Source organism: Pinus tabuliformis, chromosome 7 (assembly GCF_031772625.1).
Source record: "Pinus tabuliformis cultivar Carrire ecotype Pingquan chromosome 7, CPIR1, whole genome shotgun sequence".
Classification (NCBI taxonomy): domain Eukaryota; kingdom Viridiplantae; phylum Streptophyta; class Pinopsida; order Pinales; family Pinaceae; genus Pinus; species Pinus tabuliformis.
Window position 1 is genome coordinate 930,054,946 of NC_142293.1, and position 72,089 is coordinate 930,127,034.

General features: G+C 38.6%; 1 pseudogene; it reads right to left on the reverse strand.

The window, feature by feature from the left end:
- Nucleotides 1-19,075: 19,075 nt before the first annotated feature.
- LOC149250696 (uncharacterized) lies at nt 19,076-41,773 on the reverse strand (annotated as a pseudogene).
- Nucleotides 41,774-72,089: the final 30,316 nt, after the last annotated feature.

Here is a 72,089-nt window from a genome sequence, read left to right on the forward strand (position 1 = left end):
GATTGGAGAATGCATTGCACTCATGCAAATCTTCCTTTATGGATTTTGTGATGACAGGTACTGGGACATGCACATTTCCACAAAGGTATATACTAAGGAACCGCATTCCTCCTCCTATCTTTTGTTCATTTTTCTGTTCTACAATAAGTACTTTTTCAAGTTTTCATACAGAATTGAGAATCAAGATTTACTGGATTTTTGATATATTTTATGTTATATCTCAGCTTATAGTTTTGTAGCATTCTGATTTTTCCAAATTACTTGCAGCAGTAGCAGTTCATCACTTCTTAATACAAGCATACCTGCATCTGGTGGCTTGGGTGGTACTAGTATTCCACCAACATCGAGCAATAATGGTGATGCAACATCCATATTCTTTTGTGTTCCTGTTTTCTTTGCTTTGTTTTCTTTGATTGTATCTATGATGGTCGGAAAACAACTTTAGAGGATATCAATCTCTATTGGGTGAATCGAGGAGAAACATCAAGATGTTTTAGTTGGAATAGCTAGTGTAGACAAAGAGCTAGAGGATGTACAGGAAAAACTCTCCAGAGTTCAATCCCATTTGTCCCAACATTTTTTTTGATGTAATGGGGGGAACGCTAGGAGAGACTTTGAAAATGGGTACACCAGTGCAGTTCAGGTAATTCTTTCACTTTGTAGGAAAGAGAGGTTAAATATAGTTGGTATGCAGGTTTCACTGGGACAAATTGGTTCCACATTTTTTAGTTCACTATCAAGTAAAAGCTTTACAAGAGCAAACAATTGTCCATTTTCAGCAGCGTCCTTATTTCATGCTATACTCCTTAGTTTTCGGAATTAAGAATTTAATTAACAAACTTTGGCAGCAGAATAGCTCTGCAGTTGTCCTACCTCAGGAGTGTCCGAGGTGTGAGCACTATGTGGCAACAACTACTTATTTCAGTTGCATCTTCCCGTGCGTTGGAACATTGTTGGTAGAAGCAAAAATGCTAGCAGCGGCCAGTTCTGAAGACCTAAATGCCTGTATCAATTAAAATCCAATAAATGATATAGTGTAGCAGATTTCTTCTAGGAGCTTCTTGGTATTCAAGCAAAAAGAGTATATCATTATCACTGTTATTAAAATCCATCTTGTATTCAAAGCCATGCTCATCTTCTTGGGTCTGGATGTTGTTGTTTGGATGGATCAATCATCAAACAGTGTAATTGACAACTACTATGGAGATGTGGGCCTTGATAATGAAACTGTTTTAAAAGAATGGTATCTCATTCTCATCTTCTTGCTAACCTTCATTCAAATATTTATTTTAGCTGTCTTTTGCATTTTCCTGTGTGTTAGGAATAACTCCTCCTCCAACAACAATCACACCAACAACCGCTACTACCCCAATCACAACCCCTACCACCCCAACAGTTACCCCTTACACCCCTCCCTCAACACCTACCACAACAACACCGACAACCAACTCAAGCCAAAGTTGGTGTGTAGCAAAGCCTGGTACCCCTGATTCAATCTTGCAGGTTGCTCTGGACTATGCTTGCGGGCTTGGAGGTGCAGATTGTACAGCAATTCAACAAAGTGGCATGTGCTATAACCCATATACTATTTTTTTACATGCTTGCTATGCTTTTGACAGCTACTACAAGAAGAATGGCATGGCCCCTGGTACTTGTGACTTTGCTGGCAATGCAATTGTGACTACTCAAGATCCAAGTAAGCTATATGCCCTTATGCGAAGTTTGTTTTTTGCCCCCTGTTTTTCATTGAATTTCTCAGTTTATATGGATTCCTATGGTCCTGTGGTGACGATAAACGTTTTATCCACTTTTACATAGTTTGTTGTCTGCTTGTTTTGTTTCACTGCGTCAACTTCTTGGATACCTTCCGCTGAGTCTCAATACCTCTTGCAGAAGCTACAGTTTATGTGCATTTTGTATGATTCTTCCTCACGATCACGCTCTTCAAATATGATCTAATAGCTTTTTAACAGAGAATGGGAGATTAATGGTGCCTCAATACCAATTGGTGTTGTTCAAAACAAATTGTTATATACTATTGTTAAATTGGGTCTATATTTATTTCAGAATTAATGAAGTTTGTTCTTGAAGATGTTTAGATGTTTGTTCTTGGTGGTTTATGTACATTGCAAACACAGCCGGTATTTAGCCATCTCCATTCCCTCTTAGGGGTTTATTGCACATCTCACGCTCTGTATCTCTGTGTTTTCTCGAATAGATGAATATATAATAAAGAAATAAGAGAATCACAAGTCTGATTGTTGACATTTTTTATTATTACCAAATCTTACATTAGTATTTTGCGTTAAACATAGATGTTTGTGTGAGGTCCTGGGCCTCAAATATACTTGACGAAGATGACACAGGCTGGGTTTTTAACTTTTGTTTCCTCTACAGTGCAAGATATTCAAGAGGGCAGTCTTTAATCAAATGGCTTGTCATTTGTTACAATTGCAAACACAGTTGGTATTTAGCCATAGGAATTCTCACTGAGGGTGTTGTTGCACATGTCATGTGCTGTACATCTTTGTGTTTTGAACTTGTTATCAGCCATTAATAGTTATATTCACAAATTGATGAATGTAAAGAAATACAAGAAACACGACTCTGGTTGTTGACTTTTCTTTCTTTATACACCAAGCCATAGATTTGTATTGAATATAAATGTCTGTCTAAATGGATGCGCTCATGGGTTGCATATAGGTACAAGATGGCAGAGGATTGCGCAGATGATGACGATGATAAATCATCAATCAGTGAGCTACGTAAAGCGACTGAGGAGGAGCTCAATCTGCACAATTCCTTGGCTGAGGTACAATTACATACTATGTTTTGCTGAGTTGTGCTTTTCTCTAAGATCAAATCATTATGTGTAGTTTCTGTTACATAAGCTTCCATATATCTAGTGCGATGCCTTGTATATGAATTTAAATGTGACTTTATGATTTAATTGGTATTTGGATTCTGTGCTAGCTCAATTTGGTTTCCAGCAGGCAAAACGTTTTTAAACTAATTCCCCTCTCTTTAGGGTCGGTAGTCAGCCAGAAAAAATAATCTGAATTGTATTCCATGCTTAAGACTACTTTAAGAACAGAGATTTGTGTTTTATTTTCGTGTCAACCCTTTCTTTAATATATATCTATATGTGCCCTCTTCCAGGAAGCAATGTTTTAACTTTTGCCCAATTATTAGTAATGAAATTAGTTTTGTGAGTTAAAAAAAAATTATGTTCTGGACTTGCATGTTTTGTAATGTTATGTTGTTTAATTTGAAAGATGGAATTTTCTCTGAAGCTTAGAGTCTTCATGCTTTGGCTTCATAAACGTGACAAAAATTGTTCGCAAAATCTTTTTAGATTATTGTCTGAAACTTACACTCTTCATGTTTTGGCACGATGAAAGTGACAACAAGTTTTTCTAGATTGCAGCATGCAAAAGCACATCTGAATGAAAGGGTTCTGCTAGAAGGAAAAAACAAAATTTCATTGAGAGTTTAAGAAAAACTTGATTCCCTTGAGTGTAGTTGGCAACCTTTATTGGATGTTGAGAGTTTTCCCACAGAAACTGGGATAACAGGGAAATTGGGAATCTGACCACAGCTTCTTCAGCAATCTCCCATCCACCAACCCTCTGATAAATCCAGTGCTCTCATATATATGTGTGTGTGTTTTGTGCCATACATGAACTCTTAAGAAATTTCAAAAGCCTTCACCTAATGCAATCCTCCAGGTTTTTCAAGACACCAAAGAAAACTACTTACGATCAGTTTCTTAAACATGGAAATTTTACAACACACTGCTTCCAAAACAACCATCCAAAAGGTCATTACTATATAATAGCTTGATTAGAAATAGATTGAATGAGAAGGTCCAGATGGGGTATTCAATCATCTCCATCCATCTGTTCTGCATCCTCAGTGCTTACTTGGACAATATATTAGCCTTCATATTTATCCCTTGCAGACATGCTGAAAAGATAATGACATGGAATTTTTCCTTGCTTCTCTGATTCCGTCCAATGATGGGCCAGCTGCAAATTTTCCTGATTGAAATTTCCATTTGACCTCTCTGCAATGTGTTTGGAATCTCTTATCACCTGTAGACAATTTAAACCTTTCTCTATTGCTATTTTCAGAATCTACCAAAAAGCATAAAGTTCTGCTATGTTATTTGATCCATCTCCTACAGCTTTGCTTTGAAACTGATCTCGTAATTGTCTCTTAAAGTAATGCCTCATGATCCACAATAGCTGGGATTACCTTGACAAGCCTCGTTGAAATAACTCCACAGTATTGTTATATATATATCTGGGGATCTTAGTATTATTTGTTTCTTTTCCTTTAAAGGTGGCTGTGTCCCTTAATATGCATATCTATTCTTGTGTCAAACTTGATTAGTAATAACATCTTTGTTTTGAATTCTTTTCATTTCTTGCTAGCCAAATAGCTCAAGTCACTGTACAAGGACAGTCTGATGCCCACATGCAGTTAATACAGAATGTATTTTGAAAACGAGGATTTAGTTTTGTAGTGCTTGAATCATCATTTCATATTGGTTTTCATTTGTTAGTAGCCAGATCATTTCTCTTACAATATGATTGTAATATCTTTTGTTTCTCTTACAATATGATTGTAATATCTTTTGTTTCTCTTCTGTGGGAAATTTTGTACAGGAGTTCAAACAATGTATATAAATAGAAAGATGCAGAAAATGACAGTCAAATTTTGTACTCAGAATTATGACAAGAAATCCCTTGCTAGGTTTGTGAGGAAAGAGAGCTTCAACACCAGTTCTGTCTCCAACCGCCAAGATGATCAGTACGCTACTAACATGTTTAGTGAATAATTTCTGCTATTCTCTTGTAATCTATAGGCCCCCAAAGCTCCTCATAGGTGAGAATATTTGCAGGATGTTAATATTGTTGTAAGTTTGTAGTAGTTGTGGAATGACTTACTTTTGTGCTGCTTCTCATCTTCAACAACAAGAGTTTCTGTGGTGAATAAGCAGAATCCATGTCCTGCCTTGTGAAGCAGCTCTCCACTGTGATAGCATTCTTTGTAATGTCTCTGATAAATCCTTTAGACTTCTATTTCATTCTGTAATATGATGGGATTCACTCTACAAGATTAGGGGATTCACTCTACAGAGTCCATGTCATACCTTCTGAATCAGCTCTCCACTTATCCTAATTTTCTCTGTAATGACCCTAATAAATCCTATATAATGAGATTTCATTTTGTAATATGATGGGATATGAAATTTCTCAGTTTTACTTGTAATAGGATGGGATTTCATTCTGTAATATCATAGGATTTCCCTCTGCAATATTTGCTACTAAATTTTACAATTCCAAATTAATAATCCTATCGGCCTCTCTTTGTACCTTTTGGGACAATTACTAGTAAATTATTCTCTATATGAACACATTTATGGATGTGAACATATTTTCATTCACGGGCGAGTAAAATAACATCCGAAATGTTTAAAGATCGATATTATTTTTTATTTTTTTTGTATGAGGTTTTTATTTTAAAAATTAAAAGAAAAATCAATAATTGTTGTTATAGCTAGCTCTTTTTAAGGGTCGAATGATTCTTATCAAGTTTACTTTAGAGGGTCTATCTGTGTATTGGTTTACTCTTATGAAGATAGCAAAATCCATTGTTAATCACATTTGATGATGCCTAACTAACTTTCTATAGAACGACAGGAATAAAAGTCCTTTAAAGCATTTGATCAAATGGGACACTCTGGCTCAGCCAAAGCATTGTGGTGGATGAGGTTTCAAAACCCTTCAATGGTTTGCCTTAGCACTGGCCATGAAAAGTTCATGGAGGGAATTTACATGTGACAACATCTAGAGCATAATCATTATGGACAAATATTTGCATAACCAGTCGGTTATGGATTGATTATGGTCTTAACCAATCGAGCTTTCAAATGTGATGTTGCATTAGGCTTATCAATGGGGGTCAATTTGTTAGGCATGTCTTATACATATATTTCAAAGTTATGATCCCATATAATTGGTTGGCCTTCATTTTAATTTCATCTGTCATATTCTCTCATACGATTGGCCCATTTATGCTAGCAACCATGCATAATACACACATACACTAGCATACTTTCAAAAACTACAAAGACGTGTTTTACATCACTATACTTTGCTTAATTTTTGCAATCATTTTTCTGCATTTCTTAACTTCACTTTTCAAAAAAACTAATGAAACATTTCAACAATACCATGTGTCCTAGGGTTGCACATATATATAAGAATTGCAATGTTTCTCACTTTATTTAGATGATCAATGATAGACAAGTCACACTGCCTTGGGGAGATATTAACATTACATTGTAATTCAATCAAAGTTTCCAATTTTTATTCTGCATTATAATAGATAGACTATATTTTATATGAACTTTTCAAAATAATTCATGAAGCACTCCAACAATAACCCTTTGTACAATGATTGCACACACTCTGGGAAAAGACTTAAACTACATCCCTTTTTTCTTGTAATATTTTGATTGAGGTCTATGTAAACCTCGAGTTACAAGAGTGGCTATTAACTTCAAGGGATTTGACTAGATTTGACCTTGTGACTATGATAATGAAATTTTTAAAAGCAGTAAGGTAGTGAGTATAAATTCATTGTGCAAAAGAAAATCAAGAGAGCGAACAAAAATTTGAGTAATTTAATGAATAGTGAGATGCTAAGAAAATATTGAATAAGCTTAAGAGGTTAAAGGGAAATAATAATAAAAGATGACGATATTGAGTAGTGAAGAAAGAAATTAAAGGTAAAAACACTTTTGAATTTTTTTCAACTTTTATGAAATTTGTCTTTTTTTAATATGAATCAAACTTGGTATCATCAATTTTATTTTTTATTTTTTATTGTGCATTTGGTAGACATAGAGTATTTTTTTCTATTAGAGAAAACTAACATGATAATTTGAAATGTCACAACGAATGTTTAACTGATGTATCTTGTTTGATGTCAAATCCTTTAAAGGCAATTTCATAAGTGAAGGTTCATTTGTTAGGTATGTTTTTTGAGTAATGGGTGTTCATGCCATTTTTTGAAACAAGGGTTACGAGATGAGGAGAGATTCGGGGTATTATGTCTCAAGTGAAATCATTTCAAGGAAAATTCATAAGCTAAGGTTCATTTGTTAGGCATCTTTTGTGAGTTATGGGTGTTCATGCCATTTGTTGAAACAAGGGGGAAGAGTTGAGGAGAGAGTCAAGGTATTCTATATTATTCTCCAATTTGTTTTTTTTGGTGTTGTTGCAACTTGCAACTCTAAATGTGCATTAATGGAAATTATTTTAGTCATATATATTAACTAAAAACACACCAAGGGCTTGATTGGTTGCTTAAGTGGGGATGGTGATATCCTCCCAACCAGAGTTCAATTCCTGATAAGTGTGTGTTTTATCCCATCAAACAATGTGGTTGTTGTGGCCATTTTTTCTATATGGGTGTGAATTTTCTCTAAATTCTAATACAATATCCCATATCTTTACGTGTGCTTAGTGTTAAGCTCTTAAATTATTATAAAAGCATTTTCTTCTTCTACTTCACCTTTCTATGTTCCTAGTGATTGAAAGAGATATGGATTTGACATGGTGCAATTCTTCATATGAAGAATAATATGAATGTTGATGTTTCCATGACCTATTTTTTCTATTAATTTATAAGTTCTCTTATGTTGTTTATTTTCAATGTCCTAAGAAAATGGTCTCAGGTTATCACTAATGACTTGGTGTATAGACAATCTTTGTACTTCATATTTTGTTTGTCTTAAATGACTTTGGAAGTGAAGGGTTCTCTATGTGCTTTTTCCATTAGTAAAATGGTTCCTTTGATTGACAACACTATGATCTTCTAATCAAGTCATATGTGGGGCAAGCACTATGATCTTCCTATCATGTGTCTAGTCAATTTAACGTCTTAAATTTCTCTACATAAATTATCAATCTGGGTATCGTAAACTGATGAAGTGTGGTGCACCATATGTGCTTAGTTAACCATTTTTCTTACTTCGTTGTTTTATAGTTTATGTTGTTTTGGAGTTTTGTTTTTGTTGGTCTCCTAAAGTATTCTAATGCAATGAAATCCTAGTTTAAAGTTTTAAGAATGCTTTTAAAGATCAAGTGTGGATGTATAATTGAAGACAAGGCTTATGATTCTTATGATAATTTCCAAACTAGCACTTCAAAGATCTCAAAACATGCTATCTATAAAATCAGAATTTGAACAAAAGTGTAAACATGCAGCTATATAAATCAAGCTAAATATGAAGTAATGAAAATGAGGTTACTGTCTCCGCTGTCCATCTAATTAGAGAAATAAAATCTAAACTACTGCATTCAAAACCAAAAATAAAGAAGCTGGAAAGTAGTCACTGATTTCATCCATAATTCCAATATTTCGTCAATTAACTTCTAAAACGGGGTTAAGCTAAAGACACCGGAAATAACGTCATATGGCATGAAAGAATGACATTTAAAATATTTTACTGGCAATCTAATGAAAGAAAAATCAAATTACTTCACCTACAATCTGATAGCTCACCAATTAACTTCTAAAACGGGGTTAAGCTAAAGGCACCAGAGATAACATCATGTAGCATAAAGCACTAATATCTAAACTGTCTACTTGCAAACTAATGAAAGTAAAATCAAATTACTTCACCTACAATCCGATAGCTCACCAATTAACTTCTAAAACGAGGTTAAGCTAAAGGCACCAGAGATAACGTCATGTAGCATAAAGAACTGATATCTAAATTGTCTACTTGCAAACTAATGAAAGCAAAATCAAATTACTTCACCTACAATTTGATAGCTCGCCAATTAACTTTTAAAACGGGGTTAAGCTAAAGGCACCGGAGATAACGTCATATAGTATGAAGAAATTGATATCTAAACTATCTAAAAGCAGTAAACAAATTTCACTAAAATAAAAGCATAACAACTAGAATTAAAAACTAAAGTTCAACAGAGGAAGCAAGTCTAAGATCACCACTTGATGTGAAAACTACATTAAAAAGCTCGAGCAAAAACTAATAATAAATACAAGAACATGTAAAGGAAAACTAATCTATAGTCAACCGGTTGAACACACTTGCATGAATGGAAAATCTAAACTATCAAACTTGAAAGCAATAAAATGACATACTTGAATGAAATCAAAGCAAAAATACAAAGCGAAATCTACTCTACCTTACATTCTAATGTGCTACGTGAAATCTACTTCACATCTCCTTCCATGTTGAGAACATCAAAGCTTTATTCAAATTCTTCAAAATTACAAAGTACAACAAAGCTCTCTAAAGCTTTCCAAAGCCATCAAGGAAGAATTACAAGCTCCAAGCTACCAATTCTAAACTCTAAGCTAAAGAACTAAAAGGCCAAGCTAAGCTAACAAATGAAGGAGAGAGATCTCTTATTTATACAAAAAGATGAGAAGCCATCTCATTAATGAGAGTCCATGAATCTCTCCCTCTACCTTAAGAGTCCTAATCAAAATAGGAACTGATAAGACACATATATTCTTAGAGTTTCAATACAATTAGGAGATGTGACACATATCCTCATCATCTCATGATTATCTCCACTCAAATTCGAATTTGGCCTTAGGGTGCCACATAAAGGTCTTCTATAAGCCTCCTTTTAACCTACACATGTCAACAATCTCAACCCACTTGTTAGGTATAAACATATGCACATTATTTTCTAACTTTTAACCACAAATTCACTTAAAAAGGCTTAGAATTAATAAAGTTTGGAAAAACATAAATGTGGCCCAATGATAATGAAAGTGGAATGAATGTGGTGACATAGTAGTGTAATGGAAATGAATGACATTTTCAAGACCCAACATACCCCCCAACTGAAGCTATTGCATGTTCTCATGCAATATATATTACATTAATTCTTTTTATCCTTGAGCTTTGGCCTAATTTTGCATAATATCATTTGATAACTTCATATTTAAGCAAAGTGTCTTACTTGAATTGCAACATGGTTGGTTTTTGTGCTACAACCATTTTTTTTGTTGTTGCATTCCATTTTGATCTTTGAACTTTGCATAATGATATTTTGATTATTGTTGCAAAGTATATCTTTATTGGATTGCATGATGGTTGGTTCTTGTGTGACAACCATGATTTTTTTTGTATCCAATTTATCCTTAAAGCACTTTTTGAAAAGCCATTGTATGCTCATAATAACAATGTAATAATTAATATATGTTGGAAGTATGTGGGTTCCTGAATATGATATGGACATGGAAAGATATGAATATGAATGTATTCCCCCCCCTAATTGATGCTATTGGCAATTTTATGAAATGAGGAAGAGAAATGTGTTTCTAACAATTATCATTCTAGTTTTTTATGGAATTCTAAGGTCAAAAGTTAGAAAATGACGTACCTTAACTTACCCTTTGGAATGGTTGAGTTGTATGTGTGGTGGCTACAAAATTCTGATCATATTCTTCTTCAAGTGGCTGAACAAGAGGAGTCATGGATAAAGAGTTAAGATGACTTTTTATTGCTTGTTGAATCTACTCTAAAATGTTGAAAATAACAATCTTCATGTCTTCAAAACTCATTGGCACAATTCCTACTATGTGAAAATATGTTCTGATGTCGAACATAGCAGGAAATTGTTGACTTAGTGGCCATTGATGGATGCCACTAGTCAACACGAGAACTCTCACCTTTGATGACAATGAGAGTCAAGATGCCCAAACACATCTTGCTAGGTACGAATAGTTTCGCTGATGTCGAGTCACCTAGAAGATCTGATGAACAAGGGACATTAATGTATTCCCATTGTTTGTCAGCATGAAAACTTGCCATTAAGGCATGCAAGATCAAGGTGTCTTTCCAAGGAACTTAGACTCAAAGGACTATGGACTCAATAATTTGAATTGAAGCAGGGCTTATTTGCGGAATGAAAATGACAGGAAAGGAAAGATGAAAATGGAAGATGGCAATGGAGAACAGAAATGGCAATGGGTAATAAGCGTGTGAATGAGCCTCTTGCTCTTATTTGTGGGTTATGAATGGACAAAAAGAGATGGAAGTGTATGTGAATGTAAATGGAAAATATGGAGGAAAATGAAATGAATGGTTTATTATGAGGTATGAATGTGATGGAGACAATAGTATCTGAAAGTTTTTCAAATGTTTGGATCTGATTTTGCATCAACATATTTCCTCTTTGTTGCTGATCATTCTCTTATGAAACAAATTGGTCTCTTAGAGAGACACCATTCTCTTGTAATCATTCGTCCTTCCTCTTGGAACCTACAAAAAAAACTAATACTTCTTCTGCAATAGAATGTAAGATTATGAAAGGAGAGAGGTGATCAATCTCTATAGTTATGATATTTACACACAAAACTAAGAATTTGTATTAATGAAACAAGTTCTTAAAGGAAAAATCAAAAGAATTTATACCTGCTTTGGAATTAGTGCCTCAAGTTGAATGTTGCTTATTTTCAGAAATTTATTTCATTATTTACCATTTCAAACTCTAATGATGGATTTTTCATTGTGTAGATCTTGTTGAGATCTTTCCAATGATACTTGAATCATAAAAATCTGATTTCGTATGAGAAAATTACGCTGATTTGAACAATGAGGTTTTTCAGCCGTGGAATTGGAGAACAACTGCGGAATGACTTTAGCTACAGAACGCGCACAATTTCTGTAGCTAAAAATCTTGAATAAAAATTTAGCCATTCATCTTTCATCATCAGTGCAAAATTAATCAATACCTTCAGAAAAGTGAATAAATAACTTATTCATTTCATTGATTCAAAATTATTATTTTTTTTTTTTTTGACATGCGGTGACTTAGTGATAACACACACCTTGAATTCCCTTTGATCGGGGTCTTTTTCATCGACTTGGATCAAATGAATAGGACACCATCCATGTACTGACATTTTCCCAGCTACCCATGTGGTTCGTTTCATCTCTTGACACCTGTAACCTACATAATTATGAAAATGGTTGCGGAATTGCCGGTTAGCTGCGGAATAGAGCTGCATTTCGCAGCTAAAAGACAACCAACCATCAGTTTTGAATTTTATTTATTTATTTATTTATTTTTGTTTGTACAGAGGATTATTCTGCAGACCAACTACTACAACACTCGAACTTGTTTTGGATTTGACAATTCTCAAGAAACCATTTTCCAAAATTTCATAGTTGCTGAATGAGATAGCCATGGTCTTCTACATTTCCTTTAATAGAATTTAGCTGTTTTTAGTTCAGGTATGCATATACTGAGCCATAGCTCATGTTTAAGACAACTCGGACCAAACAATAGTTCTAAGGTTTCTCAGAGCATATCATCTTATCCGTATCTGGATACTTACAACTTCTTATTGTAGTGAAAAGGACAAGGCCATGTTTCTCACAGAGGTGAAACAAGCAGCTTCAGCAATCACAAGCTCTCCAAATGAAGGCCGTAAATTTGGATCATTCTGTTAGCATTCAGAAATAATCTTTGCGGCATATTGATCAATTTACTGTGCAAATAATTTATTCCTTAAGCCACATCAAGAGCCATAACCGAAAAATACAGAGATAGAGTTGCAAAAGATTCAATCAAATAGACCACGACACCTTGGCATAACGATGTACGAGTTAAAAACAGAAGGTGTGAGGCATGGCGGGAGATGTGGTGGAGAGTTTCAGTGAGGAAAAGCCACACTTATCAGTTCATTAATAATCTATGAATTTAATTGTCTAAGAGTCCTTCCTTCCGAATCTGAAACACTCACATCATTTAAGTATCCGTTCAAACAGTGTCGTATTCAACCATCTTGCTGTTAAACGGGAAGTGGCAGAGCAGGTGTTAATGAGTTACAGATAGGTGGTAAGAGGCGGGAGATGTATAATCAACAAACTGTTAATTATCAGCACGCCATTGATTTCAAATCGGAAGAAACCGAATTAAATCAACTGCTAGTTAATTAATTCAAATTCTGTTTTTTCCTCTCGCGGCCTGTAAAAATGGGCTCCAAAGAATCGAGGATATCTCCCAAACCGCTTCAAATTGCTTAAAATGATTTTTGGGTTATCTAATTGACCCTATTTCCGAAAAACCCATGTTTTATTTTTCCCAAATTTGTCTCTGTTTGGCCATATCGTGCAATTGAAGTTTGACATTTTTTTTTTGCGTTTTTGTGGATTAACGTTTTTACTGTTCTACACTTTTATGAATTGTTGCATTCGTCTTTTTGGTTTTATTTTCAATTTTCAGCACAGAGAAAGCAAATGAACAGTGATCTAAACCTCAGATCTCAAAGTTTTATTTTATCCTAGCAACATACTAAAGAAATCGTACTTCAAAACACATATGTTTGGGTTTGCCATGTGCAACGTTGCTTGCCTCGTGACAGAAAATGAAAATGAATCTTATGGTGTGGACATCACTGAACTATGCAAGGAGGGACGATTGGACCAAGTTTTGGATGGATTCCCATAAACTAGCAATTTCCTGTCTCTTGCAGTTCTGCATCGATGCAAGAAAATTTGCAGAGGGTAGACAGATTCATACCCATATGATTAATAAAGGATCCATCCTCGACATTTTTATACAGAATCACTTATTTTTTAATGAGTGTTGAAGATTTTCACTAGTATTGGCATGTTGCTGTTGATTACAAGAGTCAGACAAACAACTAAAGGAGGTTATTGCAGTTTTTTTTTTTTTTAAATGTTTTTACAAGTTCGTTTTAAGGCCAAAGCTTGAACAGGAATGCAGATTTCTTATTAAGGCCACAGTGGAAACTAGGATTGAATATAGCCATTGATTGTTTCTTTTCTTTTCTTTCTTTCTTTCTTTTTTTTTTTTTTTTTTGAAATTGTGAAATTTTATAAGAATGATTTAATGATTTTCAATTTCAAGCAGTAAAGACTTCAAGTAAAATATACTAAAAGCAGGACTTTGACTGAAGTCTTAAGCTGATTTTTTTATCAATCTGGGTTGGGTGCGTAGGATAGGATCCATGTTAGGATGATTTCAGAGATGTCCATGTGGTCGGTTTCTTCATTGGATGCATGTAACATTCTAAACCTTGGAATTAGCTGCGGAATCAGGCTCCATTCCGTAGCTAAGTTGCAAAATCTTATTAAAATAGGACACAGTGTTTTGAGGGTCACTACAAACCATAACCAGTCAATCTTGGACCACTGAACCTATCAAAGCAGTTGGATTTCATTTTTTTTTAATTTTTTTTAATTTATTTATTATTGTTTTTTTATATTGAATCAATTGAAATAATGAAGTTTATTTTCTCCCCTTTTTTTTCTACATAAAAATCATTTTTCTGATCCTCCAGATCACACAAAGTGCAGGAGGAGAGCATACTCAAGAGATTATTAATGTTTTTAGATGTAAGAAATAAGGTCTCCTAATTACATTTCCTCGACATCGGTGCCAAAATGTCTAGTCAATTTAACGTCTTAAATTGCTTTACATAAATTATCAATCTGGATATCGTAAACTAATGAAGTGTGGTGCACCATATGTGCTTAGTTAACCCTTTTTATTAATTCGTTGTTTTATAGTTTATGTTGCTTTGGGGTTTTGTTTTTGTTGGTCTCCTAAAGTATTCTAGTGTAATGGAAATCCTAGTTTAAAGTTTTAAGAATGTTTTTAAAGATCAAGTGTGGATGTATAGTTGAAGACAAGGTTTATGCTTCTTATGATAATTTCCAAACTTAGCACTTCAAAGATCTCAAAAAATGTTATCTATAAAATCAGAATTTGAACAAAAGTGTAAACATGCACCTACATAAATCAAGCTAAAGATGAAGTACTGAAAATGAGATTACTGTCTCTGCTGTTGATCTAATTACAGAAATAAAATCTAAACTATTGCACTCAAAACCAAAAATAAAGAAGCTGGAAACTAGTCACCAATTTCATCCATAATTCCAATATTTCGTTAATTAACTTCTAAAACGGGGTTAAGCTAAAGACATCGGAAATAACATCATATGGCATGAAAGGATGAAATTTAAACTATTCTACTTGCAATCTAATGAAAGAAAAATCAAATTAATTCACCTACAATCCGATAGCTCGCCAATTAACTTCTAAAACGGGGTTAAACTAAAGGCACCTGAGAGAACGTCATGTAGCATAAAGAACTGATATCTAAACTGTCTACTTGCAAACTAATGAAAGAAAAATCAAATTACTTCACCTACAATCCGATAGCTCGCCAATTAACTTCTAAAACGGGGTTAAGCTAAAGGCACCGGAGATAACGTCATGTAGCATAAAGAACTGATATCTAAACTATCTACTTGCAAATTAATGAAAGCAAAATCAAATTACTTCACCTACAATCTGATAGCTTGCCAATTAACTTCTAAAACGGGGTTAAGCTAAAGGCACCAGAGATAACGTCATGTAGCATGAAGAAATTGATATCTAAACTATCTAAAAGCAGTAAACAAATTTCACTAAAATAAAAGCATAACAACTGGAATTAAAAACTAAAGTTCAGCAGAGGAAGCAAGTCTTAGATCACCACTTGATACAAAAACTACATTAAAAAGCTTGAGCAAAAACTAATAATAAAATACAAGAACATGTAAAGAAAAACTAATCTACAATCAACCAGTTGAACACACTTGCATGAATTAAAATTGCATGAATGGAAAATCTAAACTATCAAACTTGAAAGCAATAAAATGACATGCTTGAATGAAATCAAAGCAAAACTACAAAGCAAAATATACTCTACCTTACATTCTAATGTGCTCCATGACATCTACTTCACTTCTTCTTCCATGTTGAGAACAACAAAGCTTTATTCAAATTCTTCAAAATTACAAAGTACAACAAAGCTCTCTAAAGCTTTCCAAAGCCATCAAATAAGAACTACAAGCTTCAAGCTACCAATTCTAAACTCTAACCTAAAGAACTAAAAAGCCAAGCTAAGCTAACAAATGAAGGAGAGAGATCTCCTATTTATACAAAAAGATGAGAAGCCATATCATTAATGAGAGTCCATGAATCTCTCCCTCTACCTTTAGAGTCCTAATCAAAATAGGAACTGATAAAACACATGTCTTCTCAGCGTTTCAATATAATTAAGAGATGTGACACATATCCTCATGATCTCATGATTATCTCCATTCAAATTCTAATTTGGCCATAGGGTGCCACATAAAGGTCCTCTACAAGCCTCCTTTTAACCTACACATGTCAACAATCTCAACCCACTTGTTAGGTATAAGAATATGCACATTATTTTCTAATTTTTAACCCCAAATTCACTTAAAAAGGCTTAGAATTAATAAAGTTTGGAAAAACATAAATGTGGCCCAATGATAATGAAAGTGGGATGAATGTGGTGACATAGTAGTGAAATGGAGGTGAAATTGAGGTGATATAATGGACATAATAGTGAAAGTGTAATGGAAATGAATGACATTTTCAAGACCCAACATCATGTAATATGTGGGAAAGCACTTTCTCTCCTATTGATTTCTCCTATGATATGTTGAATCCTATGTCCATGAAGTAGCACTAAGATTATTCATCTCCAGTGTCAAATTCTCTTCATCATGTGTATTAAGTTGATGTAGTGATCAACAATAGAGTTCTTGGGCCAGAAGTTGGCTTGTCTTCAGGCCCTTTTCCCTTCATCTTTTACCTCTTTACCAAGTTTCCTTCCTATCATTCCTTCCATTAGTTTCACAAACACCAAGTTGATCATTATTGTTATGTAGTTCCCTAGGTTCTTCTTCTCCCTTCCTTTGAATATTGATATAATAAGACTTGTTGTCCAGTATGCTAGAACTTGAAAGGCCTTCCCACATCATTTCATTGAGTATTTTTGATAAGCGCGGTTGATATATTCTTGCCCCAATTTGAGGTATTCTACTTGGAGGCATTTGATATCCTTTGCTTTCCCTGTAACTACCCTTTTTATACCTTCTTCTAGTTCCTCTCTTGTCAAACATTCCCTTGTGGATGTACCGAAACTACAGAGGATCCAAATATATTTATGAATCTTCAATTAGAATTCTCTTTCATGATAATGGGATCATCCTATTCCATTCCATTATGTTGTTAAATAGTTTGTGGGCTCTTATTTCATCCATATGCACATTTTAAAGCTTACCCCCATGACAAAGAAATTAAAGTATATGATCTTAATAAAAATATATGATTTTGAACCAAATTGTTAAATGTTATGGACTACTTCTATCTACACTTGTTCCCAATCACCACATTCCCCATACCTTGCTCAATTTGCACATAGAAATGTCTATTCAATAATTTCTCATAATTCCACTGTTAAGTTAAGTTGAAGTTCTCTACAGGGGATGTTTGGTCTCTACAAGGCTCTTAACATAGAGCACAAAAGTTATATACATAATCTATGCACATAACATAAAAGGAAAGATTGCCACTAAATAATGATTCACACTAATGGTTTAGATACCTATATGATGGTTGATTCTAATAGAGTTGTACTTATCCAAATGATAAAATTTATAAAGAATACTTTCCTAGTTGCACATTGCCCGAACCACCACTTCGAAATAGCTTTGTGTGATGATTCTTTTGTGCAACAATCAATGTGATTTTAGGCTTATAACCGACCTCTATGTGATTGCATGACTGATAGATCAAATAACCATCTATAATTTATAGTTTAAACTAAGGAATGTTAAAACAAATAAATAACCATACGAGACATTTGTGACTTCCCATTACAAATTGAATGGACTTGGATAAAAATTTAACATAAGCTTTTATATAGCTTGCAATTCAACATTCAATGACTCCATCTTTGTAACAGTGACCACTCATCTTATAAAATAGATTAGTGATAGCTCTTTTCTTAGTACTAGATAGATTAAAATTTGATATTTATCTTAAAAGTAGTTATACTCCTTTTACCTTTTTAATTAAATTGATTAATAAAAAAATGTTATATGAACAAGTGTCATATGAAATGAGTTATGGTTTTTTGGACATGTGTTATTGATAAGTCATGGTACTGGAACAAAACATATTTACTAGTCAAGAATCACCATGATAAAGTAGGGTTGAATTTTGATGATTAAGTTGTTACATATTTTATGGTTTTTAAAATATATGTATGTTTAAATATAAATTAAATTTTATTATAATTATTAATAATAAAAATAGTTTAAATTAAAGTCATAATTTAATTGTTTTTTTTATGATGTTAAAATTTTTGTAGTGTTTGATATATTATAAATCCAATATCATATTACAAATTAATATCTATCCATTGTTATGAATTATTTAATTTATATAAATACAATGGTATAACTTTTACATATTAATAACAATAACAATTAAATTTATATATTAATAACAATTGAGTTGTAAAACACTTCTATAGTTATGTTAAAAGCCACCACTATCTTTCTAGACCCAAGCTCGTTTACACTATAGTTATACTCTCTTTTCAAAATAATATATATTTATTTTATTCTTTGTGGAGGCATGTATCAATCCCTTTATAATTTTTTTAATGAGAAAACAAAGTTCTATCCAAGGACACTCACGAAGGAAAAAGTCATTTGAATGGTGTATGCACGTATCAATTTGAAATAGGGTTGGCCCTATTTATATAACCTTTCACAATATTTTATCAATCATAAAACCACAAATTATGGTTATTTCAGCTTCCTCGGTTAGAAGGATCATGCCATTAAAAACAATGCTCATTGTAATTTAGAACCATTATATTGGGCGAACAATGACTCATCTATCATATAAAATCAATATTTCAAATATAATCTGCCACAACTTAATAGACTCAGGTTCCAAACAATAGGAATTGAATCTTCCTTAAAGTTGCAAAGTTGTGAGCAGTGGACCTAAATGGAATTATAATTTTCCAGTCATTGAGAATTTCATATTTACACTTGCAGCTAAAATACCAAAACATTAATTCCAGACATATGTGATATTCAAGCAAATCCAATAAAATCGGGCCTATAACTTCTTAAGCCAACCAAATTATAAAGGTGGTGTCTCACTTAAATAACGCTCCTTGACCTGGGACAAAGAATGTCATAATGGTTGGGGCAATAAAGTAAAACTACATAGAGCTCAATTGTTTCTGATCTCAATTCTTTTAAAAGGCAGTTGGAAGGTATGGAATCATGATGATTGACATTCATCATACCAACATTACATGAACTTCGATGAAGGTACACAACTCGAATTGGCACCCTAATACATCTGATAATCAATAATATGGACATGATCACTCTCTTCTCCCATCAGTTCCACAAATGTTTTGCAAAACCACAGGCAGGAAGACAAAATAAGAAAACCAATTGATAACTAGAAGCATTGTAGAAATTGAGATTCATTGTGCAAACTCATTGAATCTTCCTTATCATCTTGGTCCACTGTCCCATTGCTTAAACCGATTATGAAAAGTCAAAAAACCCTGTCCTCTTCACCTGATGTCACAAATCTGAAAAAAATCACAACTATACAACATAGGAAGAAATCAACCATTGCAAAGATGAATCAATTAACTTATTAAATGTATAACATAAATGATTAAAATTTGGTTTTATCATAATTGGAAACTAATGGATCTTGGCTCCTCTCGATGAGTGTAACAATATTGCACAATGGAAAAGAAATCATCTTGTTTGTAACAACTAAGAAAACTAATGAATGAAATGTGAACTCATTGTCATTAATTGACTTGAGAGGTAGAAAAATAGTCACACCCTTGCATTAATGCACACATATGACAAAATTGTAGTTGTGCTCGACTACAAACAACCTCCTTCTATAGGCCGAAGGCAACATCCAACCTAGAATATCGATTGTAACCATAAAATATTTCCAATCTCAATAAAACCAACATATCATGAAATAAAATGACAAATATTAATCTAAGAAATCCCTTCACAGTAATTTTTTGTCAAACAGAAATAAAATGTTACCTTATATGTGAATCCCTACCTGGAATCACGCTCTTGAGTAGATCAATAAATATCTTAGTGGTATTTAAAAACAAGAACAAAATTAGAAACTTGACAAAATATTTCAATATAATAATCCTACAATATTTCAAATACACAAATTTCACAGAATGACTCCAAACACTGAAAAAATCTGAGAAAAATGTTGACTATAAGTAACATGTTGACTAAATATTAAGTAGTAATCTTTTAAGCAAACTAATAACATGAATTGATAGCAAAGAATATGTTGGTTAAATACTAAGTATTATCTTATGGATTATGAGTAAATTAATAACATATATTGAAAATAAAAACACCAACACCCCCAACCATAGACCAAACCATTCACTTAACAAAAATGGAGAAAGAAAGATATATTGAACATGCATCACTGAAATGCAAAACAAAACTAACATTTGAAATAGATTAATCCAAATGCATATTAAAGATACATTAATGAAATGCAAAAAAAACTAACATTTAAAGTAGATTAATCCAATTTTGAACCATTTAGACTTACAAGCGATTAAATCTCTTGTTCTAGTCAAAGTATATTGTATCACTGAACTCCCACTTCAACGCATGGAATATTTTGTATCCATCATTAAATATATCTTAGTATGATGTCATGACCAATATTATTTCCCTTGAAATATTAGTGAGGGTTTGCAGAAACAAGAAGTAGGTAGGAAGCAAAGAAAATATCTTATTTAAATTGAGTAGCATTTTATATAAGGTGGGTGCTTTATTGAAAGTCTCTTTTAAAAAAAAAGGAACATGATAGGTATGATATGTAAAGCAAAACAAATTGCAATGATTATACTAGTTAATGGAGCAACGTATTGCCATTGGAGCGACGTTGACATTATGGTTTGGAGCAGCGTTGAGCAGCGTTAACATAATGGTGGGAGCAACGTTGATATAATGATTTGGAGCAGTAGCCTTGATGGCGTGGACATTAATATAATTTGGAGCAACAACATTAATAATAATACATTTGGAATAGTAGCATTAATATAATACATTTGGAGCAACAACATTAATAATAATACATTTGGAATAGTAGCATTAATATAATACATTTGGAGCAACAACCTTGATGGCGTGGACAATAATAGAATTCAGAGCAGCAACATTAATATAATACATTTGGAGCATAAACATTAATAATATAATTTGGTGTAGCTACATTAATATAATACATTTGGAGCAGTGGCATTAATAATAATACATTTGGAGCGTTGACATTTAAATTAACGTATTAGGCCAACATTTGGATCACTATTAATGTTGTGCAACTGTTAATATATCATGCCAATTCTTTAATACATCATGCCAAGTATTAATATATCATGCCAAGCGTTAATATAATGCTAATGCCAATTAATAGCTTTAATAATAATACATTTGGAGCGTTGACATTTGAATTCACTTGTTAGGCCAACATTTCGATCAGTATTAATGTTGTGCAAGTGTTAATATATCACGTCAAGCGTTAATATAATGCTAATGACAATTCAATGGTTTAATATTTGTTGCCTATGCGTTCATTATATTTCAGTGTTCTTATATTTTAAGATTCTTCATTACAAAGTTCACTGTTTATTAATGGTCAGCATAGATGGAGAGCGTTAATAAAATACATTGGGCAGTGTTGAGATTCTGGAGAGCGTTGAGATTATAATAGATTGACAACATTGAGAATGTTAATTAATTAATTAATTATTTTCTTTCAAAGCAATATATTTATTCATGATTTATATTTACATCATCTTTATCTCAGAATATTCCGAATAACAATAGTATTGCTATCAGTTCATGTAGCATGTTTTTTTATTGAAAAAAAAGGATCTTAGTAACCAGCCTCGTAATCATATACTGGTCTAATATTAAAGTGTATCATAGGTAGTACCATAGTGATATTTAGCAAAAATGTGCTTCTATAATAGCTATAAATAGTTCTTTGTAGTTCCAAAAACTATGACCCAAAAGGGAATTAGTAGATTGGATCTGCGTGATGTCACAAAAAAAGAGTTTTCAGGTTAGAGGTCATCCTAGAATTGGCATAATCCCAGCCTCGAGCCAAGTCTCACCCATTTTGATCTCCAGATGAAGACCACTCAACTCGTTTCTGATGCCTTGTTTGGAGAGTCGATCCGATTCCATGTTGAAATCTCTGTTAATGTGTTGTATGGAGGAGTGTAGAAGAGGGCTCCAGGGCATCTTGATCCGATTTAACCAGCCTTGTATGGAGGATTTCTAGATTGTAGCCTTGTTGCCAACATAATCGATAATGACCTTTGAGTTGCCATAGATGTGAATGGATTGAATATCCAGGAAATGTATAAACCACAAAAGTCCCCGTAATGCCATAGCTTCAACTTTTGTATTGGTTCCTTTACCCGCCCCCCAGTGTACATAATATGTCAGCTCTGGTTCAATGTGGAGTGTGAAACCATACCCACATATGTTGTTTTGTGATGCACCATCGAAGGGTAATTGACGTCAGGGCCAATATTTTTTTTTGCGGGCTTTTTTGTGATAACCTCTTGTATTACATCAGATATCTTGTTTTTAATTCTTTCCAGCACTTGGTCTCCCTGTTCTCTGTGGTTGTTGAAGATGATATTATTCCTCCATTTCAAGATTTCCCAAATGAAGATAGGAGGAATTAAGTGTCATGTATCGTGTTGGTTACTCAACCATTCCATCCAGTTCGCAATGTACATGAACTGTGGGATATTTAAACCATATGTAGCATCCAGATTTTTCCAGAATATAGAAACTTCAGGGAATTTAATGAACAGATGTCCATTATCCTCTTCTGCCTTCTTGCAAAGAACGCAATACCCAGGTCCCATCTAGTTTCTTTTCTGCAGATTTTCCCAGGTCAGATTTTTGTTCCTCCAGACCAGCCAGAGAAAAATGGTATTTTTTGTGGGAATGTGGGAGTTCCAAAATTTTGAAAACCAACCAACCTCTGGTTGATTGTCATTCAGACAACAAATTCTATGATATGTATCTACCACCATGGTGTTGTCTGCCTTCATCTTACCCCGCCATGCAATCATGTCACATTTTGTGTCCCTGTAGATACCAGTGTGCTGCAATTGTGTGCATATTTTATCCCACTCCATAGCGTTTTGTCCACTTAGTCTCAGCTCCGCTGAACGTTTCCATATAGGGCAACTGTTTTGCCAAGTCACAATGACTTGTTGCCAAAAGAATATGCCCTGGTCATTTAGTCCCTGAATGAGAGAAACCAAGATAGTGTCTATGTCCTCCAGTCCCTAGACACTGTCGCGACCAATTGCAATGTGGTGTCCCGTGCCCAATCTCCATGTGAGCAATGTAAGGAATAAATGGCTAATCTTAACAAAATTGCACTAGACTGCAGAGCCAGTTTTGTGTCCAATACATCCCCTGCACATCCATACTTTAAAATCAATCCCTTTCAGATATTTGTGTTTTATAATTTGACTCCATGTGCCTACACCAAAGATCCCGTGCCATATAGATTTGAGAAGAAGGGCTTGCCCAAATCTCTTCAAATGTAAGATGCCCTATCCACCTAGTCACTTCAGCAAAGTGATATGATCCAATTTTGAAAGATGGTATTTGTGCTGCTTCATACCAGACAAGATGAAATGTGCTGTGATCCCATTTAATTTCTTGATGATGGAAGTCGGTAGTTGAAATAGGTGTGCCCAGTACACACTCATTTGCGTTATCACAGCTTGAGTAAGAGTGAAATGCCCTCCCATAGAGAGACATCTATACTCCCAGCCCCATATTTTCCGATAGAATTGGTCAACTAGCCATTTCTAGTCTAAATTTCTGTAATTACAAGGCTTTAAATGGAAACCAAGGTATTTTAAACCAGCAAACATAAGCTCTCATGCAATACCAAATAAGTTAGCGATATAATCAGTAGTCTCTGTATCACCTTGTTCATGTACAATAGCCGATTTACTTTGGTTCATAATTAATCCAGTAGCATTTCCAAATTTAATGAAAATGTGAAAAAGGTGTAGCCAAGCAAACTTGTTGAGGATCCCCATGATGAGCACATCATCCACAAAGAAGTTGTGAGAAATATGAATATTTCTCCTGATGTTGAGAGTTAGAAAATGTCCTTCAGCTACAACATTTGTAATGTGAAGACTCAGACCATCTAAAGCCAAGATAAATAGGAGTGGTGATAGAGAACAACCCTATCAGAGACCCCTCCTAGCCTTAAAATATGTCGTCGGGTATCCATTTATGATCACCGCGAATTGTACATTTGATACGCAAGCCATGATCCACTCGGCAGCCGAGGGCTGAATACCGACCTTGTGGAGGACCAGTCTTAGATACCCCCAATCCAGACAATCAAATGCTTTTTTAAGGTCCACCTTCATAATCGTAACACCTAATGTTTTTGAATGGATAGAATGTAGGAATTCCTTTGCTATTGAAACTATGTCATGTATCTGACGATTTTTTAGAAAGCCAAACTGCTATTGGGAGATGAAGGATGAGAGGATGGGTCTCAGATAGTTTGCAATAGTCTTTGGGATGATTTTATAGACAAGATTACAGAGGGAAATGGGGCGTAAGTCAGAGAAGGAACGAGTAATAGGTTTTTTCGGGATTAGAGAAATATAGGTGGAGTTTAGAAGGGGGTGAACAAATCCCATTTCCTGGGATTCCTCTACTAAATTAACCAAATCAACCTCAAAAAGATCAAAAAAGTGAGTGAATGACTCAATGGTCCAATCGTTAGGGCCAGGGCTTTTGTCCCCATGGAAAGAATGCAGTGCCTCATGAATCTTCGTTGCAATGACCGGCTTGTAAAGGGCAAGATTCACATCATCATCAAACATATTGGGGTAGTGTTTTATTCCCCATAGTTGATCCTCCGGGAAGTCTATAGTTCTTTGGTCGTATGCATGTTGGAATAAAGTAGAGGTGGCCCGATTGATATCCTGTTGTGTTTGGCATTTGTTCCCTTCAGAGTCATAAATCTCCCATACAGAACTAGTATGTCACCGGAAATTTGGATATCTATGGAAGAACTTAGTGTTCCGGTCACCATCCCTGAGCCAGATAGCTCTACTTTTTAGTTTCCATGTTGTCTCCTTAATGAGTAGCAGAGCCATTATTCTTTTTTCTAATGCTTGAATGCGGCATCGAATGTCAATCGGGAGTGTGTGACTAGATATGAGTGAACCAATCTCTAGTAGTTCCTTTTTTATAGTTGTAAGTTCTCTGTTCAGAAACCACTTCTTTTTGATCTCCCATTGCTTGGTCTCCTACGTAAGAATCCCCAATTTGTCAATAAAGGATGGCATATGGGTGATATCGATTTTCCTCTCTGCTCCAAATTTCTTTGACAAGATCTGAATAAGTGGGATTTTCCAACCAAATCCAGTTGAACTTGAAGGGAAAACCGCCACGAAAATCATCCCGATGCCAGTGGAGAGTGATGGGGCAGTGATCTAATATATGCACACTGATAATTTCAGAAGAGACCATCCCGAGTCTCTCGATGATCTAATCATGTAGGAGGAAGCGAACGAGTCTCTTTGCAATATAACTTACACCCGACCGACCATTGTCCCAAGTAGGCATGTTGGTGGAGGGGTAGATATCTACTAAGTTATGGTCCATAATAATAGATTTTATTTTATCTTCCATGGCGTCAATTCTACTAGTGCGACCCCAGCTCTCGTGCACGTCAACAACACAGCTTAGATCACCTACCAAAACAAGGGAAGTTAGGTCGAGTATCTCCCACTCAAACATCCATTGAAAAATAGCTCTTGATAATGGTATGGGGCGTAAAAAATTAGTATATGAATGCGATCCAAGAGGCCACAGATGTGTCTAGCAAGTAGTATCCCAACAAAACAGGAAAAATCCCGAACCCTAACCCATCTTGGGTCCCAAATAGCAATCAGACCACCCGAGAGACCATTTGCATCAGAGGTAGCCATGTACCAGTCTGGTAGAATTCTCCGAAAATAACCAATCACCTGAGGAGCATGATGCATGGTTTCTTGTAGTAGAATAATGTAGGGATGATTAGATGTAAAGAGATCCTTCAGGGCCAGAAATTTAGGGGCGGCCCCAAGTCCCCTCAAATTTAAAGAAATAATAAAAGTCATGTTTGTCCTTGAGCGGGCTTCTGTGCTCCAAGGGCCTGAGTAGGGATATAGTCAACAATGGGGACGTCAATGAGGGCATTTGATTCCACAGGATAGAAAGATGGTCGGAAACAAGGACATCCATGGAAGTGTCTGCTGTCCCGTGGTTTTTTTTCCAGACAGTGATGTTACCAGTGGATGTAGGGATAATGTGAGGGGATGGAGGACCCGATGGTTTGTGGATGGTGAGTGACCAGAGGTCCAGGGTTTTCTTCTGGAGAAGGAAGTCAAGGTCACTGTCCACAGAGTTTGTGGGGGAATCTATCGGTGAATGTGGTGATACGGGAGTCGGTTTAGGAGGAGGGTCAGATGTAGGGGAGGGTGGTATGATACGAGTTGGGGACTTTTCCTAGACGTAACATATATGGGTGGCAGAAAGAGGTTCACAGTGCGACGGATGAGGCGGAGTGTTAGGTGGCAGTGTTATGAAGTTATGTGATGTGGGTGCAAGCCCTAGTAATGTGGCATCCAAGGGAGGGGGATCAGAACCTTTGGAGAGTGAGGTGGAAGGAACGTGAATAGGAGCATATTGTAATGGAATATCAACAGAGTGATGGGGATATTTTCCAAGTGGAGAGAGTGGAGGAGTACCTGTATACAGTGGAGAGACAGTGTTGCGCGTTGGTGTCTCAGTGCCCCCATATGACGAGCCATCCGCAAATATATCTTTTGTCTGTTTCCATATACCATTCTGAGGGTTTCGAGTTGCCATAGGTTTGGGCCCCCAACGTCGAGGACAATGGGCCAGAAGGTGTCTAGTGTGGTGGCAATTCAGCCACCAGAAGGGGACTCCCCAATAGTCCAGTCTCTGGATTAGTTTAGTGTCGCTCCAACTGAGAGCAATATGGTCAGAAAATCCTCCACTGTAATTTTTTTCTATGAGGATTCATGCCACCCTTTTTTCAGGTGCCCTAAGGCATCGGGGATCCACATATACAAAATTCCCAATTGCATCTCCAATATCAGTGAATACCCGCTTCGACCAGAATTCAATGGGGAGACCAGGTAGTTTTACCCAGATAAGATTATTTTGTGGGGTGTCTTTAGCAGGTTAACACTGATATACCAGGAGTATAGAGCGAGAAAACTGCGCCCCCTTACCCAGGGAATTGATTTAATATTTTCGAGGTCTTCTTGACAGAGGAAATGGAAGTTGTACCAATCGTTGAGCAGGCGAACCACCGTTGGCATGTAATCAAGCAGTATGTGCCATTTTGAATGTAACCAGGCGCGCATGTCTGAATCCTCCATATCGGCAAAGTGCCACTTCCCAACCAGAGCATGCTTCTAAAGGCTAATTACACGGTCTGATAGCACATCGTGCCCAAAAGCCAAATTGGGTGCAGGATCAGTAATTTTAATTGTGTGGGTAGGGTGATGAGCACGACATCCATGAACCAAGTGTGAGCTCCCATGCAACGACGATGGCACATATGAGCCATCTGGCAGTATGTGCGATGGATATGGTTGGAACCCTTTGTCCAAGGGAGTGGTCCCCCACCCAAATGATTGTTTAGCCTCCATTGTGGCACAGATGAGCGCATCATGCATTGAGGTGTCCAAAGCCAGGTATTCCATCACCCCGAATAGTACATGGACGGTGCAATATACAACCGGGAGAGAGTAGGTGGAGATGATAATGAGAGGTCAGGTGTTAGGTGTAGGGTAAATGTGCCATTGTCAGAGAATGTCTAGGGATCCCCACAGTCAGATATTCACATCAAGAAGCATCATAAAAGGTATTAGTAAAGGGAGGGGTCAAATTTGGACGCAATCGAAATTTAAGTCCAAATGAGGTAAGTACCTAGATACAGGAGAAGAATAAATATAGAAATAGGGAATGACGGTAATAGAGGATCTTAGTCAGGGTACGAGGATAACATCTATCAGATGAAGAATGTGGGAAAGTTTCTCGAGACGTGTTGATGCAGAGAGGCCAGTACGTCGCCAGCTAATTTTGAAATCAAGCCAGATTTAGGGGCAATAGGTTGCCGGAAAAATATTCAGGTTCAAGCCGAGACAGAGACGAATGAGGAGGCTAGATATGGAAAACAAATATTAAATAGGACTGTGGGCAATCTATTCCATCACAACAACAAACACAACAACACCCAGGGCACGTCCACCAGTTATTGCAAAAATGAAATCCAAATGAGTTGCATGGTCGGGATACAGTGAAGGAATTTATCCAGCGGTGACAGAGGGTGTTATAGCTGGTAATATGGAGGCAGTCAATCCCCCATAAGGGATTGTGGGCAGTATAGGTGGAAAAGGTCACTCCAGAGGGGCATGTGGATGCCTGGGGGGAGACAGGAAGTGTAGGCAAATAATACAATTGAGAAGGTAAGTGGAAATACAGAGTAGAATAATAATGTGAAGAATCTCAGAATGTACAATAGAGAAAAGTGAGAAAAATATTGAACATCATCAGAAGAGAATGATAACTGAGTAATAGTGTGACTAGATAACCGAGCACCAAAATAACAAGAACATTCGATAACCAACCCATCTCTTTCAACACCGAGTAACACACCCAGTTGTGCTCTATGACTGAAAATGATATTGCTCCAAACCTCTCCTAGGGAATGGTTGAAGGAGATGAGAAACCTTGGTTCTTTGTGAAGCTTCTACTCCATTACGAATTCCTTAAACTTGGACCAAGCTTACCTATTGGTATCTCCTAGTTTATCTAGGCTAAGAGTGAGTTACCTAGTTGCCAGAAAACCAGGATCAACAATGGTTACTTTCATAGAAGTAGTTCAAAAGAATAGGAAACATGTAGCGCATTCTTTGTGCCTTGAATGATACGTGAATACATGAGATAGTTTGTCGAACCTGAATTTTGAGAGATTGCATGCCATTGTCTTGTGTGAGAAACCATGAATTGAATAAAGGTAAAGTTTAAATTTTCCAGCGTCAACTGATTTTGGAACAACGTTAACATTGACATCCAAGTAGTGCATTGGATATAGTTTGCGGGTAGAGTGTTAATACATTGTTTGCAACATAGTTATCTAATTCGAATTGGATATGGAAATAATTTGTCCATGTAAAATTAAATACTGAAATTTTTTCTAGAGTATATATATTAAAATGATTAGCATATTATTTATTTTTATTTTTCTAAATTTAAAAAAATTGGATTGAATAATGATTATATTCAAAATTTCAAAGAAAATTTATTGAATCTTTCTCTTATAAGGATATTGTTGTTTATTTTTCTTTTATAAGGATCCAAAAATCATGAAGGACAAAATGCATCAAATTTATTAGAATTTCAAAGTGGGAAAATATGTAAGCAAAACCTAATAACGTAAATAAAAAAATGTCAAATCTGAAGTTCAATGAAAAGAATGAGAGATGGGCAGGGTTGAAGTGACCACTAAATTTATGTCTTAATCACAATTCCTATTGAATCCAAATTTATTTAACAATAAGTGTGTGCAGATTATCCTTTGTGTGGACCAGAAAAAGAACCCCCTCTAATTTAATTCCACATCACTGATCCTCTGTTTTACGGTCAACCTAACAACTATAATAATTGCTATCATTCATTTTTTTTTAGAAAAATGAAAATATGGGTTTTAAATTTGTTATCTTTTTAAAATATAAAGTTTATCCTTCCCTACAATATTTTAATAAAAAACTTGTAATTTTTAATAAGAATGTTACCATCATTTGATTGCAAAATTTTAATATAGAATTTCTATAATCTTTTTAATATAGAAACTACTGCTTTTCATTTTTATTTTTAAATAAAAAACTTTCCATTATTTAATTGCAATTTTTAATATAAAATTTCAATAAAAATTTTATACTACTGTTTTTATTTCTTTTACCATCACTATTTTTCATTTTTTTAACCATAAAAATGACCTAAAATATGTTATTGAACCCCAAGCATCAATGGTTGTTTACCCTACTCCCTATACCACATTCACTTGAACGAATCACTTTTATCGCTTTTAGGGTATAACTATTTACCCTCATCTTATCACCTTCCCTAGTCTCTTCAGGATCTCGATCTCGTGCTAGAAACTAACACATTGTTTTTCATTTTTTCTTAATATAAAATTTATCGCCGATCAAACAAATATGTATTGTATCAAGTCAAATGTAATTTTCCACGAATTGAATCGTACTTGTGAATTTTTGAATTTTGTAATTGCGAATTTTTGAATTTTCTGGCTCAATAGAACCAAACTTGGTAACTATGGTTTGTGTTTATATGGAGAGCCCATCATTTACATGGAGAGAAACATTAATACTTTTTGAAGCAACCTTTCTATGATAATTTCCAAGATTATTATGGAATGTATTTACATGATGAAGTGTGTTACATTATCCATTATTCTAGAGAGCGTTGATGATCCGGATCTTGGGAGGAGGCCCCCAAGATCTAAAAGATTGAAATGGATCTTGGGGTAGAGAGACCCCCAAGATCTGAAAACTTGAAATGCCAGAAGAAAAAGAGGAGAATGCCCAAAAAGCAACACCACAAAGAAACTTTTTATTAAAACCGACTGATCTGGATTTAAACAGGAACGCCACAAAATACCGAGATAACCATATACAAAAAGATGCAACAGAAATAATGCTTCATTTCATTAATGGAAAATACTGAAATATGCTTACAACCAGAAATGGAAATAAACCAGCTAGGGCGATGGTAGCTTATCTCTAAGAAGATATGTGTGGCTACATGCCTCTGAACTGTAAAGGCTACATTGTGGCGGACAATTTGTCCTTTTACAAAATGTGACTTGTTACTTATAGTATTTTTCCATTACAATACCACGGGTCAATTCCATGGGTGAATGAATACCATGGGTGGATTTTACAATACCACGGGCGGATGCCATTTACAATACCATGGGTGAATGAATACCATGGGTGGATTTTACAATACCACGGGCGGATGCCATTTACAATACCATGGGTCAATGAATAATATGGGTGGATGAGTACCATGGGTTGATGCCATTTTCCATTCGGATCAGTTGATACTAAAAGATACAGAGTAGACACATCTACAACTATGAAATATTAGAGAGAACACACAACGACAAATGCTAACAAAAACTAACCAATTTACATGAAACAATAAATGACAAAGCAACAAAACTGATTGTGTAAGACTACATCAAACTAGGAAACTACTACTACAAGAGAATGAAGCTACAAATGCGTATAACTTCGAATGTGTCATCTCTACTATGCCTCATCTACATTTATACAGAAAATAAGTCGATTAATTGTCTCTTTAGGTTGGAAGGGCCATGGTGGTGATGTCTCTTTGAAGCTCAATAGGTATTGTGATGGTGCCTCTTCGAATATGAGCAGGTCATGACGGTGAGGCGGTGCAGGAAGTGAATACGGTGAGGTGGTGGTGGTTCGTTGGTGAATTGACATGAATAATTGTTTTCAACACTCCCCATTAATTACGACTGACAGCTTAACCATGACTCAACATAACTTAGAGATGTCTGCTAGTCTAAGTCTTAGCTAGGGCTATGATGACTCAAAACTTTGACCTCAACTCTGGTGATAAATTTCTTTTTCCTTTTCTTCCAAATGTTGTATCCTCTGGACTGTTTCGTCTTTGCCTTTTTAGTGTAAGTTTCAAATTTTAGTTTCTTTATTTGATGTTGTAGCTCTTTCATCGTGATATCTTTGTTTAACATAAAAACATAGAAAATCATTCTAGGGTGTCCATGGACGTCCTTTACCTCTTCAAAAATTTGTTCGTATGTGGACTACTGCCACATGTCATCTTTTATAGTTTGTTCTTCATTATCAGTATGTTGCAACATAAGCCCATAATAAAATTTCGTCTCTTCAAGACTCCAATACATGAAAATTTCATCGACATTTTCATTTCAACATTTTCCATGTTGTCTTCAACATTCATTGCTTCAACTTGTATGCAAACATCATCAACACATTGTGTTTCAATCCATGCTTCAACGAACTTTAATTCTTATTCAAATTTTGTTGTTTCATCTCGGTTGCTTCTAACATCTTCACACACAAAATCAATGTTAAGTTTATATGAAAAAACATCTTCATAACCATATTGGTTTTGTTCATTCTACTTTGGAATGAGAGCTTTCTTCTCTTCTTCCTTCTTTGATTCCGTCGATACCTCATAATATTGATTCTCCACCTCTGCTTCTGCAAACAGGGTTTCTTGCACCTGGTTTCGAGACACAATTGGGTTTCTCTCACCAAATAACAACATATCAATAAGATGTTTCTATTGCATCATATGCAACCACTCATCACTAGTAAATTGTTCTTCATCAAAGCTAACATCAACAATTTCAATTGGTAGATCCACTGAATCAATTGCTTCTCCATTGGTAGCATTATCTACACGAAAATAAGCTTGTGTTGATAACACACCATCAACATTGTGATCAACTTTCAAGTGAGATTCAACAAAATCTTCATCTCTTTGTAGATCTGCTGCTACAGATGCATCTTCAATTTCATCTTCAAGCACTACTAAAGTATGTTGTATAACACTACTATCTTTGACTTGATTACTCCCCTTTGCACCAAGAGTCCTTTCAAGGATATCTCAAGGCTCCTTTGTTGTCTTTGCATCTACAATGATAAGAAGAATGCTATCATCTATGCATTCCTTTATGAATTTTAATGCCAAAGCATTCTACTGGCTACTTGGGGCCTGACCCAAGTTCAGAAGTGAGTTTAGCCAAGCAAATTCCGGTACTATCGGCCCTTTCAACAACATTCCACGGTGCGCAAACTGAGGTCTCACCTGAGGTAGTATGGGAGGGTGCTGGAGCCAGGTTTCTACACCCTAGGGATGTCTTGATGAAGTCTGGGAAGTTCGTGAACTGATCTTGCATGCTTGCGCTGCTCCGCGCAGCCATCTGTCCTTTGAGACTTGTGCAACTACTTCTGCGTAGATCTGTAAGGGGCGCAAAGGGGTGCTGTCCAGATCCTTTATCCTTACTATGCTTTTATTATAGATCTTGACTTAAATATGTGGGCCTAATATTCTTATTAATCATTCAACATTTATAACCACTGTGCGTAATCACAAACAGTAAAGAAATTCATAAATATCATAGAAGCAATAAACACATAGTATTCGAGAATCAACTTATCTTTTATTAATCCTCTGCTCAAATACAATCCCAACTCTACCTTACGCACTCAGATGCAGGGGTCTGCGCACACAACTGCGGACTATACCAGGCCTCTACGCACTCAGCTACAGAGCCTCTTACTACTGCTACGACCTGTTATGCTCCTATACCAATAGGTGTCATATTTCATGATTGACTTGATGAGCTACGTAATATGTTCATACCTTTCCTTGTTGCAAAGGTTTTCCATATTGTTAAAAAGTCAATTTTTTTTTTTTTTAAATGTAAAGAGGGTATACCCTAAAAGAAAAATCAAAGGGTGAAAAGAAATAAAATGGTCAAAAAAGTGAAGGAAAATGAACCCCACCAAAAGAAAGACCAAGGAAAGTGTGCAAGTCTAAATGCCACTACTTTTACTCGTATGCAATAATCAAATTGTGTGCAACTTGTAACTTATGCCACAATTGGTGAACAGTCAAATAGTTTAAACTTGGCTAGTTCATATTTTCAATTTTATGTTTTAGAGGTAGAGAATAAAATTTGACCAAACTGTTTAATTTTGGTAGATAAGTAGATAGGTAGAGTGAATAAAAGGAGCTCAACAGTTTAATATAAGCCCTTGGATGTAATAAGGCTAGACTTATATAGATTTCTACATGTAAAAGAAAAAGTGTGATAAGGGTTTGCCAGTCCAAGTGCACTCTAATAAAGAAGAAAAAATGTCAGGGTAAAGTAGGTAGGCTAGGTAGATGGTGTTGCAGAATTATTTGTGATGTATAATGTCTCTAAATGTGCTAATTTTCACTTTTATCACAAGTATAAGGCAGACATTTCACTTGATGTAGTTCAAGCAAAATAAGGTCAAATAATTAACTCCCCTTCACATTTTTCCCTAAATATTTCACTAATTCCCCCTAAAGTATTAAGGCCTTTGAAAATTAAAGGGGTTCAGAGAATTTCTCTGACTTCTGGAGGGACCAGACCCTCGGCCCAATAATCTAAAAGCCTAAAGTACTTAAAAACCATCATTCATTCATTCTCATAAGTCTTTTCCTAAGTAAAATCCCATTTTACTTAGGAAAATTACACAATATTACATAAATCCACTTTTCACTTTAGCCTAAGTTGAATATACTCTCTAATGTTTTACTTAGCGCTTATTCTCATTTTATGTCATATTAACTTTTAACACATATTATATAACTCCCGAATAAAGTTCCACCCTTTCTCGTATTATTTAATTATATATTAAATCCCCAAATTATTATATACCTTGCCCCAGTTAATTATAACCATAAACACAGTTAAAAAGGGATTAATAGATTAATCCGAGATTCATTAATAACCTAATCTCCCCACTCCGCAAAAAGGGATTAATTAACCCTCCTGGTTAATTAAGAACCTCCCTGCCATTCATAATCAGTGGGATTGCTATCCCTCGGCCGAAAACTACCTGCCTCCAAAAGTGTTGCGATCACATACCGCTTACTGCCCTCCATAAACGACAGAACGTCATTTCCCTGCGTATGTCACCCGCCCAATAATCCAAAAAACCCTTGCCAACCTAGATTTTGTGAATAAAACCAATGAAATGTCATTTTCAATGTTTTATTCGGCAAACTATGTTCCCATGCAAAGCGACGTCCCAGTCAATTGCTGAAGCTTTTCAACTGCCACCTGGTGAGAAAATTTGCAGCGACGCCGTCAAGAACCTGTTATCCATCCTGCCATTGCATTGTTCACTTACCCAATATAGGTATTTACCCATTTCCACCGAAACCCTGCAAGTTTTGGTTTTGTACTGAATATTCCACAGAAAATACCAATTTCACTATACATTCAGTCTTTGTTTCACTATATAGGTTCCCAAACCTGCTGTTTTCACTATTTTCACAGAAACCCAAATTCCATTCTCGAATCCAAAAGAACCATAGATGGAAACTCCTATAGCTCTAAATATTGTACCCATGAACGCTCCTCACAAAGATTTAGATTATTTGCCTCTGGCCGATAAAGATTTTCAGATAAAAGACTTATCCGGTAATGAAAACCACCTTAAGATATTTTGCCAAGCCAGAGACAGCTATCTTAATGGCTCTGACATCTTAGTATTGTGGGAATCCAACCTTCCCAAGTACTTCCTCCCTTCAGTCCATGTGTTCCTAGATATAATTTATCACTGATGTGCTAATTATGACCCTAACCAAAGAGCAGTCATGTCCCCAAGTCAAACAATCCTTTTTCCCATAACTGCTCAGTCCATCAATGAAATGCTGCAATTCCACTCCAGTCATGCTCTCACTCCCCTTTCTATGGGATACTTACTTGAAAGAGCTCCCCAATTGTCTCAATCAGAACTGACTCGCATCTGTCAGATGTTCATGGACCCTAAACATCAGCCTAAAGGCCCACCTCCTTATTTGCAGGTTTTCTTTACAGATACAGGAAAAATTATTGTTGATATGATAGCCTCAATCATGGGATTCAACTCCGGAGAGTATGTTGATGAGATAACCTTAGTATTATTGTCAATTTTTACTCCTGGACAACCCCCTGCTGTTAAATATGATTATGCCTCTTATATTGCCAACAAAATTCATGACCAATTCCTAAGACTGGACAATGAAGGAGTCTTCAAATACACTACTTTCATCTATCATCTTCTGTTGTATTATCAGTCAGACAACTTCCCTTTCCCTGTCAAGAAACTTGACACTAGAGGCAATCCAAGGTCTGTCATCTTTTGGAGTCCCATTTTCCATAATTCCATTGAGACCCCTTACACCTACAATGAGTTCATTGACCTATTTGTCCATCCAGAAACCACTTTATTGACAAGAGTTTCCCCTCCTAGGATAAATGGTGATATGAAGAAAATCCTCCAGCTCTCCAAGCAGTACAGGATAGGTGACTGGTACCTATATAAGAATCACACACAAATAAGTATTTATGGGTGTGAACTTTGCCCTTTTAAGCTACCAAAGTATGTTCCAATGAGACTCTTTGCATTGGAATATTTCAGGCAAATGATAAATGCAGACCTAGTCCATTTTTTTAATGCTAAGAAGAAAGCTCAGCTTAGAATCAAGAACTAGCTAGGCCCTTTTTTCTGCAACACTAGGGAAGCATGGAAAGAAGCATAAATTTTTTTAGAAGAGCATCTTAAGTTACAAAAGAGTTTTGGGTGGAAATCATATGATCCTAACAACTTTATATGTGATAGAATAATGAAGAACAGGTTGTCCCCATATATTCACCATAGAATTCTAGAAATTGAAAAATATGCAAATATGGATGAATGGAGGGAAGGTACCCTAGTAGAGCATGATAGTGAACAGGTCAATTTTGAGAAAGTTATGAGAGATCTTGAGAAAACACTTGACTTGGATTCTTTTGGGCAGGTACCATTTAAGTTATCTCAAAGGTCAGGAGTTGGTGCCTCCAGTGTTGGAACCTCTCAGCAACCTTCACAGGAAACAAATATACCAGCTACAGGGTCATCCAAGGGAAAGGAATTAGAGATCAGCTTTTAACACACTGAATAGCCTACAATATCCAAACAGCCTGAAACTTCCAGAGAATAGGCTTAAATACAGACTCCTCCCACTCAGACCAATATGGGAGAGCCTCCAGTTCTACAAACTCCTCTAAATGAGGAAAGAAACAAAAAGAGAGATAGGGAAAAAACTACCCCTGCCAGTGAACCATCAGGATAGAATGGAACAAAGAGACAAATATTAAATCCCCTTTCAGAGGAGGAATTTGCAAAAGAAAATATAGATAGCCAGAGGGAAGAAGGAGTGGAAAGCCAACAAACTCTCCCAGCAGAAGGAACATCCACTAGCTCTCAGAGGCAGGAGCTAGAAAGACAGAAAAGTGTAGAGATATCTTCTTTCAAGCAACCAGGGACTAATGCCTCAGATATCAAGAAAAAAATCACGGAAATAAAAGCCAGGAATGATCCATTTAGGCTACAGGTTTATAACCAATATTTGAAGATGGCTCCTACAAATCAACAGAGATTGATGTCAGCCTATGAAATCAAAGAAGGAAAAATGATAATGAGCTATTTCAAGCCCAAGGTGCAACAACCTATATCAGCAGCAAATTATCTTAGAACAAATTTTGAAGTCATCAAAAAGGATATTCATCCTTTGGATTAAAATGAGTTGCATAAGAAAACAGGAGAAATGATTTACTCAACCTTGAATGGCAAGGCAATGATGGCCCACAGGTTACAAAATTCTTTGGACAAAACTACTGCTCAACTACACTTGGAAAAGGCCTCCTCTCAGGCCAAAGATAATAGAATAAAAACCTTAGAAGAAATAATTATTGGATTGGGCCATGATCCAAAAGATGAAAAGGCTACAAAAGCCTTGATCAAAAAGAAAGATGAAGATATTGCCGCCCTAACGAAGCAACTAAAACTACCACCTTCAGGGCATCCATAGACTGATGAAGTTATAAAGCAAAAATTTGAAGAAGAGCTGATGGATTTACTCTTAAAGCTCAAAGAACGATTGAATGATACTGAACAAGCACTTGAAAAGGCATTGAAGGACAAGCATGGAGAGTCGAACTCCCAGCCTCCCAATGTAATACCAGTAGTATAAAAAACAGTCCCATCAACTCTTGGAGCAACATTGGCACCAAGTATTCCACCAGTCACAGTAGAGGTAGTTACAGGTACAACAACAACAGTAACAACAGGAGTAGCACAGGGCAGTACTGCTAATTTGAGCACAGAAGAGCTAATAAAATCAATGGAGGACCTGAGACTACAAGTTTTAGAACTAAATAAGGTAAAGGAGAAATATGCCAAAATGAAACAAAACTATGATCTCTCAAAGATAAATGTTGCAGAAAAGACAAGAGAGATTAAAATGTTAGAAAACAAAGTAAAATCATTGGAGAAATATCTTACATTTGACAAGCCTCTAACATAGATCAAGAGAATTTTTTGGGCCAACATCACTCAATCCATAAATGATGTTTGGCCATCTATCCAAGTGATTTTTGAGCAGATTGATCTTGTGAAGGCAGCCCAAGAAGAAGTCCAAAGGACAAGAGCAAAATTAGGAAAAATGCATGAGTAAGCCAACAGGCTCATACATTTTTTGAATACTAGAGATAAAGAACAATTGGAAGAGTTAGGCATTAATGACAGTGTTATCACTTAGGTTGTTCCCTTTGACTCCCAAGGGAATACAGCCGAGTTAACTACTAACCAATCTTTCAACTACAGGTCCTAGCCTACATGCAACCAGAGAGGGCTCTCTCTTTATGATTTAACTTTGTTTTGGTGTAATTTTAGGCTAGTTATAATGTGCAGGATTTTGTTTTGAGTTTGGATGGATGATGGTTTCAAATAGATCTGATATGCAGCTCTCAGAATAGCTTAAACTATTGAGAAATGGAGTCAATGACTGTGTACTACTGAAAGTGCTTGTTGGGAAAGAGGTAGTACTACAGAGCCAGATAGGTATCCATGAAACAAATATTCAAATTTAGGAATAGATGGCATGGAATCAGGGAATGAAAGGCAGTCAAGGATCTTTCACTATGCTGATAGAGGGAAAGGTGAGAATATTATCTAGGAACAGTTAAGAATTCCTAAACAACATTCATAATGAAAGAATCAGTGAAAATATGAGCAATGAAGAATTCATATTCATGACCAAATCTGCAGAAACATAATTAGAAACAGAGATTGAGCAAAGGGTGTATTTAAACAAGTCCTGAGGTATTCTTTTTCTCTGTCGCTGAGATCATGAATCATACATGTGAATTTAGCAAACATAGGAAAGACAAAACATGGTTTAGAAAAACTTATTGTTTCATTAAACAACACAGGAATCCTGTAGCAGAACGCAGCTCATCACATTCACATCCAGACAGTGCAGAAATCATAAACTCCATCAGCTCTTTGTATTAGAAAATCTGTAAGTTACAGCGCAGCTCTTAGAGTGAAAATCATCAACCAACCCCAAATACGTTCTATGGGGAGGTATATATACAAAAATATGATACAAAATATCTAGATGATGAGTCTTCATGTAATAAATTACATCACCAACTCTTCCAAGGAAGTAAATGAAGAATTAAATATTGTAGTTAATATTGGCTTGCTAGCTGTCTATTATGTCAGAGAATTTTTGACTTTCTGGGCTGAATGAGTCGGCTGCCTGCCGCGCATTTATTCTGCGTGTGCTTTTCTAGTGCTGTTATGCTGCCTGTTGTTGTCTTGGTCTTCATGGTCTTCATCTTTGGTGCTGGGCTACTTTACTTTTGATGAGCTGTAATTGACATTCCAATTCTGCTTTATGTTGCTTTGCTGGACCGTGCCATCTGTATATGCTGAACTGTAGTTTACAAAAAAGAATTAATACCCAAAATCACCTGAGCAACGTCTCCAACATTCCTCTCCACCAATCTTCTATAGGTATCTGATGTCTTTGTATCTTTATCAGTGTTTCATCAGCTTCTATGTATCTGTAAAAGTTTGGCTGTTCTTCAAAGAGATGATTTATCTCATGTGCAATATAGAATATATTTTCTAATTTATCAAAGACAACTTGTCCAGTTGGAGGCCCTGTATCTTCTGAAGTGCTTGAGGAAGTTGTGATTTGGTTGGCAGCAAAATTGTTCACTCCGTTGGCATAATGCTCATGCGTCAGCAGTTTTCCAGCACTGATTACTAGGCTAGGTAGCCCTCTACTCTGTAATTCTGCGATATTTATTCTGAAGTCATTCACCTCTGCTTGCATATCTTGGCATTTTCTCTCCAATGTCTACACAAAATTCCTAAGGGTTAGCACCCTTTTTATTAGCAAAATAGTTTCAGTCCTATTCCTAATTCCCAATTTGGCCAACTGCCCTTTGGTGTGAGTATTCAAAAATTGGATCATTCTGTTAGCTTGCTCGGGCATATTTCCTAGAGATGTTCTAGCCTTTTGGTTTTCAAACTGAGCCAAGCTTATTAAATCCATTTGCTCATGAATAGTCTCAATGGATTGCCATTGGTCTGTAATGGATTGGCCAATCTTGGCCCACAAGATTTTCTTGATATCTGCTAGGGTCCTACCAAAAGTGAGCTCTTTCTCCAGCTCCTTTATTCTTCTTTCTAAGGCCTTGACTTCCCTTGTCTTCTTAGCCACTTCTTGTTTTGATTTATCATATTTTTCCTCAATCTTAGCCAGCTTTTCCTTGGTTTCTTTCAATTCTGCCATTTGCAGTTCCAAGGCTTCTATTTCTTTCATCATGTTGTCCATTTTCAAGCTGGTGCCTTGCTCTGTAGGTGCTGAGGTAGTTGCTAAAATTGGTGCTGAGCTTGAGGAACCTGCTTCTGATGTTGTACCAGTGGGAGGGATTATTGTGGTGGCCGTGGGAGGAGCAGCTTTGAGAATCTGATCTGTTTGAATTGGCTGAGAGGCCAACTCTCCCTGTCTCCCCTGTAATGATGCCTCCAAGGAACTTTCTGTCTCTACCAACCTTTTATGTAAGGTTGTAAGAAAAGCTACAACGTCCTGCTCCTCTTTTTGTTGGGCCACCTCTGTAGCTTGAGGATGCAATGTGGGTGACAGCTTGATTTGTCTTCTTAGGGCAGCTATGTCTTCATCCTTCTTTTTTATCAAGGCCTGCACACCCTTGGGATCAGTGGGGTCATGTCCCAACTCTATGATGATCTCCTCCAAGGACTTGATCCTATTGTCCTTGGCCTGTGATGAGGCTTTCTCCAACTCTAGTTGGGCAGCAGTATTGTGTAAGGAGTTTTGCAATCTGTGGGCTAACAATGTCTTATCTGCTAGAGTAGAATATACCATCTCCCCGGTCTGCTTGTGCAATTCAATCTGGTCCATCGGATGGATATCCTTGGCGAACACTTCCAGATTGGTTCTAATGTAATCAGCAGCTGATTGGGGTTGTTGAGTTGTAGGTCTGAAGTGACCGAGGGTCAATATTCCTTCCTGGATGTCATAGGCTACCATTAGCCTTTTTTGATTGGTAGGGGCCATCCTTATTAGCTGGTTGTACCACTGTAGTCTCACTGGCTCATTCCTGGCTTTGATATCAGTGAATGCTTTTTTAATATCAGAGGCCTGTCTGCCCTGTTGCCTTGTGGATGTTACTTCCACCCCCTGCTGTCTCTCTTGCTCCTGCTGAAAGGAGCTGGCCGATGTCTCCATGCCTGGGGGAATTTGTTGTTCTGTGGGCCCTTCTGGCATTTCTTCCTCCGAAAAAGGATTTAGCCATTGCCTCTTCTCTCCTTGCTGATCTGTAGATGTCCCTGGAGGGGTCTCTTCCTGCCTATCTGTCTTCTTTTCCCTTTCCTCATTTAGAGGTGTTTGCAGCATAGGAATTTCAGTCACTTTTGCTTGAGTTACAGGGTCTTGCCCTTGACTCTGTCCATCTGTAGAAACCGGTTGATCTGCCATTTTTTCTTGTTGTCCCAAATTGTGCACTTGTTCTTCTGAATGCTGCACCTCTTTTCCTTTATCTTTTGCTGCAGGTGATGCACTTACTTGGGAAAGTTGCTGGTGGGCGTGGCAGAAGAGGTGCCTTCTCCAAGGTGCCGAGGAGCTGTAAAAAAGACCCATCCAAAAGATTCGAAGTCAACAGATTTTTCCAGATTCTTGATTGCTTTTTCTGTTATTTCTTCTTCAGTGAGCTCTTCCATTAGGGTGCCTTCTACCCATTCTTGTTGATTGGCATATTGTTCAAGTTGAGGAATATTGTAATGTACATATCCTGCAAGCCTATATTTGATTCTTCTAAGGCTTATAAAGTGATTGGGATCATAAGGTGACCAAATGAAACTTAGTTTGAGCTTAAGTTTCTCTCCCAAAATCTGATCAGCATCCTTCCATGCTTCTTCCCTCTTATTGAAAATAAAGGGACCCAATTGATGTCTGATTTTCAGCTGTGCCTTTTTGCTTTTGCCAAAGAAATGAATCATATCTGCATTACCAAACTGCCGAAAGTATTCTAAGGCAAAGAGTCTCATGGGGACATATTTTGGCAGTTTGTAGGGGGCTAATTCACAGCCATAGACCCTGATTATTGTGTGGTTTTGGTAGAAATACCAGTCACCAATGTTGTAGCTTTTGGAAAGCTGTAGAATCTTCTACATCTCATCAGTGAGTCTGGGGGGAGGATCTGTTGATAGTAAGCATGTAGCTGGATAGACAAAAGGGTCAATGAACTCACAGTATGTGTATGGGGAGTAACTAATATGATGGAATACTGATGACCAAAATATGACTCAACTCCTCTCCCCCCTAGCATCCAATTTTTTGAGGACAACTGGGAAAATTTCAGACTGATAATACAACAACAAATGATAGATGTATGAGGTGTATTTGAATACCCTTTCCCTTCCTAGGCTCATGAATTTCTCATGAATCTTATCAGCAATGAAGGTAGCATAATCGTACTTGTTATAGACATTTTTGTGCCTCGCATCATGGAGCATGAAATGTCGATAATTACAGGGATCCTCAGTCCCTAAACATGTTGTTCTTACCCCTAAAAGAACAAGGTCATCAAACAACAGCACTTCCAATCAGTTCTCCACCTGAAAACACTTCAAAACAGGCTTATTTTGGATCATGTCAGCTGCTCCACTGAGCTTCTGCGCTGGAATGCAACTGTCCCTCCTTGTACCTGCGCTGGAAGTCAAGATTAATGAAGGCTACCTGCGCTGGGCGAGATTGGCCAAGTGGCACAGTCATCCTGCAAGGTGTCAACTGCCCAGGAAGCTTCCAAACTGACACTTGGTTCATGAGATTCGCCCTGTGATGAGTAAGAGGTACTTGATCACCATGTGTAAGCAAGGATCTCCAAGTGGACTCAAGAACTGAAGATTAACTGAAGAGGGAGAGGACACTAGTCAGCTCTATGCTAGCCTCAAGCTGACTCATCCTCTCTTCTTCTCTCCTATATATAGAGCTCTTCTATGAGGTCTAAGGAGGCTGGAATTTTGTGTTAAGCAAGGAGGTGCTGTTGGATTACAGTTAGAGCTATTGGGTGATTGTTTTACTAGAGGTGAAGAGGAGAGTTCTTGCTGCTGGGGAGGTGCTGCTGGATTGGAGCCATCATTGGTTGTAACCTTCTCAGAACCCTGTTACTTCTATCAATAAAGTTTTGCATGTTCTCCTATATACTTGTATTGCATTGATGTATTGTATTTACATGTATATTTGATTCACCCTAATCCATGCTTCAGTTATGAGTACATGTATCTTGTAGTTTCCTCTCTTGTTTTGTGCAGGATCTGTGTGTAGCTGGACCGGCAAAGAGAGCAAGGAGCTGGGAACAAGATACAAAAGAGAGAGGACGAGGATCGACTAAGCGAAAGACACCAGGTTGGTTGACCTTCTTTTCCATCTCTCTGTACTTTCATAAAGGAAATCATCAAAGCTTTACTTTCAGTTGTTGCTAAAGACTGTCACCTTTAGAGTAGGGATAGGGTCATCCGCATCGGATACTTTTCCCCACAACAAACTGGCGACTCCACTGGGGAGCCTAGTATCTTGTTGGTGTTTGTAGTACTTTGCTATTCATTTCTTGAAGAAAAGAGTACCAAATCGAAAAACTTTTGACTATATCAAAAGCGAAGTAGAGGGACTGCTACTCTTGCTCATTTGCTGAGCAAATTCAAGATTTGAAGGGCTTATCTACAAAAGACTCTTTACTCTTTGTGATAGATCTTCATCCTCTTGATCATCCCTTAGCCTGTACTTGACCTATAGCTTTTTATTTCAGCAAAAACAATGCATTTTTGAGCTTTTTATGACCCGGAAAACTTTGCAGACGCAACTCTCGTGTGTCAGTGCAGGCTGTCCACAGGCAGTCTGCATTACAGCGCAGGTGCTCCCTTCGGGAACTGCGCTGAGAGTCAAACTGGCAGACTAGAACCTGCGCTGGTCCAGTTAGCCATTGTCTTGCTCAGCTTTCCTTTTGTGTCTTGGCCTTGTTTTCACTGATTTTTGCTGATTGCTTGCTGGTCATTGTACTTGCTGTAAACCACTTCTCCTTGACATTATTCCGCCTCAGTTGTGTGATGAAACTGTGAATGTTCTTTCAGTATTTCTTGTTTCAGTTATAGTTTCCCATTGTGAAAAGCGAACCAGTATAGCTGTGGCCTCTTAGATCCTGAACTGTAAAAGTGTCTTTGTGATCTGAAGAGCTAGTTTTATTACTGTTCATGGCTGTTTGAGTTTGTTTGCTCTTCATTTTATGGTTTGAATCTATACATTTCCTGTGTTTAAACAATTCTATCATAAGGTGTCTTTTTGATTGTGGACAAGCTTGTTTATTTCTACTTGAAATTAGATTCAAAATTATACAACAGTTTCCTTTCTGTCTTACATCAACATTAAGGATAACGAAAAGAAATACATGCATTGTGCATTTTGCATTTGACTGTATGCTTGACGATTTAGGAAAATGTGCATTTTTAGTGTGTGTTCTTTGATCTGTGGAAAAAGTTGTGTCTTTCTTTTCCCTCAGTAGATTAAGGTTTTCAAAGTTGAAAGATTGAAAAGATTTGCTTCTCATTCTTAGATTGCATATAGGAAGTTGTATATATACATCTCGTGGCGAACCTGAAAGGCAAACTGTTAAAAAAGATCAACATTAAAATAAACTCAATTTACATAACAACGCTTTGGAATTTAACGCAAACATCTAGAGGTCTAGGTAGAGACGTGTTCCGGCGTCGTTAAACATAGTGACTGTCGATCTCTACGAAGGTGGGTGATTCCTCCTGAGAGTCGGTGGCACTAACACGGACTTGTGCTCCCGCGTACCGTCGCGTATATTGGGAGACCCCTATAGGATTTTATCCTTTATCCTTAGGAAACCGTGTCGGCCGCCCTACTGATCGCGATGCAGTGAACACAGCATTCACGAAGATCGACCACCCGTACCGTAAAACGTATTCTGTGGTTTCGCGAAAGGTTTGGCACACCCTCTGCCTAGATCTCCAGAGCAGTTTCTTTTGGCCTTTTTCAAACTCTATAACTGAAAAAGTCCAACCGAGCATTTGTCACTTCGGGCTCGTTAATACATCGAAGGCGACTAGAGTCATCTTTAGCTTTTTATCGACTCTTAAAACATGAAAAAGCAAGTTTGTGTCTAAAAGCGTCGTTAATAAAATTTATTTTAAGCGGAACATAATCACCTGTTATTCCCACGTTGATCTTTCGGTTGAAAAGTATGGAGCCCACCAACCAAGGAGGTAACCTTGGCGGAAGTCCAAATCCCTTCTCCTCTTGGGGAGATGTTGGTGCGCCTCATATGGCTACATTGTCACTTCCAGGGTTGACAATCGGCCTCCCTGTATGGCTCTTTTCAACTAATGTAGTCCAGATCGCCACTAATCCTGAGCAGTCGAATCAACAGTCAGAACAATCTAGAACTACCCACCAGCCTTCCACTTCTTATGATACTTCCTCTGATCCTTCATCTTCGCAAGGTAGAGCCGGCAAAAGTCAGCCTCCCAAGGAGAAGAAGGAAAAGAAGAAGAGAGAAAAGAAGCAGAAGGAGCCTCTGGCGAAGGCGACTGGGGGCAAGCAGAAGAAAGCTGACAAAAACCCACACACTGCACCGACCGGGCCTAAATCGCCATGTGTCATTTGCAAAGGGATCCATTTCCATCGTGATTGTGCTTGTATTCCCCGGATACTAAGGCACTGGTCCCCAAGGTTGCACAATCCGGTAGCATCAACCTCTGGTTGTCATGTTGATTGCATTCCGTCAACTAGCGAGAGTGAAGGACGAAGAAGGGGACCAAGATCACCCTGTCTGTTGTGTGAAGGCAATCATGCCATCCACAAATGTCCATTCTTAGATGAGGCAAAGAGAGTTTTGGAAGATTGCCCGGTTTCACCGTTGCAACTTCCTCCTGGATACCGAAAACTCGCGCCTAATCCCTCGATAGTTGAAAATCCAGTTGACCCGCTCAAGTGGTCAGCTGAAGTGTCAGTCGTTGAGAATGAACCTACTGAATCCAGACCAGACGAAAGTCTAAAGGTCAATACGGCAGTTGGCCCGGTTCTTCCTTCAGAGGTTCTATCGTCCAATGACTCCGTCATTGAAGACCCGTCTTCAAATGACACCGTCGCCGAAGAGTCATCTTCATGCGACACCCTCACTGAAGAGAATAAGGATGACACCATCCAGGTTCTTTTCATCAGCACCGACTCCGATGAGCGTCAGGGCAATGCGCCCATTCCTTTATCGCAGGAAGGAACATCATCAGAGTCATATCTGGCCGTATATTCGGTCCCACCACCAAGCAACCTGGTTGTATCCTTTGATTGGAATCAACTAGGCAGACCCCGGTTACCAGCCAGTATACCATTCAGAATCATTGTCCAGATCTATAGAATGATTATGGCTGGTACTATCATTGATGAAGGGGCATCTGTGAGTATCCTTTCCTCTGTTGCTTGGAAAGCACTGGGTTCCCCAGCGCTTTTACCTGAATTGAGAAATCTCTCAGGTTTTGATAAAGGAACCAGTCGACCATTAGGGATCCTCCCCAATGTACCTGTTACATTGAAAGGGAAGACCGTCGAGATGAACATGATGGTCGTCCAAGGACCCTTGGATTATAACCTACTCCTTGGACGTGACTATATTTATTGCATGGGAGCGATAGTCTCCTCACTCTTTAGAGTAATGTGTTTTCCACATGAAGGAAGGGTGGTCAAGCTCGTAGACCAACTTTCGTTTCCGGGATCTCGCATCGCAAATAGTCAAATACCATTCCTAAATGGTCTGTTCACTCAAGATTCGCCTCCCCCCCCGGTCCTCCTTCCCGATGAGCGCGAGTAATTCGGAAAGAAAGACTAGGACCCAGGGGGCATGCACCCTGGTCTGCTTCGGGCAGAAGAAACCCCGGGTATAAGGAAGAATTTCCGCAGAAGAATATGACTAGTCCGTACCCCGTCCGTAGGAAGTGGGGTTGTTCTGGAATAATAATCTTTTGTTAAAGTTATGTGTTTGACCAAAGAGTCATTCACCTTTGTCTAAAAAGTGGGCAATGCCCAAGTGGGAATTTCCTTATTGCAACAGATAGTAAACATCCTTGAATTCAAGCCTCGCCCATCGAAACATATGTTTTGAAGGATAAGCAGGGGCAGCCTACAAGGAAGGGGACTATATTGTTTTGACAGAAGGTAACCATCTTTGGACAACCCAATGATAGACACCGCCGAAGAAAGAGATTGATTTGCGGCAGCAAATCGAACCGTCTTTGGAATAATAAGAAAGAGGCAAGCCTCCCTCAATAATACCAATGTTTTATCTTTGAGTAGTGTTCTTCCATTGTCACAAATAGCTGTTTGTTAAAAGTGGGCCGACGGGAAGCCTGAGTACTGCGTAAGACCCCTTAGAATAACGAGAAGACAAGTATCGTTAACATTAGATTGGCAAGATGACAAGTAACTGTGAACACCCAAAGAAAAGCAGAGGTAGGGGAGAGGAGGGGCAGCCTCGAAATTCTATTCTATACCTGGGGGCATGCAAACCTTCTGGAGTGCGAGCTAGGGGCGGTTATTTATCTGGTTTTAAGATTAGCCATTTCCAAACTTGCATGAAAGAAGCCTGTGGGGCAAAAGTAAAATTTGCCAAAAGTGAGCATAGCTGTGGTAAGGCATAAGCTCTATAAAAATTGGTCCTTACGGGAGGCGTTCTTTTTATGACTGGTATATCGAGCAGTTTTAGCATATAGTTCATGCTCGTTAAAAAATAAACGCAAAATTCGAGCAGTTTTATGACTGAATCTATGCTCGTTAAAAAATAGAAAAGTGTGAGCAAAAGTTTCCCCCAGAGTTCAAGCTCATGGAAAAAATGAACCGGTAAATAACCTTTTGAGATTGTAAATTCATCAGCCATAAGAACCTTGATCGTGTTTTCATCCATCACCTCCACTGTTCATTTGGCCGATCATTCACTTCCATTTGTGTGTTTACCTCTTTTGAGAAACAGCTGCGAAGAGTGATTTCACCTAGCCATCCTTGTGACACTGCCGTGATTGGAAAATTCCAACCTGTACCTGGAATCTGCTGCTATCCCTGTTTATCACTCGTTCCTCAAAAGACGAGTCTTCTTTGAGCTCTTTTCACTGACTCGTAAAATATGAAAAGTTTGCCGAGTTTTGGCCTTCCAGCTCGTTAAATGACCGGAACGCTATCCCTCCTCTAAATTTTAATCTTTTTGGACCTGAGGGATTATTGCACAAAAGGATCGAGCGCTTGTCTTGTTCGGCTCGTTAAAAGTGCCGAACAGCCATCCCTTCTGTATTGTTTTATACTTTTTCGGACTTAAGGGATTAGCTGACGAAAAAGGAATTATGGAGTTAACTTTCTGTACCTTTTCAGACTCTCTAAAAATGAAAAGGACCGAGTTTTCCTTGTCGTTAGACTCGTTAAAATGATTAAATAGCGACAAACTTGTCTTTAGACGAGAACGAGTTTCCCTATCGCTAGGCTCGTTAAATCATAGCGATGGGCTTGCCCGAAGGGCAGGTTATAGAACAAGCATATGTTATCCTCCTCAAGCTTGACAAAAATAAAGAGGTACTGGTCAGAAATGACTGGGGAAAAATTGGGAGAACATCAAAGTTTAATGGTAGCAAGTCACTCTTGAACATGACACTTTTCCTTCGTACCACATCGGGTTGGGTTGTTTCATTCACCGGTCTCACCGCCATGGTCCTCGCCAAACCATCCACATTCGGGGTAATGCTACCGATCCATCGCATCAGTGTCGTTATATGTTCAAGAGGGGTCATTCTGAAAGTGTCAACCGTGTCCCATCCACTGCCATACATTATCCTTCATCCATTCATGACCGCCACCCTGAATCATATGTCACAGTTTGTTTTCACCTCCACTAAAATCATTAGCTCTGTTCCGTGTCATTGATGTGGGATTCATTAAGGCCCTCCTTTGACGGATCGCTTCTTGTCGACTTCAGCTCATTATCCAAGAAGTTGATCTAGGAACACCCCCCCAGTACTTTGAAGCTTGCATGCCTCAATGGCAAGTTTCTCACTTCCGGCGACAGGTATACATCAATGACCTTCGACCAGAAGATTTTGCGTGGCGTTCGACGCCAAGTCCTTTATTCACGCCACGTGAATTGTACTGCAGTACCTTGAGGGTCATTGTCATTATTGGTGATTCCTCTCGCGCTTGTTAACGGTTTTCATTATTGACTGGTAATCAAGCGATGTCTTTCCATGTTCGACTTCAGCGAAATTCTCACATGGATCGACTTGTACGTAGAGTGAAGATCGAACGAGTTTGAAGACCCTGGATCTAGTTTCATCCATCCGGGCTGCGATATATATTCAGGAAATATAAAAGCATTTGCCATGTACATCATTGCAGCAGATGATCATCCTATTCAAAGGATGATAATTTCAGCAGAAAATTATCAGTCTACCTTCAGACGATCGTCTGTCATATGTACCAAAATGTATTTATAAAAGCTGAGCATGGGAATGCCCGCCTCAGCTAGATCATGAAAATAGAATGAAAGATAATGTATTGTATTGTATTGTATTACAGGGCGCCTCCTCAGCACTGGAATGAACTTCGGACCCTCTAGATAAAGCATTTCACCCGATAAACGGCCTCATACTTTAGGGGGCAACTGTTATAGACATTTTTGTGCCTCGCGTCATGGAGCATGAAATGTCGATAATTACAGGGATCCTCAGTCCCTAAACATGTTGTTCTTACCCCTAAAAGAACAAGGTCATCAAACAACAGCACTTCCAATCAGTTCTCCACCTGAAAACACTTCAAAACAGGCTTATTTTGGATCATGTCAGCTGCTCCACTGAGCTTCTGCGCTGGAATGCAACTGTCCCTCCTTGTACCTGCGCTGGAAGTCAAGATTAATGAAGGCTACCTGCGCTGGGCGAGATTGGCCAAGTGGCACAGTCATCCTGCAAGGTGTCAACTACCCAGGAAGCTTCCAAACTGACACTTGGTTCATGAGATTCGCCCTGTGATGAGTAAGAGGTACTTGATCACCATGTGTAAGCAAGGATCTCCAAGTGGACTCAAGAACTGAAGATTAACTGAAGAGGGAGAGGACACTAGTCAACTCTATGCCAGCCTCAAGCTGACTCATCCTCTCTTCTTCTCTCCTATATATAGAGCTCTTCTATGAGGTCTAAGGAGGCTGGAATTTTGTGTTAAGCAAGGAGGTGCTGTTGGATTACAGTTAGAGCTATTGGGTGATTGTTTTACTAGAGGTGAAGAGGAGAGTTCTTGCTGCTGGGGAGGTGCTGCTGGATTGGAGCCATCATTGGTTGTAACCTTCTCAGAACCCTGTTACTTCTATCAATAAAGTTTTGCATGTTCTCCTATATACTTGTATTGCATTGATGTATTATATTTACATGTATATTTGATTCACCCTAATCCATGCTTCAGTTACGAGTACATGTATCTTGTAGTTTCCTCTCTTGTTTTGTGCAGGATCTGTATGTAGCTGGACCGGCAAAGAGAGCAAGGAGCTGGGAACAAGAGACAAAAGAGAGAGGACGAGGATCGACTAAGCGAAAGACACCAGGTTGGTTGACCTTCTTTTCCATCTCTCTGTACTTTCATAAAGGAAATCATCAAAGCTTTACTTTCAGTTGTTGCTAAAGACTGTCACCTTTAGAGTAGGGATAGGGTCATCCGCATCGGATACTTTTCCCCACAACAGTACTGGACAACAGGGGGTTATCCTGGAGTGAAGATAGACATTAAGGCAAAGACAGTGCTGTCCACAATCTCACTTGTTTTGAATCCCAAGATGTAGGAGACCATATCTATAAGCATTTTTTCCTCCTCGGCAAATGCAACATGGAGATAAGGGATTGTAAATCTGGAGTAACAGTCTGGGGGAATAAACAACTTAGCAATTCGGTCAATCTCTGCAAGGGGAAATTTTGATTCTTGATCTAGCATATTCTTCATGGAAAGGGGGACCAAGGGCTGAGTTGGTTTGAATTGCAACATCTCATTTATAGACCGAGGAGTAATGTAGAAGAGGACTTTACCATCAGGGCTCATCACTGCCCTCTGAGAAGGATCATAATTGGAACAACACTGATGGATGAGGCCAAGAAAAACATTTACTGAGGGCAAGTAGTACATGGGCATGTTGGACTCCCATATTCTTAATGGATCAGTTTTGTTTCTGAATTTATTCCTTATCTCACAAAAGGCTTGAAGATGAGGCTTTACTCCTTCCATATCATCAATTTGATAATCTCTATCTGCCAGTGGAAGCCATTCTAGCTGTCTATGGGGTGCATTTAGTGGTGCAATATTGAGGGAAACTAGGGCCTCCATGTTTTGACTGTGATCACAGTTGAATTAGGCCTGTATTTCAGCAAGGGATAGAGTTCTGATGAAGGCTTTCTGAGTAAGGAACTCACAGTTTAAGTTTTGCGCAGAGATTCTATTGAGGAGTAAAACTCAAGGGGAATGAAGAGTAAGGAGGGCTCTGCAATAAGTACACTGGAAAGGGGGAAAAATAAAGGGCTTTAGGAACCTGTTCTTAGTGATTTCGCGTGTAAATTGGAGTTGTAATTCGAGCTGGCGATGGCAATTTTATCAGGGGGGCAGAGATGCCTGGTTTTGGTCATAAATGAAGTTATGTGGGGCAGAGAGGAAAAGGTTGCAGGTGCCAATGTGTTTCAAGTGGGATTTTAGGTGTATTTGGCTAATTTTGCAGAGAAATCATGAAAAACAGGGTTACTGGTGTTTTTCGGGAAAATACCTGTTTACTTTGAGAAATGTTGTGGTGAATAGCTGTGGGCAGAGGCCGAACAGGTCGGGTTGCAGGTCGAGTAGGTCCCTGCAACTGTTGGGCACATCGGATGCGCACTGGATGTAAGTGGCATGCAAAAGTTTGCATCGCTTGTTTGCATAAAAAACAAATGAAAACGACGTTTTTCGCGATTTTTAACACAAATTTGGGCTTTTGCGGAATTTTGGCACTTTTTTGCTATGACGTCAGCATGATGTCATCGACGTGCCCCGGGTACGGCAGGGTGACGTGGAAGCTGACTGGGTTGACGACATGGTACAAGACATGGTGGCAGGGTAGGGATGGAGGCAGATGCGGTGGCGGTGACACGTAGCAATGGTGGGTTGACGCGGAGGTGACGTGAGTGGTGACGTAGCGCTGTCGTCAGGGGCGGAGAGACAAAAGGCGGTTTGTGGTTTTATCGGACCGCCTTCTGTACGAGGGCGGTAAGTGTCAGAGGTGCTCCGATACAATCACGTGGAGATACACGTCTTTTGTATGGCGGAGAAACCGCTATGCCATCGGAAGCTAACCGTCGAATGTCGGGGCGACTCTGAAATCGGTGAGATCCGTCAGATGGGGAGGGCCCGATCCGACGATGGATGGAACTGTGAGTTGTGGGTACGATAATGTACGAGGCCCGTTGAATATTATATCATTTGTTTATATGGCGGGGGTTCAAACCTTTGGGTTTGTGGGTTTTATATGGTCTGTGCGCCGGGGGTAGAGTTTAATTGTTTAATCAAATATTTAAACAAAACCCAAAAATGTGAGCGCGCAGGGTAAAACATTAAGGGTTATGGGTAAGAAAGGGGAAGGGAATGGTTATTAATTTAACCAAATGCTAAATCAATTCCAGGTTTGAACGCGGAAAGGCTAATGCCAAGCCCCAAATGAGCTTAGCATTTCCCCAAACTTATGTTATAGGGCTATAGTGCTAAGGGGTGGGAATATGTATTATTTTTGGGTTTTTATATAATTTTTTGTATAATAGGGGATAAGGAAATGATCTAGGGAGCTAGATAATAGAGTTAGGAGTTAATATGAGTTTATGGATTGAAACTGAATGGATGAATGCTAAGTCCATAGTATGAAAACTTAGACATAAGAAGATGAAAGGAGTATAGAATGATTTTTACACAAGAAATGTGGCTTCTTTTTATTGAAGAAAGTCAAAGCTTGACTTAGTATTTTTACAAAAATGGAGTGAAAATAGGACTTGTTGGGCAGATCCCAAGGTCCTTCAGGGGATGTTAGTGAGTGATTTATGGGGGAAAGAGGGGAATTAGACATGCTTCCATAGTTCTGCTACCAAACAACTGCTTTGATATTCCTTTCATTGATGAGATAAGCTCTGATTGATAATGTACCAAGTGATCCAAACCTTGCCTTTGCAACCTCCAACTACTTACCCAGCCTAATACACCTAACATTTTTTCTTCCTTTTGCATGGGTGCACTTAGACTTGCAAATCCTGATTATTCTCTTTTCTTTTGACTGCCCTCCTATCTAAATCTACCCTTATCTCTTCCAAGGGCCCAGATTAAGCAGTTGGGCTCCTTAACTTCTCTTCTTAGCTAGTGATCTGCCAAGCTTGAGCTATTTGGATAGATATTCATTCTCTAGTATAGAACAAGCAATTTAAAATATGGCATGGTCCAGATTGAACTGTTGGGCCATCCATCAAGCTAGCAATGGCAATTTGGCTAGCCACTTTCATGGTCTTTCTTTGGGGTTCATTTTTATCATTTTTTTTTCTGACCAACTGATTTTTCTTGCCCTTTGGTTTTTCTTTTAGGGCATACCCTCTTTACATTTTTGAACTTTCTCTAATTCTTTTTCAAAATATGGAACCTTTGCAGCATGAAAAGATGACCATATTTGGCACTTCCTAGGTCAATCATGAAAAATGAAACCTATTGGTATAGGAACCTAACAGTGGCTCCACTTGGGGATGGCCTTTCCTTGTGAAAGGCCAAGAACAACAGGTCAGATTGCCTTGTTTTTTAACTATTGTTGTAGCCTGAAATTTCTTTGCCTTGGAGGCCATTGATCTGAATCTTTCTACCCTGTATGCAGTCCTTATGAGCTGATCTGTCTTTACTGGTTTCTCTAAATATTTATCATCATCTTCATAGTTACCAAGTCTTGCTCTTGATTTCAAATGATAGACTCAAAACATATATAAAAAATGGTGCAGTTCCCTGTTTTTCCTCAAAATTTGCTGCACTTGTCTCCTTATCTAACCGCTGTAAATAAAATGCTGGAATTACAAATATTTATGTACAATACACAATGGTGTTATGCTGATTGGGTGGAATCAAAATAATGTTTGAGCATTCGCCCATTGACTGGGCCTTCTTCAGTATTTGAGCCATCCAAACTCTTCAGAAAATATGTGTTATTACCTTGTACAGCATGAATGACATAAGGTCCTTTCCAAAGAAAGTCAAATTTTCCATGTTTCCCTTTGTCCTCTCTCCTAGAATCCCATCTCAACACTTCGTTTCCTATGAAGAAATCTTCGGCCTTGGTTCTTTTGTCAAAGATCTTCTTTAGCTTGTTTTGTAGGAGCTGGGTTCTCTGATATACTTCTTCTCTTGTTTGCTACAAGTGGATGGTTTGATTGATCCTTCTTTGAATATCATTAGGCTATGCTTTTATTTCTTGCAACAACTTGATTACAGGGATTCCCAAAGATGAAGGGAACCTTGCCTCCATTCCATACACCAATTCATATGGACTTGTACCAATGGATCTTTTAGTGGTCAATCTATCTGCCCATAATGCATTCACCAACTTCTTATGCCAATTCTTTTTTTTTCTCCTCCAAGACCTTTTTGATGATGGTGATAAGGCTTTTGTTGGAAGACTCAGCTAGGCCATTGCCTTGAGGGTAATAGGTTGTGGAATGGCCCAAGGTCATATGGTATTTATGGCAAAAGTTGATTATTTTTTTGAATTTGAAAGTAGCAGCATTGTTTGTAATAATTTTATCTGGACAGCCAAACCTGGACAAGATGTTGGCTTCTAAAAATTGGATAATAATGGAGTCATTGGCTTGTCTACAAGGGATGGCTTCTATCCATTTGGTAAAGTAGTCTGTAGTAGTCCAAATCCACCTAAGTTTGCCAGAGGATGAGGGGTGGATTTCACCAATGAAGTCTAAACCCCACTGTTGAAATGGTCTTTCAGTTGAGACAAGTTTGAGTGGTAGAGGTAATAAATTTCTCTTGCCTTCAAAGATTTGGCACTTGTGGCAACACATTACAAATTTTTTCACATCAGCAAACAAGGAGGTCCAGTCAAATCCAGCCCTTAGGATTTTATCAGCTGTAGACTTCCACTACAAGTGTCCTCCATAGTCACCTGCATGAAATTCTTTAAGGACATTGTCAGTTTCATCCAATGTTAGACAATTAAGTAAAATTCCTTCATGATTTTTCCAAAACGGAGCATTGTATATGATACAAAACTTTGATGCTTTCATTTTCAAGAATCTTTTCTTAGTTCTGGACAACCCTAGAGGAGCTTGCAGGGTTAACAATACAAAACATATATCAGCATACTAGGGAGATTGCAAAAAGGCTTGATTGATCTGTGGAGTCGCCATCTCCTGTTCGTTGTCCAGTTCATTGATGTCAAGGGCTTGGAAATTGGTTTCAGTCATTAGTTTGGCTAACCCTTGTCCTTTTATTAGTTTTGTAGGCTTGATTGCAATGTCATATTCTAGGATATTGGCAATCCATTTCCCCCTTTTGCCTTCAATTCCTTCTTGTGTTAAATGTCCTTAACCACAGCATTTGGGACATAGGCAATCACATGAGAGTATAAAATGTAGATTCTGAAATATTTGATGGCCTTTACCAGGGCATAAGCTTGCTTTTCCATAGTCTGATATTTTAAGGGAGCATATCTAAGGGCTTTGCTGAAAATGCAATGGGCTTCTCACACCCTTGGTCATCGTTTTGCAATAGGACAGCAACAATTGTATGCTTAGAGGAAAAGGAAAAAATGATGAAATCTCTGTCAAACCTGGGACTTGTGAGGACTGGTGTATTTGTCAAAGCTCTTTTGATGTCCTCAAAGGCTTGTTTGGCTTCCATGGTCCACTTGACTTTAGAGTATTTCTTCAACATATTGTTTAGTAGTCTTATGAGCTTGGCCAAATTAGGAATGAATCTTCTCAGAAAGTTGATCTTCCCTAAAAAGCCTTGTAGTTCTTTGATGTTTCTTGGATGAGGCACTTGTAGGATAACTTGAATTCTGTCCGGGTCGATCCTAATACCATCTTTTGAAATGATGTGACCTAGAAGCTTGCCCTCTTGTAGGCCGAACAGTGATTTCTTTGGGTTTAAAGATATGCCATACTTTCTGCAAATTAGGAACACCTGTCTTAAATGTTCTAAGTGTTCTTAGTCCGATTTTGAAAAGGCAGTGAGATCATCAAGGTAGACTACTAGGAAATCATGGATTTCTTTGGTAAAGGCTATGTCCATTGCTCTCTGAAAAGTGGCCCCTGCATTTTTAAGCCCAAAAGGCATTTTGACATATTTAAAGGTTCCCCAAGGTGTTGTAAAGGCAGTTTTGTCTTGGTCATCCGGGTGTACTAAAATCTGATTCAATCCCGAGAACCCATCTAACAATGAGATCCTAGAGGCTCCTACTACCCTTTGTAGGATATGATCCATTTTTGGTAAGGGGTAATGGTCTTTGAGAGAGACTTTGTTCAAGTTTCTTAGGTCCACACACAATCTAATCTCTCCCGTTTTCTTCCTAGTAGGCACTAGATTTGAAATCCACTCAGAGAACCTAATTGGAGCAATGATTCTTGCTTCATACATTCATTTAACTTCCTTTTCAATCAAGGGAAGAAGGACAGGGTTCACCCTTCTAAGCTTTTGTTTAAACAGCTTTTGAATTTCTTTCAAAGGTATAGTATGTTGGATGGCAGAGGTATCATAAGATTTGTGGTCTTCATAACTCCAGGAAAACACATCTTGGAATTCCTTAAATAATTCAATGTATTTCAACTTCTGATCAACGGGTAATGCCTTGGATAGTTTTACCATTTTGGGATTTTCTGTGGTTCTAATGTTGCAGTCCTCAATCTCAGCATTCAGTGGTTGTATTTTTGGCTTCCTTGAAATGTCATTTGAATCGAATAAATCCTCCAATGGAGTCAAGCCTGTAGGCAGAAGATTGTCTTTTAGATCAATTACTTCAGCTTCTGCCTCAGCTATTTCATCAAAATATGTTTGCTTCAGCTGTTGTAAATTGCTGTCATTAAAAGTAGTTGGATGCAAAATCAGATTTGCTGTTTCAGTAGATATGTTTGGTTCAATTTTGTGCCTTTGTTGTTGGTCATCCATAGTGCTTGTGTCAATGTTCATGTTGGAGAATTCCTCCTTCAAAGTCAGGAAGTTGTTTATTTGTGTGTCACTTTCAAAGACTTGCCAATTTTTTAGATTATCTGGGACAACTGGTCTATGTTTGATCTCGGCAGTGAAACGGTGATTGGGTTCTAAAGGTAGCTTGCAAGTGCTGGCAAAAGTTGCCAAGCTATGTGCATGTAAATTGAGCTTTCTAGAAATTTTAGTTAACTGAGATTCTAAGAAGGTGTCAAGTATTTGAATGGCTGCCCCTCTGTAATCTCTCAATTTGAGATCATTGTGACCAAATTTCCCTTCATCTGCTGTATGATCAGATCTGAATCCCCTAGAATTGAGACTTTGGTTGCACCTAGATTCTTGATGAGTTTGAGACCTAATAAAAGGGCTTCGTACTCGGCCATATTGTTTGTGCATCTAAAGTTTAATCTGTATGCATGACCTTCAGCCTGGTCATTTTTCATGTTGTGTACCCAGACCCCTGCCCCTGCTCCTAGTTTGTTGATTTAGCCATCAAACTCTACATACCATAAGATTTCATGGTCAAGGTTTGCATTGAGAGTTTTAGAAAGTTGCACCATGGGCAGATTGGGTTCTTGTAAGTCATTTGATGTGTCATTTTTCTTTACTGCATTAGTCATATTGACAATTTTTTGATCTGGGTCAGTAGATTGTTCATTCATACTCTCTGGTTGTGTTGTTATCAGGAGTTTGGCATTAGTTTTGGTACACATGTCAGCATTATACAAAATGAATGAATCCATGTTGGAATGTATTGAATAGATGGGGAAGTTTTGGGGCTTTTCTTGACTACTCACCACATATTTCTTTAGTGTTTCACGGTACGATCTCTTTGGCTGTCCAAAGACTGAAATAGTGGCATAGGACATGTCCAATTGCAAGGATCCTTGGAGTTTTGCCCCCCATGATCTGGATAAAAGCATGCCATATTTGGGTGGAATATCAGCTACCACCACATCCATCATAATTGTTTTGGCTGGGTATTGGACCAGGGAAACACACAAATCTTTAATTGGGCCTAGACACCTGACTTGGCTGGAATCAAATGAGAACAAATCTTTGTATGGTCTTGTGATATCTAGGTCTAGTTTTTCCATCACAGATTTAGGCATTAGGTTGTGTGAAGCTCCTGAATCAAACATTGCATTGTGTAACACCTTGTCATGAATGTTTAAACTGACATAAAAAGGTGGAACTCCTCCATTTGTTTTCTTTCCATTAACTTCAGGACCAAAAAGTAATTCAAGTTGATCATCTAGAACATTTACAACATCCCTATTGTCTGATATTTGAAGTGACCTATTGATTTGCTGTCTATATACTTCATGTTTGGCGAGTTCAGAGAGAGGAATAACTATCTTCAGCTTACCTATTTCTGTTTCCAAGTTGAAGGGTTTTTCTATCTGAGTCTTTGTATTATGGGCAGTAGATTTTTCCTTTTCAGCTGAATTTTCAGTGACCTTTTCTTCATCATGGGTATGATTTTGAATTGAATCTGTTTTGAATTTATTTTCAGGAATGCTGTTTGAACTTGCTTTTGAGGGGAGGGATGAAGATGGCTGATTTTTAGAGGGTTGTACATTTGATATATCCTCCACGGTGACTTCTCTTGGGTGTGGGTCTGTTTTATCAGAGGATTCTGGGAGAACAACCTTGTCTTTTGTCCTTTTTGGTTGTTTATTATCCTTTGGTTTGATAAGTTCAGGCACATCTATGGTTCTACTTCTTAGTTTATATTGTTTATGTACCTCATAAACTACTGCATCATAGCCTTCCATATAATCAAATGTCTCTCCTGATTTGGTTTGAAATTGGTTGCAATTATGGGCTTCTTGATCCTCTTGTGTTAGAAAGACCTGATGTTCACTTTCCAGACCCATTAAGTTGATGTGAGGGTCCTCGGTTGGTTCACTAGATGTTGAGGCTTCAACATAGTTTTCTTGAAAAGGAGGTCTAATGTTTTGGTCGGGACCAGACCTTCCAACATTTGAATTTTGATTCTTCCTAAAGTTTGGGTTTCTAGCAGTACTTGGTTGACCTTCCCATGATGACTTTCTCTCAATGGTCTCCACCCTATCCCCAAGTCTGTCCATACCTTTGATGATTGCATCCAATTTTTGTTCAAATGCTGAAGGTTCTTCCTTGAAAGTAGTTCTTCTTTCAGCTCTTGCCCTATTTCTTTTAGCAATGAGGTTTGCCTCTACACTGACAGCTATATTCTGCATGTCTGCTAAGGTCGGAGGGGCTCTTCCCTCAGTTGATATGCCATGTCAGAGTCAAATCTATCCGGGAATTTGATTAAGGCTAAATCAGGTGGAGGTCTAAGGTTTTGAGAAATGGCATTATAAACATTGTTGAATCTTGCACAATAATCTAGGACAGTTTCTTGTGGGCCTCTTTTTATAGTGTCATATTTAGATAAAATGTGCAGTGGATCTTTTTCCTTTTTCCATCTGTTGAGAAATGTTTGGTAAAGGGAATCCGGATTGGCTATGGAATTTGCAGCAAGTGCCCTAAACCAAGTTCTTACTTCCCCTGTTAAACTTTGGACAAAAATTTTCATTCTCACATCATCATCATCTATCTCATAATTCTCAAAGTAGTCTTGCGTTTTCTTTGTATGCTGTAGCCTGGAAGTATATGTACCTGTACCATCAAAATAAGTGATCTTACTTTAATAATCCTGAGGCATAGCCCCTGGATTTACAGGTAGCTGCAAAGGGGCATATCTATTTGCCATATTTACATGAACAAATGGAACAACAGGAAGAAATGGGACAACTAGAAAAGCAGTAACGGTAGTAGAAATATGGGTAGTAGATGGTGGTGTAGAGATGGTGCTTTGAGAGGTGGATGAGGAAGAAGGAGAAGAAGGAGTTATGCGAGGATGGACTGAAGTTTTAGCAGGGGTTGGAATATAACTTTGCTGAACTACTTCAGGGCTAGAATCAGCAAGATCTTCTTGTTCCTCTTGTTTCCTAAGAATCTTTGGGATTAAATTAGGATTGTCAAAAACAGCTGGAGGATCTGGGTCAGGATTTGACCTGGTATAATGAGTTTTCTTCTTTGGAGCCAGCTTCCAAATTTGTTTTTGGTATTCTTCTGGGAGAATTTCCAATTTTAGAAAGGAACTGATCAAATTTTTGGAACAATTGTTTGAAGCTTAAAACTAGAATGAAGATTGACTGAAGCAGCTTTTATTTAATCCTGTAAATGCAAAGCAAGAATAGTTTCAAAGGCTTCCTGGCTGACATTCAGGCTTCATCTGTAGTTTTAAGGAATAGACAACAATTGAAAAATTGGTTCTTCCCCAGTGGAGTCGCCAATGATCTTATCACTCAGGTTGTTCCCTTTGACTCCCAAGGGAATACGACCGAGGTAACCACTAACCAATATTTCAGCTACAGGTCCTAGCCTACCTGCAACCAGAGAGGGCTCTCTCTTTATGATTTAACTTTGTTTTGGTGTAATTTAAGGCTAGTTATAATGTGTAGGATTTTGTTTTGAGTTTGGTTGGATGATGGTTTCAAATGGATCTGATATGCAGCTCTCAGAATAGCTTAAACTATTGGGCAATGGAGTCAATGACTGTGTACTTCTAAAAGTGCTTGTTGGGAAAGAGGTAGTACTACAGAGCCAGATAGGTATCCATGAAACAAATCTTCAAATTTAGGAATAGATGGCATGGAATCAGGGAATGAAAGGTAGTCAAGGATCTTTCACTATGCTGATAGAGGGAAAGGTGAGAATATTATCTAGGAATAGTTAAGAATTCCTAAACAACATTCATAATGAAAGAATCAGTGCAAATATGAGCAATTAAGAATTCATATTCATGACCAATTCTGCAGAAAACATAATTAGAAATAGAGATTGAGCAAAGGGTGTATTTAAAGAAGTCCTGAGGTATTCTTTTTCTCTGTCGCTGAGATCATGAATCATACATGTGAATTTAGCAAACATAGGAAAGACAAAACATGGTTTAGAAAAACTTATTGTTTCATTAAACAACACAGGAATCCTGTAGCAGAACGCAGCTCATCACATTCACATCCAGACAATGCAGAAATCATAAACTCCATCAGCTCTTTGTATTAGAAAATTTGTAAGTTACAACGCAGCTCTTAGAGAGAAAATCATCAACCAACCCCAAATACGTTCTATGGGGAGGTATATATACAGAAATATGATACAAAATATCTAGATGACGAGTCTTCATGTAATAAATTACATCACCAACTCTTCCAAGGAAGTAAATGAAGAATTAAATACTGTAGTTAATATTGGCTTGCTAGCTATCTATTATGTCAGAGAATTTTTGACTTTCTGGGCTGAATGAGTCGGCTACCTGCCGTGCATTTATTCTGCGTGTGCTTTTCTAGTGCTGTTATGCTGCCTGTTGTTGTCTTGGTCTTCATGGTCTTCATCTTTGGTGCTGGGCTACTTGAATTTTGATGAGCTGTAATTGACATTCCAATTCTGCTTTATGTTGCTTTGCTGGACCGTGCCATCTGTATATGTTGAACTGTAGTTTACAAAAAAGAATTAATACCCAAAATCACCTGAGCAACGTCTCCAACATTCCTCTCCACCAATCTTCTGTAGGTAGCTGATGTCTTTGTATCTTTATCAGTGTTTCATCAGCTTCTGTGTATCTGTAAAAGTTTGGCTGTTCTTCAAAGAGATGATTTATCTCATGTGCAATATAGAATAGATTTTCTAATTTATCAAAGACAGCTTGTCCAGTTGGAGGCCTTGTATCTTCTGAAGTGCTTGAGGAAGCTATGATTTGGTTAGCAGAAAAATTGTTCACTCTGTTGGCATAATGCTCATGTGACAGCAGTTTTCTAGCACTAGTTACTAGGCTAGGTAGCCCTCTTCTCTGTAATGCTGCGATCTTTATTCTGAAGTCATTCATCTCTGCTTGCATCTCTTGGCATTTTCTCTCCAATGTCTGCACAAAATTCCTAAGGGTTAGCACCCTTTTTATTAGCAAAATAGTTTTAGTCCTATTCCTGATTCCCAATTCGGCCAACTGCCCTTTGGTGCGAGTATTCAAAAATTGGATCATTCTGTTCGCTTACTCGGGCATATTTCCTAGAGATGTTCTAGCCTTTTGGTTTTCAAACTGAGCCAAGCTTATTAAATCCATTTGGTCATGAATAGTCTCAATGGATTGCCATTGGTCTGTAATGGATTGGCCAATCTTGGCTGACAATATTTTCTTAATATCTGCTAGTGTCCTACCAAAAGTGAGCTCTTTCTCCAGCTCCTTTATTCTTCTTTCTAAGGCCTTGACTTCCCTTGTCTTCTCAGCCACTTCTTGTTTTGATTTATCATATTTTTCCTCAATCTTAGCCAGCTTTTTCTTGGTTTCTTTCAATTCTGCCATTTGCAGTTCCAAGGCTTCTATTTCTTTCATCATGTTGTCCATTTTCAAGTTGGTGCCTTGCTCTGTAGGTGCTGAGGTAGTTGCTAAAATTGGTGCTGAGCTTGAGGCACCTGCTTCTGATGTTGTACCAGTGGGAGGGACTGTTGTGGTGGCCATGGGAGGAGCAGCTGTAAGAATCTGAGCTATTTGAATTGGCTGAGAGGCCAACTCTCCCTGTCTCCCCTATAATGATGCCTCCAAGGCACTTTCTGTCTCTACCAACCTTTTATGTAAGGTTGTAAGCAAAGCTACAACGTCCTGCTCCTCTTTTTGTTGGGCCACCTCTGTAGCTTGAGGATGCAATGTGGGTGACAGCTTGATTTGTCTTCTTAGGGCAGCTATGTCTTCATCCTTCTTTTTTATCAAGGCCTGCACACCCTTGGGATCAGTGGGGTCATGTCCCAACTCTATGATGATCTCCTCCAAGGACTTGATGCTATTGTCGTTGGCCTGTGATGAGGCTTTCTCCAACTCTAGTTGGGTAGCAGTATTGTGTAAGGAGTTTTGCAATCTGTTGGCTAACAATGTCTTATCTGCTAGAGTAGAATATACGATCTCCCCGGTCTGCTTGTGCAATTCAATCTGGTCCATCATATGGATATCCTTGGCGAACACTTCCAGATTGGTTCTAATGTAATCAGTGGCTGATTGGGGTTGTTGAGTTGTAGGTCTGAAGTGACCAAGGGTCAATCTTCCTTCCTGGATGTCATAGGCTGCCATTAGCCTTTGCTGATTGGTAGGGGCCATCCTTATTAGCTGGTTGTACAACTGTAGTCTCACTGGCTCATTCCTGGCTTTGATATCAGTGAATGCTTTTTTAATATCAAAGGCGTGTCTGCCCTGTTGCCTTGTGGATGTTACTTCCACCCCCTGCTGTCTCTCCTGCTCCTGCTGAAAGGAGCTGGCCGATGTCTCCATGCTTGGGGGAATTTGTTGTTCTGTGGGCCCTTCTGGCATTTCTTCCTCCGAAAAAGGATTTAACCTTTGCCTCTTCTCTCCTTGCTGATCTGTAGATGTCCCTAGAGGGGTCTCTTCCTGCCTATCTCTCTTCTTTGCCCTTTCCTCATTTAGAGGTGTTTGTAGCACAGGAATTTCAGTCACTTTTGCTTGAGTTACAGGGTCTTGCCCTTGACTCTGTCCATCTGTAGAAACCGGCTGATCTGCCATTGTTTCTTGCTGTCCCAAATTGTGCACTTGTTCTTCTGAATGCTGCACCTCTTTTCCTTTATCTGTTGCTGCAGGTGATGCACTTACTTGGGCAGGTTGCTGGTGGGCCGTGGCAGAAGAGGTGCCTTCTCCAAGGTGCCGAGGAGCTGTAAAAAAGACCTGTCCAAAAGATTCCAAGTCAACAGATTTTTCCAGATTCTTGATTGCTTTTTCTGTTATTTCTTCTTCAGTGAGCTCTTCCATTAGGGTGCCTTCTACCCATTCTTGTTGATTGGCATATTGTTCAAGTTGAGGAATATTGTAATGTACATATCCTGCAAGCCTATATTTGATTCTTCTAAGGCTTATAAAGTGATTGGGATCATAAGGTGACTAAATGAAACTTAGTTTGAGCTTAAGTTTCTCTCCCAAAATCTGATCAGCATCCTTCCATGCTTCTTCCCTCTTATTGAAAATAAAGGGACCCAGTTGATGTCTGATTTTCAGCTTTGCCTTTTTTGCTTTCGCCAAATAAATGAATCATATCTGCATTACCAAACTACCAAAAGTATTCTAAGGCAAAGAGTCTCATGGGGACATATTTTGGCAGTTTGTACGGGGCTAATTCACAGCCATAGACCATGATTATTGTGTGGTTTTGGTAGAAATACCAGTCACCAATGTTGTAGCTTTTGGAAAGCTGTAGAATCTTCTGCATCTCATCAGTGAGTCTGGGGGGAGGATCTGTTGATAGTAAGCAGTTAGTTGGATAGAAAAAAAGTTCAATGAAATCACAGTATGTGTATGGGGAGTAACTAATATGATGGAATACTGATGACCAAAATATGATTGACCTCCTCTACCCCCTAGCATCCAATTTTTTGAGGACAACTGGGAAATTTTCAGACTGATAATACAGTAGCAAATGATAGATGTATGAGGTGTATTTGAATACCCTTTCCCTTTCTAGGCTCATATATTTCTCATGAATATTATCATCAATGAAGGTAGCAAAATCATACTGGACAGAAGGGGGATGTCCTGGAGTGAAGATAGACATCAAGGCAAAGACAGTGTTGTCCACAATCTCACTTCTTCTGAATCCCAGGATGTAGGAGATCATATCTATAAGAATTTTTCCCTCCTCGATAAATGCAACATGAAGATAAGGGATTGTAAATCTGGAGTAACAATCTGGGGGCATAAACAACTTAGCAATTTGGTCAATCTCTGCAGCGGGCAATTTTGATGCTTGATCTAGCAGATTCTTCATGGAAAGGGGGACCAATGGCTGAGTTGGTTTGAATTGCAACATCTCATTTATAGGCTGAGGAGTAATGTAGAAGAGGACTTTACCATCAGGGCTCATCACTGCCCTCTGAGAAGGATCATAATTGGAACAACACTGATGGATGAGGTCAGGAAAAACATTTACTGAGGGAAAGTAGTACATGGGCATGTTGGACTCCCATATTCTTAATGGATCAGTTTTGTTTCTGAATTTATTCCTTATCTCACAAAAGGCTTGAAGATGAGGCTTTACTCCTTCCATATCATCAATTTGATAATCTCTATCTGCAAGTGGAAGCCATTCTAGCTATCTATGGGGTGCATTTAGTGGTGCAATATTGAGGGCAACTGGGGCCTCCATGTTTTGACTGTGATCACAGTTGAATTAGGCCTGTATTTCAGCAAGGGACAGAGTTCTGATGAAGGCTTTCTGAGCAAGGAACTCACAGTTTAAGTTTTGTGCAGAGATGCTATTGAGGAGTAAAACTCAAGGGGAATGAAGAGTAAGGAGGGCTCTGCAATAAGTACACTGGAAAGGGGGAAAAATAAAGGGCTTTAGCAACCTGTTCTTAGTGATTCCGCGGGTAAATTGGAGCTGTAATTCGAGCTGGCGATGGCAATTTTATCAGGGGGGCAGAGATGCTAGGTTTTGGCCGCAAATGAAGTTATGTGGGGCAGAGAGGAAAAGGTTGCAGGTGCCAATGTGTTTCAAGTGGATTTTTAGGTGTATTTGGCTAATTTTGCAGAGAAATCATGAAAAACAGGGTTACTGGTGTTTTTCGGGTAAATACCTGTTTACTTTGAGAAATGCTGTGGTGAATAGCTGCGGGCGGAGGCCGAACAGGTCGGGTTGCAGGTCGAGTAGGTCTTGGTGACTGTCGGGCACGTCGAATGCGCACTGGACATAAGTGGCATGCAAAAGTTTGCAATGTTTGTTTGCATAAAAAACAAATGAAAACGACGTTTTTCACGATTTTTAACACAAATTTGGGCTTTTGCGGCATTTTGGCGCTTTTTTGCTATGACGTTAGCATGACGTCATCGGCGGGTCCCGGGTACGGCAGGGTGACGTGGCAGCTGACTGGGTTGACGACGTGGCACAAGACACGGTGGCAGGGTAGGGACGGAGGCAGATGCAGTGGCGGTGACACGTAGCAGTGGCGGGTTGACGCAGAGGTGACGTGAGTGGTGACGTAGCGTTGTCGTCAGGGGCAGAGAGACAGAAGGCGGTTTGTGGTTTTATCAGACCGCATTTTGTACGAGGGCGGTAAGTGTCAGAGGGGCTCCGATACAATCACGTGGAGACACACGTCTTTTGTACGACGGAGAAACCACTATGCTATCGGAAGCTAACCGTCGAATGTCAGGGCGGCTCCAAAATCGGTGAGAGTCGTCGGATGGGGAGGGCCCGATCCAACGGTGGACAGAACTGTGAGTTGCGGGTACGATAATGTACGGGGCCCGCTGAATATTATATCATTTGTTTATATGGCGGGGGTTCAAACCTTTGGGTTTGTGGGTTATGTGGGTTTTATATGGTTTGTGCGTCGGGGGTAGAGTTTAATTGTTTAATCAAATATTTAAACAAAACCCGAAAATGTGAGCGCGCAGGGTAAAACATTAAGGGTTATGGGTAAGAAAGGGGAAGGGAATGGTTATTAATTTAACCAAATGCTAAATCAATTCCAGGTTTGAACGCGGAAAGGCTAATGCCAAGCCCCAAATGAACTTAGCATTTCCCCAAACTTATGTTATAGGGCTATAGTGCCAAGGGGTGGGAATATGTATTATTTTTGGGTTTTTATATAATTTTTTGTATAATAGGGGATAAGGAAATGATCTAGGGAGCTAGATAATAGAGTTAGGAGTTAATATAAGTTGATGGATTGAAACTAAATGGATGAATGCTAAGTCCATAGTATGAAAACTTAGACATAAGAAGATGAAAGGAGTATAGAATGATTTTTACACAAGAAATGTGGCTTCTTTTTATTGAAGAAAGTCAAAGCTTGACTTAGTATTTTTACAAAAATGGAGTGAAAATAGGACTTGTTGGGCAGATCCCAAGGTCCTTCAGGGGATATTAGTGAGTGATTTATGGGGGAAAGAGGGGAATTAGACATGCTTCCATAGTTCTGCTACCAAACAACTGCTTTGATATTCCTTTCATTGATGAGATAAGCTCTGATTGATAATGTACCAAGTGATCCAAACCTTGCCTTTGCAACCTCCAACTACTTACCCAACCTAATACACCTAACATTTTTTCTTCCTTTTGCATGGGTGCACTTAGACTTGCAGACCCTGATTATTCTCTTTTCTTTTGACTGCCCTCCTATCTTAATCTACCCTTATCTCTTCCAAGGGCCCAGATTAAGCAGTTGGGCTCCTTAACTTCTCTTCTTAGCTAGTGATCTGCGAAGCTTGAGCTTTTTGGACAAATATTCATTCTCTAGTCTAGAACAAGCAATTTAAAATATGGCATGGTCCAGATTGAACTGTTGGGCCATCCATCAAGCTAGCAATGGCAATTTGGCTAGCCACTTTCATGGTCTTTCTTTGGGGTTCATTTTTATCAATTTTTTTTTTTTTTTTTTTTTTTTTTTTTTTTTTTTTTTTTTTTTTTTTCTGACCAACTGATTTTTCTTGCCCTTTGATTTTTCTTTTAGGGCATACACTCTTTACATTTTTTAACTTTCTCTAATTCTTTTACAAAATATGGAACCTTTGCAGCATGAAAAGATGACCATATTTGGCACTTCCCAGGTCAATTCCTTATAGACTCAGACTCAGAGTGAATTCCTTATTCAAAAACCCATCCTACTTCTCAAAGCTAAGACTAAGACTGACTTTTACACTTAGAGCCTCGCTCTATTTATACAATGCCATGGTCCGTGGACCATGGGTAGGCCAACTCATTATATATTAATTTACATTATTTTAGGTTGGACAACCCTAGACTCTCGTGCTCCACGCCAGCATTTTGCCAGGTTTTTACAATACATTGACCAAACTCGGGCTTTAAGCCCAAAAAACATGCTATGGGGGGATCCACTACCCAACAGGACCCCAACGCAATCATCGTGACTCATTCAAAGTTACTCGGCTAATCGTTGATCTTTGTATGGAGTCCATCCAACAACTTCCATGCTTCGCTTATGTCTGCAATGCACTCTTCCACTGTCCGTTGTACCAATTGTGCATGTATCTCCGATGCGTCGTTGTCAGGGGCACCTTCTTGCCTTGGTGCATATGTACTCTACATCTATGCTAGCTTTTCGTCGATCATGGCGATGAATATGAATGCTTCCTCAAGCCAAGGCTGGATGCACGCTTTAAGCACTGCTTCTTTCTGGCATGCAACGTCCACCTATTCCTTTAGAGCGTGGGCCTCCTTCATCTTGGCAAGTCACTGAGTAAGGGTGACTGTCTGCGCAGTCCCCTGGACATTGTCATAGGCTTGCTGCAACTCCCGCGCTTCCATCTCTAAATGTTGTATGGTTGGATCTTCCTGCAATGAGGTGAGTGTGAAGAGGGATTCATCCAACAATCCCGTGAATTCCTGTACAACGTGCTCTATTGCTTCCAACCCCGATTGAATGTCACGCTGGCACTTCTCTCTGACTTCTGGGGGTGTAGAGGATTGCGCCTTCATCTGCAGCTCAACGATTTACAAGTTCAACTCCAAATGAACCTTCACGGCCTCTTCTTGGGCCTTGTGGTCTCCAGTTGTTAGTCGGTGAATCTTTTCTGTTATTGGGAGTATTGTCAGCACGACCAACTCTGGTAGGATGCTACAGGCCTCCTCCACGGCCTATTCCAATCCTTGGGTTTGTGCGACTAGGTTGTCGTGCTACAGGCTGAGCTGTTCCAAATTAACCTTTTGCTTGCTCACGACTTGGAGGGCACGACCCTCCCTAGAGCAAAGCTCATCAGTTAAACCCATCCTGTATTTGATATAGGATTTCTCTGGGAAGGGTGGAAAAATTCAACCCCCAGCCCCTCACTTGACCTTCTGTGGTCCGGTCACCCTCGACTGCTTCTAAGACTACACCTTCTGGTAACACCAAAGTGTTTTCTATGTGGGCGTGCAACATCTGCTCAGCTTCGGATGTACCTGTTGCAATGTGTGGTGTCATTATTCCAAGGGATTGCACTTGTAATTCCTGCAACTACGCTCTAAGTGCCCCCAACACAGTTGTTTGCTCCGACATTAATTCTTCCAAAGCATCCTTTGTCTTTGAGACCTTTGGCTTTTTCCGCGGGGCTAACTCCTCCTGGATGTGCGGCCTCTTGAGTTGAGTCGATGTCAGTGCCAGGTTTGTGTGTTCCTCCGTTTGATCCTCCCCCTATATGTCCTGCTGTGTGGATATTTCTTGACTTCCATCGGGCTCTCTAATTGGTGTGGTTGTAGTCTCTGTTGTCTATGCTGCCACTGCTACCTTAGCTTCCTTCCTTTTGCATGCCGCTTCTTCCTCCTGGCGCCTTCTCTCCCTCAGCTACGCAATGCACAGCTTGGTATCCTTCTTTTGCTGTTGTGCTGTGATATTTTCCATTTCTGCCAAGTTTGGGGTGCGCCACTCTAGAGGCCAGGACTCCATCACCCCAAAGATTGCATCATCCGTTGCGATGAATGGGAGCTTTTCCCATGTTCACACGAGATCTTTGCGTGCCCGGATATACAGGTTATGCATATTCGCCTTGAACTCTGTCGCGCCCTGTAAGCTGTTATGGACTGTAGGGGACAAGCATGGCTTGTGATTGATCCATGTTCATATACTCGCCTCTACGAACACCCAAAACACCTTTATCTCATGAATCCTTGTCGCATCTTTCGTTGCCTAGAGCAAGGTGTACCTCACAGCTTCGAGTAGGTCACCCTCAATCGTGGGAAACTGGTTGTCCTTTGGTAGTTCTCCTACAACCAACAGGATGGATAAGATCAACCACACATAGTAGAAGGTCTTACCCTGCTCCTGGGCCTCCTTGCAGTTTGTCAAGTACTCGTTACTAAGGAACTGTGCCCAGTTGAACTGGACCCCCTCTATGCATTGCTCTTCGAACGCAATTATAGACGCTGGCACTTCGTCTGCGCGACATTTCCTCGTCAGCTTTCCAGCCAACAGTTGGGTGGCTACGTGCACCCCTTGGTCCTTGATGCTTGCGATTCCGTACCCTTGCTTCCTCTTCTCCAACTTATATTTGGCCTTCATAGCTTTGGCGAGGGCCAAGTCACAACTGTTTCCTACTATGGCTGTGGGGTCGTTTCCTTTGATGGGTAGCTGAGAAATCCAGTGGACTAGATTGGTCGTGATGGGAATCAGCTCCTCCAGCCAAAGATAGCCATCATGTACTAGGCACAGTAGCTGCCAGATGACAAAAATAGTAACGAGCGCACAGTGGTAGTGGGGTATCCACCGTAGATGGAGTAGCCCAACCTTCTCTACACCGCGTAGCCATTTCTGCTTCAGTAATTTCTCCGCGGCCCACTGTGGGAACTTCTGGCCATCCATGACGTCCTAGTCTTCAAACTTCATATTAGGTACCCATCCCAACGGCAGGCCTCCAAACCTTATTTCATTAGGAAGGAGCGGGGTCTAGAGCGCACCCTTCGTGGCCTCTAGGTCATTTGGTATCTTAGCTTTCCCCTTCCATGGGGGGATGTAGTGGGGTAACTTTGTCACCGGAGGTACTTGGGAGACATTCTCCGCCTCATCATATTGTGCTTCAATTTGGGTGATCAGTGCTCCCAAATATTCCTCCTCCTCCTCTGTTTCAAGGGTGATGGCTTTGCCCTTCTCTTCCATTGATAATTTACTAATCCATGGGTTCCGTGGTGATACCTGGATTGGCCCCATTACCTGCTTGTCTTTCTGTGGTCGTGGTGTGCGTGGTGACTTAGGAACCTCTGGTGCAGCTGCCGCCTCTCCAGGCTCCTCCTGGACCACACTGGGCTCTGGTGTAACTTCTGCAAATTGCACTCTGGTTCTCACAGCCGTCATTTTGTTTCTACTAGATCCATTCGGTTGCATACTCAAGGGTGGCAAGAGTGCTTGGCACTCAATGCTCTGTACTAGCTCAAATCTTAAACAACCGAGTGTTGCCTTGAGGCTAGCCCCAGGGATTTTATAGTATCGTTTGAATTTGAATTCGACCATTCCCTCCACTTATGAGTCATTAATACCTTCTTGGCGGTAGATCGTATCGAATCTAGATCTTAATTCCTATCTTAATTTCCCACTGCCCGCTCCTTTCTACCTTAAGTTGGACCTCTTTTCATGAACAATGACAGCAATGGTCACCTTCCAGCCTACGCGCGCAGAAGCGCAACCCCTTATGCATGATCGCGACCCCTCTGACATACTGCCCCTGCGCGTAACCTCCTTCCCATGCAGCTCTCCTACAGATCACGCTCTCTTTCAACTTCCTGGAGTGCTAATACTATGCTTTCTACGGATAGTCAGGTCGGTACACCACCTACGTGAAGCTTCCTTGCACCTACCATCCTAGTATGCAGGCACCCCTTAATTACCCTCGCATCAGTCAGTGCCTCCCAATCTTCCTTATGCGGTGCGCTTCCTTCGTTACTTTGTCTGATAAAGTACGGTCGTAGCCATGGTAGTATAGCCAAAAACTCTCAGTGAC